The sequence below is a fragment of the Triturus cristatus genome, chromosome 6, assembly GCF_964204655.1.
Source record: "Triturus cristatus chromosome 6, aTriCri1.1, whole genome shotgun sequence".
Classification (NCBI taxonomy): Eukaryota; Metazoa; Chordata; class Amphibia; order Caudata; family Salamandridae; genus Triturus; species Triturus cristatus.
The window spans coordinates 1,718,896,626-1,718,968,714 of record NC_140589.1 but is presented as its reverse complement, the minus strand read 5'-3'; positions in this window follow the sequence as shown (position 1 = coordinate 1,718,968,714).

The following is a 72,089-nucleotide window of genomic DNA, read 5'->3' as shown; positions in this document are numbered from 1 at the left end:
TCTGGTGGGCCTCTGTATACCTCGGATCTTGCTCTCTCAGCTAGGCTCTGGTCGGGATCCTCCGCACTCCTCACCGCCTCGTCTGGGTGTTGATCGCAGCCTCAGTCACCCCCGTTGGCCTGAGGGAGATACAGGAAATCCTGCGGGTACGCGTAGTTGTCCGTCCGGCTGTGGCAGGAGACCGGGTCTGCAACGCACCTCCGGTGCGTGAGGTGGGGAAGGTGTCCCTGTTTGGGCGCCAATTATGTGGTAAATTTTAATTACCTGGACTTAATTTATGCGGTAAAATTCAATAAGAATAACTCAGTAAAAAATAAGAGGCAGAATCCGTGGTATTTGAGGTTTTAAAATGGGTTTATTCCTTACAAAGGAATTGGTTCGAACCAGGCAATCGGGTTCCGTCACCACTAAGGTTCGGGAAGGGATAGAGCAATACTTTATTGACAGGTTATCATATATATAGTAAATGCATTACAGTGAAGACATATGCAGAAGGCGTGACAGCTGAGAAGAGAGATAAGAATACACATACGTAATGAATAAAGGCGTTACAATAGGCGTGCATGAGGGCGTGTACCAGATACGTCATTATGATGATGACACAGGTGGGTGGATCCATAGGAGAATCCTGCAAAGTCACCAGAAATACATGGCAGAGATGCGCGCACAGTAGCATGACGTGCGATTGACGTGTAACTAGAGGGTGAAGGGGACTTGACATTTAGCCCTACATGAGGAGACAGAAGTCTGGGATGTCAGAACAACCTAATCCCAAATCGTATCTAATATCTTGTGTTTAAGGAACTGTATTATCTGGAAGGAAAGGTCTCTCAGGCAGAGGCTATCCTATACTGACTGCTAGTGCGTGTATAAGCGTCTATGTGTCTACATGAGATGCGAGGGGGCATGGGCCTACCATGGCAACAGAAGCCATGAATTACTTGCATGGAGACAGTAAGGCCGGGCCCTTTGCTCTGTAGCTGGAAAGATGTTTACCTAAACTACTAGACAGGAATGCATTTCTCGAGGAGCGGAGCAGATAACTTGAAGGCTGAATACAGTCTTGGCAGGCAACAGGCCGGGCCAGGCACCGTTAGCCGCGCAGGAAGTAAGACAAAGGTCATGGATACAGAAGCGGATCCAGGCTGGAGCATTCAGAGGCAGAAGGCAGGAAAAGCTCGATGGCAGAATTCAGGGCCTAACTTGCCAGAGCTGGAAAACGTGAGAAGTATACCATATAAAGACGGTGGCAAGGCATACTTAGGAACGGAATATTCGACCCATTCATGGCGGATCTGAAAGAGGACATGTTAACGTTGGACGCATATGTATTTGCGTCTTCATAGCTTGAAGTGGAGGGAACATACATGTACTTGTAGCATGTACATGGAGCCGTTGGGGTCTAAGATAGGGGACACAATCGATCATAAAAATTCATATTTCCTCATTCCCTCCTTGTCCCCTACGGACCCTTCATGAGATATCGATCCTCAGGAATCCATCAATCTGTTCATGTAACATCATTTGCTCTTCTTTCTTCTTCCGGGATTTTGAATGAGAACTTGAACGTGGAATACATGATGTGGCACACAGGCCGCAAATCGCTGGTCCACATTGTAGACACAGGCAGCAACTGAATACTATGAGAAGGCCAATACCTAGGAAGGATAGGACTTTCCATCCCCAGGCTGACAACACGCTCCAGAACCAACCGGACCATGTCCAGGTGCCTGGATTCTGGTGTATCTGGCTTGCAATCTTATGAAGACGAGTTATGGCTTTATATACGGATGGCGCGTTTTCTGGAATGAAAACACAGCAACTTGATCCGATGACTCTACAGGCTCCACCCCTATCGGCCAGGATGACGTCAAGGACAAGACGATTTTGGAGAACAACAATCCGCATCGCAGACTGCTCCTCTGTTAAGTTGCCTAGGGCAGAGGTAGTTTCATTCACTACTGCTTCAAGGGTTCTGGTTAATCTGCGTATCAGTTTACTATTAGAGACAACTCCTATGTAGGGAAAGAGACCTTTATTGAAGTCTGTGTATTGTTCCCATGCTGTTTCAGTGTAGTCGACAATCGGGAGATCTCTCTGGGGTCTATTGTGTACTAGATGGGTGTTTCTATGATAATCAGGAGGGGCTAGGAAAACAGGTGGCAGAAGGAATGCAATGTAACAGGTACCATCCCAATCTAGAGGTAAACGTATATATGCGGTATGACCACAAATGAAGTAGGAATGACGGGAAGCTCTAAATGCAGACTTGCCTTTATCACTGAATTCGATCACAGTGGTACATTTACTATGACCCAGGTGTACTGAACCATTCTTTCTTATACATAATTCACCTTTGACTGGTAATACGGACATGGCAGGCAAGACTGATGCAGCTTCGGATTCAACATTCAGAATCATGAGGTTAAGTGTAAAATTACCTAATCCATATACTTCATTTTCTAGATCAGTTCCTGTCCTTTTGGGAAGTCCCTCCTTGTTAGGGTAGCAGGCTTTAAGCAAAACTAAGTTCAGGTTTCCCCATACCCAGTTGCTCTGGTAAACTATGGTATTTGAATCTAAAGAATTAATCAAACTAAACCATGCGCCACAGGAACCATTGTGCGTGAATGGATACGGAAAGAGAGGCAGAACTCCCTTGTATTTCTGATAGGGAGGGAGTCGGCCACATATCCAACAATTTGTAACGTTGTTGGCCTGATGGGAGTGATGTAACATACTAATGAATGTGTTGTTGCGCAGCGCAAGTCTGTAGGGCAACTCATGTGGAGGTAATTCGCTAAAAGAATGTTCGGCAGTAACATTATAAGCAGAATGTGCACGCTTGAAAATAGGATAGTATATGTGCAACAGTATACTTGCAGCAATAATCAGAAGATTTAGAAAAAACATAATCAACAATGTCACTATACAGTGACTATGAAGTGATTTACAATATGCACATTTCTTGAGCTGTTTCTGTCTATCTCTCTCTCGATTTCGGTCTAGAGGATACATGTCAGAGACTAATTTAACCGATTCACCTAGGAGAGGACTTAAACAATCAAATTGTCTGACTTGCTAGACCTTAGTTTCAGTTTATAGTTTTGGGAAGCAGTTTTCTCGACCAGGGGGAGTTTTGAATCAGTCTGTGGAGGAGGGCAGGGCTGAGAGTTCAAATCAGGAGGCAGTCCATGAAATTTCTTGATGTGGCTCGAGTGTAGCCAACCCTTGCGACCCTCAATCTTCACTGCTGTCCTCGTGGTCAGAAGTACTAATTTCGGCGTTTGCCAGCGAGGCTCCAGCGGGCTCCTCCTGTCGAAATTTCTTATAAAAACAAAATCTCCGGGAACCACTTCATGGGGCTTCACCTCGGTGTTGTCGGGAAAGGCTGCAGCTACCTGTGAATGGCAAGATTGTAGTGCAGACATCAAGGAAGCAAGGTAATCTGTCAGCATATTACAATCAACATCAGTGATTTTACGAGGTATAGGCGTCCCCCACATATTTGGTGGCCTACCGAAGACCACCTCGTACGGGGATAGCCCTGTTCGAGAATGTGCTATCATTCTCATGTAAAATAGTGCAACTGGTAAAGCTACTATCCAGTCGACGCCTTTCTCTCTACAGATTTTAGAAAGTCGAATTTTCAGAGTCTGGTTATGACGTTCCACGAGACCTGCTGCCTCGGGATGCCGGACACAGTGGAATTTCCATTGATAGCCTAACAGGAGTGAAATGTGTTTCATTAGCTCGGATGAGAACGGTTGGCCGTTATCTGAATACACGATACGGGGCAAACCATACCGTGGGAAGAATTCACGAACCAGCTGCTTGGCAGTGGTCGGGGCAGTGTAATCTGAGACTGGATATGCTTCTGTCCAACGAGAAAGTGCGCATACAACTACGAGGACATATTTGAATCCTCGACATCGTTCCATCTGGATATAATCCATCTGGAGGACTTCAAAAGGGTGATCAGGAGGTTGAAATCCACCTTGCTCTACAGGAACGCCTTTACCTGGGTTGAACTGACAACAAATCATGCAAGTACGCACTTTCTGTTTGGCTGCAGCTCGTAAGTGTTTATTAAACCAAATGTTTTGAATACTGTCTAACATAGCTTTCTCTCCTAGATGCGCTGGACTATGTATTGTGTTTATGATAACTTGAACCATGGAGTCAGGGAGAAACCATATATATTTTCCCTTCGTCATCCATCCCTGATCTGTTTGGATCCCTCCTAGTTCAGTCCATTTCTTGATTTCCTCTGATGTAGCATGTGTCTGTATGTCAATTACATCAAGGGCGGGATCCTTAACTGTCATGCAGTGTGTCGATGTCGGAACTATTGTCTTTGTCAAGTCAGTTGCATGAGTTCGATTCTGTGCTGTTTGCTTAGCTGTTCGGTCTGCTAGGTCGTTACCCTGGGAAATAATATCGGTGACTTTTGTATGAGCCTTGCACTTCATGATAGATATCGCAGTAGGCAGATGTATTGCATCTAACAGAGCTTGAATAAGGGGACCGTGTTGAATGTTGGCACCGTGAGAAGTCAAGTAACCTCTCTCTCGCCAAAGGACTCCGAAGTCGTGTACAACTCCGAATGCATAACGTGAATCTGTGTATATGTTGACTCTTTTATTTTTGGCTTGAATACAGGCTTGTGTCAGAGCGATGAGCTCTGCTGCTTGAGCTGACAATGTGTCAATACAATTCGTTTCAATAACTTCGGTATCTGTCGTGACTGCGTAAGCGGCCACTAATTCTCCTGTACTTGTTCTCATGCATGAACCATCCACATAAAGTGTCAGGTCTGGATCTGGTAATGGAATGTCTGTCAAGTCTTGTCTGGGTTTCGTCATAATAGTAATGACTTCAATACAATCATGTGCCAATGGGTCTGTTCCACTTAATGGCAAAAGTGTGGCAGGATTTAATGTACTACAGCGTCTGATTTCTATGTGTGGCTGAAACAATGTTAATTCGTAACCTGTCAGTCGTGCTATAGTCAAGTGCTGAGTCTGAGTTCGGTTTAAAAGAACTTCCACGGAGTGTGGAACTTGCACTGTCAATTGATGTCCTAATACTATGGAATCGCTTTGTCTGATCGGTAAAGCTGTTGCTGCGACTGATTTCAGGCATGTAGGCAGAGCCTGAGCTACTGGATCTAATGTGCTAGAAAAGTAAGCACACGGCTTGTGTGAACCTGCTTGTTCCTGAGTGAGTACTGACAAGGCAGTACCTTCACGTTCTGTAACAAAAAGTGTAAAAGGCTTACTGTAACATGGTGTCGCTAAAACAGGTGCTTGACATAAGGCTTTCTTTAAGTCTTCAAAAGCTTGTGTATGTGCCTGAGTCCAAGGGAGGACAGTCGAAGTCGCTGCCTCCTGGGTTGTCAACTGAATGAGTGGCTTTACTAGAAATGCATATTGGGGAATCCATTGTCTACAGTACGAAGTGAGACCTATGAAGGCCCGCACCTCCTTTTGTGTCTTGGGTGGTGGCATGTTTACAATTAACTGGATGCGATCAGGTGTGAGCTGTCTCCCCCCCTTGGACAGCAAGTGCCCAAGGTACACAACTTGCTGAACACAGAATTGCAGCTTCGAAGGGGACACCTTGTGCCCCTTGTCGGCCAGAGAATGTAAAACCGTCAGTGATGCTTTTTCACATTCGGGTTCGCTTCGGGCGGTGATCAGCAGATCATCGACATACTGAAGCAGGGTCGTGTTAACAGGCATGTGGATACTGTCAAGTTGTCTTTTCAGTGCTTGGCTGTAGATGCTGGGGCTTTCTGTGAATCCTTGAGGTGCGCGTGCGAATTTGAAGCTTCGTCCATTTAAACAAAATCCGAACAAATATTGGCTTTCCGGATCGATTGGGACGCTAAAGAAGGCGTTCTTGAGGTCAATTACAGTAAAGAACGTTGCTTCTGAATCAATAGCTGTCAATAATGAAGAGATATCTGGAACCACAGGATATTGTGGTACAATGCATTTATTCAATTCGCGCAGATCAATAATCAATCGATAAGCTGGGGGTGCATTTGGATCAGTTCGTTTAAGAATTGGAATAATAGGAGAATTACATACATTGGAGTCGGTTTCCACAACCACTCCTTGTGCAATGAGCTCGTCAATGATTTGCAGCAAAGCCACTACAGCATCTGGAGGTAACTTGTATTGTCGAATTCGTGGTAATACCACTCCTGCTTTGAGTGTGACTCGATATGGTGTAATGTGCATACAACCTACATCAGTAGGGCCTTGTGCCCATAAATGTGCAGGGACATTCTGTAACCGGTGATCCATGTCTCTAAATACATAGTGACCCTTAAAGCCACGCAAAAATAGTCGTACCCCCTCCGGGGAACAACATATTACAGCTCCTAGAGCTTTCAGTGTCTTTATACCTAACAAGTTTTCTGGGCATGATTTTGTAAGCAATAAATCTGTAGTCCGTGTCAATGGACCAACTGCAAGAGGTAGAGGTTGCGATACTTCATTAACAATAGGCTTTCCTGAAAATCCAAGGGAAACATTCTGTGAGCCTGAGAGGAGTGCCCCTGGAACCTCGTTGTGACTTATAGTTGTTCTGCTTGCCCCTGTATCAATTAAAAACTTTCTGTCTTTCATTAATACTTGACTATGTACATAAGGACCCTCTTGATCTATGGGAACCTCAATAAGGGGTAAGCCAACTTCCCTCTCTAGGCTGTTTCATGTGTATCGCTGATAATCGGGATAGTCATTTTGTGCATACTGGTACATCTGTTGTGTCGTGTTTTGTGTTGCGGCAATTGGCTGTGACTGTGGTACCGCTACGGTCTGTTGTGCAGCTTGCATAGGCTGTACATTCTGAGGTACTTGTTGTTGGATCTGATCCTGTCTAGGTGGACGTGGTCTCTCCTTGGTTTTACCCGTAGAGATATTATGTTTCAGAACTGCACAATCGTTTATATAATGACCTGGCTGTTTACAGTAGTTGCATGTCCCTTTAACAGGAACCGCTGAATTACTGGACTGTGTCGCACCCTTTTTATGACTGTCAGCTGGAACTGACTGGGCGACGAGCATTTTCATTTTCGTGTCTTTCATACGTCTTTGTTCGTGTTCTTGTTCTTCTCTAATTCTATTCTGGTGGTACTGTAACATTTGTAACATTTGTGACGGGGTATTAGCTTGCCAAGAGCTCTCTACTTTCAATACTCTGTTCTTAACTTGAGGCAAGGAATTCTCAACTAATTTTGTTACAAAAAGATGTGGATATGAATCGCTACTTGCTTTCAGGCCGCTATTAATACCAAAACATTTTTCAAATCGGGAATAAAAATCACTAGTGTCTTCATCGGGTTTCTGTTTGCAAGCTGAGATTGCTCCCCAGTCTTCCTTTTTCGTAGTTAATAAACGTGGCAATACTTGTACTAATAATCCTGGTAACGCTTTAGTTTTGTCTCCAAGCCCTAGGCCTGCAGTTCGGGCATTTTCCTCGTTTTCTAATGCTGTCCAATCAATCTTTTGTTCTCCCACCTCCCACTCTTTTTCTTTGAGTTTCTCGGAAATACCAGCAGGCAATAATACTTTCAATATTTTCATAATGTCAGGATAGGTATAATCACCCATGAGTAACATGTCTTTTATTTCACGGTGAAAACCTGCTGGATCTCTGTCATGACTGGGCACTAATTTTTTCATTTCCAATAGTTCTATTTTAGTTATAGGCGTGTACACGAACACGCGTCTAAAAGTATTATCATCGTTTCTAACTGGGTGCACTTCGCGTAAAGGATTCTGTCTGTCCAAGTAATACGTCTTTCTTTCCATGGAGGGAGCTGGATCGTGTTCTGGACATAAAAAGGCACTATATCTGTTTCGGTATTCTAGAATTACTTTAATTAGATCGGTACCTAGACCTCTCCATTTATTCATGAGTAGTTCTATCAGTATATCAGGTAGGGGACCAGGATCGGAGTGTTGGCCTTTATATAATATAAGGAGGTGTTGTATCATGTATATACCAGCTAAACGCTGTTCGTCTGGTGAAAGATTTAAAAACGTATGTACTAGCGCGTCATCACTATATTTATCAGAACTGTCAGCCCATTGTACTGCTGACCTGGCTAACTCTTGCTCATCCATAGAATCGAGTACATGGTACCCCATTCGTTCTTGAAGTATTTTATCAGTAGCCTGAAACAAATGTTCAGGGGTCTTTGGGTTTGACATAGCTGCTTGAAAAATTCTCTTACTTTCTGGACGTATCGGACGTATTGAATTATTGAAGGATCTTCCTTTTCCTACATAAGCTATCGTTTCTCTAGCTGGTAATTGTAATTGTCCTGTTGTCATTTCTAGCTGTTCCTCCTCCCCGGAGGACTCTGTTTTATCTGCATCTGTTTCTCTTTCAGGCTGTTCTCTTTCACATATTTGTTCTACTGTTTTTCTGATCCTTCGGTACATACTTTCTATACTATTCTGTTTATCATGTTTTCCGTCTGCTATATTCTGGCCCCATTTGTTAAGTGCTCTCATTTCTTCCGCGTCTACACCTGGCCTATCTCTGTGTCTTATCAGGCAGTTTATGAAGAAGCGTAACAACAGTTTTTGCGTGTCCACTTTCTGGTATGCCATGGCCTCGCCTATACTTTCAGGACCTTGCCCTGTTTGGACAAAGTGATATATTTTGTCTAGATGATCAATCATTCCTGGTAGTATCATTAAATAGTTCGCAACTCGTCGTAGACGTACTGATGATAGCATCATTCTGTCGTCTTTACCTGGTACTGGATCATATCTACAGTCTGTAAGAGGCTCTTTAAATATGTCATAATTCGCTGTTTGAGGGGTACGTTGGTGTGCTAGATCCCTATAAGTCAATCGACGCACTGATGGCGGCGTATGAAAACTTCCTGTCGCACCTCCTGAGGTGCTAGGTCCAAAAGGATTCGTTGGGTGTAAGGTAGGAAGAAGTGAAGGAACGGGCGGTAGATTTGGAACGGAAGGAGGAGTATGTTGCTGCAGAAGTGGGGGCAGATTATCTCGGGGTCGAGCGTCATTAGCAGGCGGTGTGCGTGGCGGCGGGGTATTAACATATTCGGGGGCTACATCGTCTAAATAGGAAGAAAGGAAAATGTCCTTTGCGGTCTTGGGGTGCAATTTAGTCGGAAGCAATGGAGGTGGCAGATCTTTTGGTACTTCCAGGGTGGCCTTAGGTAAACCCTCGGCCAGAAGAGGATACATACCATTCATAAGAGTGTTTCGTTGTCTGTCTACTTGTTCTGCTTTTACTCTGATACCTTCCTCAACCAATACGTTTTCTCGGGCTTTGTCTGAATCCTCCCTACTTTTCTCTTCTTTTCTGAGCGCTTTCTCTGTGCGTCTATGCGATTCTTTACGCCATAATTCAATGGCATCTTTCTGTGACTGTCTGGCTTTCTTTTTCCATAATGCTTCTTCTACTCTCATGATGCAATCTGCATCCCATGTCCCCGCAACGGGCCATCTCTGATTCTCTGCTAAATCCTTGGTGTAGTCTACCCACAATTCGAGATATAATACGGCATCTAGGCCATGTTTATGGTACATAAAGTACCCTGGAGAGTCCCTAGGTGGAATGGGAACGGCTTCCTCGAGTATCCCTTTTCTAGTTTTTATCTGTCTTAATTTTGAGAATAACGGCATCTTGAACCTTGCTACTTGATTCTTACTCGGACTTGAACACAATTAATACAATAAACACAGTAATGAAGATCGAACAATCACTCATACCACGACATTTAAAACATATTAAAACATTTTAGAACGAACAATGATAATTAGAATAAAACTAGCTAACTGCATAATACTAGATGTACTGCTAAACAGTACAGATACACTGCTGAAACAGTGCAGACCAGGTCTGTGTACCCAAACCCGTCTTGACCGGCACAAACCAATGCGCACGTCTAGATGCGTCCCCAGCAACGGTACTCACCGGGAAGCACGGAACGGAACAGAAGGCCTCGGAAGTCTGGACTGGACTAGACCAAACTGGACTGGACTCGACTCGTGACTTAGTTACTTCGGAACTTCGGAATCTGGTGGGCCTCTGTATTCCTCGGATCTTGCTCTCTCAGCTAGGCTCTGGTCGGGATCCTCCGCACTCCTCACCGCCTCGTCTGGGTGTTGATCGCAGCCTCAGTCACCCCCGTTGGCCTGAGGGAGATACAGGAAATCCTGCGGGTACGCGTAGTTGTCCGTCCGGCTGTGGCAGGAGACCGGGTCTGCAACGCACCTCCGGCGCGTGAGGTGGGGAAGGTGTCCCTGTTCGGGCGCCAATTATGTGGTAAATTTTAATTACCTGGACTTAATTTATGCGGTAAAATTCAATAAGAATAACTCAGTAAAAAATAAGAGGGAGAATCCGTGGTATTTGAGGTTTTAAAATGGGTTTATTCCTTACAAAGGAATTGGTTCGAACCAGGCAATCGGGTTCCGTCACCACTAAGGTTCGGGAAGGGATAGAGCAATACTTTATTGACAGGTTATCATATATATAGTAAATGCATTACAGTGAAGACATATGCAGAAGGCGTGACAGCTGAGAAGAGAGATAAGAATACACATACGTAATGAATAAAGGCGTTACAATAGGCGTGCATGAGGGCGTGTACCAGATACGTCATTATGATGATGACACAGGTGGGTGGATCCATAGGAGAATCCTGCAAAGTCAGCAGAAGTACATGGCAGAGATGCGCGCACAGTAGCATGACGTGCGATTGACGTGTAACTAGAGGGTGAAGGGGACTTGACATTTAGCCCTACATGAGGAGACAGAAGTCTGGGATGTCAGAACAACCTAATCCCAAATCGTATCTAATATCTTGTGTTTAAGGAACTGTATTATCTGGAAGGAAAGGTCTCTCAGGCAGAGGCTATCCTATACTGACTGCTAGTGCGTGTATAAGCGTCTATGTGTCTACATGAGATGCGAGGGGGCATGGGCCTACCATGGCAACAGAAGCCATGAATTACTTGCATGGAGACAGTAAGGCCGGGCCCTTTGCTCTGTAGCTGGAAAGATGTTTACCTAAACTACTAGACAGGAATGCATTTCTCGAGGAGCGGAGCAGATAACTTGAAGGCTGAATACAGTCTTGGCAGGCAACAGGCCGGGCCAGGCACCGTTAGCCGCGCAGGAAGTAAGACAAAGTTCATGGATACAGATGCGGATCCAGGCTGGAGCATTCAGAGGCAGAAGGCAGGAAAAGCTCGATGGCAGAATTCAGGGCCTAACTTGCCAGAGCTGGAAAACGTGAGAAGTATACCATATAAAGACGGTGGCAAGGCATACTTAGGAACGGAATATTCGACCCATTCATGGCGGATCTGAAAGAGGACATGTTAACGTTGGACGCATATGTATTTGCGTCTTCATAGCTTGAAGTGGAGGGAACATACATGTACTTGTAGCATGTACATGGAGCCGTTGGGGTCTAAGATAGGGGACACAATTGATCATAAAAATTCATATTTCCTCAGGACAACAATTTCTGAATCAAGTTGTGGAGCTTTTCTTGAAAGAATCTGAGGTGAAACACCTAAGGCCTTCCCTGTATAATCCCCGAATCAATGGTTTGGCGGAGAGGATGAATCGGGTAGTGATTGTAAACAATGGGCAATAGTTGTGAAGCTGTGAAATCTATGCTGTGGTTCTATCGTACTATAGCACATTCTCTCATCAAGGTTTCTCCTTTTGAATTGCTAAGAGGAAGGTCAATCAACATCGATACTTTACCCAACTTGGCAAAACTGACCAAAAAAAGTTTGTAAGAGATCTGGACCATAGGGCTATAACTACCAGAGTGTAAAATGAACAGAAGAAAATAAAAGAAAGATTTAATGTTAAGAAGTCTCATAGACATCTAGCTTTCACTGTAGGAGATATGGTGGGGCTACAAAATCCACTTTTGTTAAGAAAGGGAATGCCAATGATGGTGAACCAGTAAGAGTGGAAAAGTGAGTGACATTGCAGTGATAGTTAAAGGTGATCATTAGTGGAAAACAGGTAAAACTATAAAGGTACAAAAGGAGACGTCAAATGGGCTGAGTGAAAAGACAATTCAGCCATCAAGTCTTGTGCCTGAATGCCGAGCTAAGGGGGGGCGTGGCTTGACACCCATGGGAGATGGCGGTGGTCTCCTGAGCTCCGATGCGGCGGCGTGGACGAAGGCTGTTTTCCCCCGGGTCACGTGACCCACTCTCTTCGTGAAGTGCAGATTTCTGCTCATAAACCGCCCAATGATGATCTGGTTAAGTAATTAACTTACCAGCAACGTTTTTAAAGGTATTTGGAGCTTTTCTGTTTTTACCTCAGTCACAGCTGCCATTTTTTATCACGGCCGCAATATTTCTACAATTACTGCCCTCATGGAGCTGTAATGGCGCAACTTAACTACTTCATTGTTTTGCCTCCTGGAGCAATTATAAGCCTCTCTGATACACTGTGAAATGCCTCCTCATGATAAACTCTTACTGCTTTCAGGCTTTCCAGCATTTCAACAGCATTGAATGAGCATTGGTGTCTACAGCGACTGCCTCTCTTACGTGTACTAATGTGATTGTGTTTTCTGGCATTTTGTGTTGTATTGAAGCCATGCGCCTACGTCACTTCATTATTTTTTTTCTTTCTTTTTCTCATCACTTTTACCTCGTTTGCTGGAAGCCTCTCTTTTTTTGACACTGAGGGGTATTCTCTTCAGTCATCATCGCACATTATTTTTTGATACTACAATGCACTGTGCCTCAGTATTAACTGTCCGCTGTTCCTTGTTTTCAACAATTTGCCTCTTCTTGCTCCCATAACTGACTCTTTCAGTTGGCCTATGACTGGTTTAAGGACATTTTCACACTGTTTATGGGTAGGTTAAGGGGATTTAACTCCTCTGTTTTCTCTCATTCACAAAATTACTTCAAGAATTCAAAACTTTTCAGCTTGTCATAATGGAGTCTACCTCTGCTTCCCAAACGAAGGTTGGCGCCTCCTCATCTACTTCGTCATCGATTCCCCATCTGACGAACCCTGTTAAGTCTAATCCTAAGCGTATCAAAAAGGATCCTCCCTCACTGGCAAAGTCACCACCTTCTGCCTCATTAGACTTACTACTGGAGGAGATATGCACCTTGAAAACCCTTTATGGAAGAGACAAACTCCAAACTTCAGTTTCTGACGGACCGTTGGTCCCAACTAGATGAATGTCTTGTCGCAGTGGAACATACGATTTCTTCTTGCAACGCAACTGAGAATAAAGTTCATGCTCTTCAGTCACAGGTCACCTCCCAACAGAAACATGTTGAAGACTTCAAAAATAGAAATCGCAGAAATAACTTACGCATGTATGGATTACCAGAAATTACGGAGAGTACAGACACTTTCTCCTTCAAGATTTTATTACCTAAAGTCTTGGGCCTACCTGCTCACCTTCGTGCCATTGGTGCTCGATATGGCCTTTTCCATCCTTGCCTCTTTAAGGTCACGTACCGGAATAAAACAACTTCATACGAGGATCCTGTTAGACTGAGAAGTTTTCTCAATACCTGCAGAGTTGAGACTATGGATACACCTGGTGCCTCATCTTCTCAAACTGGTTGAATGTTCTGTTATGCCTTATTGATATTGTTCTCTCTGCATTTCATATTTTAAACAGATAGTGTTTCTGTTTACTGATGTTTTGATATCTTATGTTTATCATATTACCATTTTGCAGTTTAATTTTATATTTTTTCTCTTATAGATAATATGGTTGTGTGTATTTCCTCTTGTCTCGCACAATGTCGTCTCCAGTCTTCCCTGTGCCTTCTTCGTGAGATCCGGATACACCGTCCTTCCATGTAGTTTCACCCCCCACCCTCATTTTTCAATTCTTATAGGTATGTGTTTTCTTTCTTACTTTATTCTATTCTATATGCCTTTCTCTGAAGTCCTCAATTTTTTGACTTCTCTCTCTTTTTCTATCTCATTTTTTCATACTCCATTTTTACTTATTTTCATGATGTTGTGGTCTTCTTTGTATCTATTTAATTTTTGTCTGGTCTAATTCAAATGAGTATTTCACTTATTTACCTATGTCACTGAATATTGTTACTTGGAATGTCCGAGGTCTGCATTCGCCAATTAAAAGGCAACGTGTTTTAACACACCTATCTAAATTGAACGCTGATATTGCTCTGATTCAAGAATCGCATCTTACAGAATCGGAATCCTTGAAATTGAAAAGGGACTGGGTTGGTGACGTCTTCTTCTCCCCGGGTGATGGTAAACGCAATGGTGTTGTTATGCTATGTCATAAATCTCTCCACGTCAAACTTATCTCTGAAGAAAAGGATGATATAGGACAATGGCTGTTTACAGATTTACTGATTGGGAACGTGTCTCTATCTTTACTTAATATGTATGCTCCTACTACGAATTATTCCCTTTTTTGGTCCCATCTTGAAAAAAAGTTGTTGCACTACTCCCATGAAAATCTTATTTTAGCTGGAGACTGTAATCAGATTATAGATCCCTTTATAGACTGAAACTCTGTAACCCCCTTCATTCCCTCTAAAGCCCATAAATAATGTTTACAGTCCTTCAACATAGACACTTGACAGATGCCTGGCGTTTATGTAACCCTACCCTGAGGGAGTACACTTGCTTCTCACCAGTCCACAAGACACCATCATGTATAGATCACATTTTCATTTCTCATAACATTACACAATCCATTTTATCTGCAGAGATTGGTTCTATACTGATCTCTGATCATGCTCCTGATTCTATTTCATTAGATATGCTTAATACTTCTTCAGCTCCTCTGCGTTGGCGATTCAAAAATTCCTTGTTACTTGATCCTGGGTTTACCTCTTCTTTTACCTCATTTTTGGAAGAATAGTTTAGCCTTAATGAGTCAGACAATCTTCCTTTTCATATGATTTGGGATGCCTTTAAGGCTACGACTCGCGATTTTGTTATTAATTTTGTATCTAAAAAAAGCCATACAGCTCGTAAGAAAGCCACAGATCTTTTCTCATTGATAAAGAAATAAGAACATTCTTACTATACCACTAAGTCAGAAGATTCTTTAGCCGAACTCATAGCCACCAAACTTAAATTTAATAAATAATCCACTGATAATGCTTCCTTGTATCTTCTTAAATCCACAGCAAAATGTTATGGTGGCCAAAACAAATCTGGTAAATTACTGGCAAACTATCTTAAAGATAAAAAACAGAAATTTAACATTGAGTCGATACTTGGTGATCAAAACTCTCTGAAATATAAAGATTCTGAGATTTTGCAGGAATTCTATAACTTTTATGAATCTCTATGCACTCCTGTTTCCTCCCCTGCTGATAATTCCATCTCAGACTATCTCTCATCAATCAATAAATCTTTTGATACCTCTTTAAATTTTGATTTACTGGATTCTGACATCTCTACAAAAGATTTACACAGTGCGCTATTTATGCTTAAAAAAGATAAAGCCCCAGGCCCTGACGGTTTTACTGTTGAGTTTTTCCAACATTTGTCTCAGTTACTTCTCCCCAAGTTACACAGGTTATTACATTCCTTTTCTCAAGCAAGAACTTCTTCTGGTTCCTAGAAGATAAAGACCCCCGTTTCTGCAAAAATTACAGGCCTATCTCATTAGTGAATATTGATTATACATTTTTTTCAAAATCTCTGGCCATTCGATTAGAATCACTTCTTCCTAATCTCCCGGGTAGAGAACAATTGGGTTTTGTGAAGGTTTGTTATCTAACTGACAATACACACTTGTTTTTTGACATCCTCTCCAAATCATCTCATATTACTGAGCCTTGAGCAGGCATTGCTTTAGACGCAGAAAAGGCGTTTGATAGAGTTTCTTGGCCTTTTATTTTCTCCACTCTTAAATGGTTTGGTTTCGGACCTAAAGTTATTAACCTAATTTCTCTTTTATACTCCTCTCCTAAAGCAGCATTTTTTGCAAATGGTCTTACCTCCTCCTATTTTACTTTGGGTCGGGGTGTTAGACAAGGTTGTCCCTTATCCCCCTTTTTATTCAATCAAGCCTTGGAACCTTTTTTATCAAAAATTCGCCAAAATTCAGACATCTTTGGATTTATCTCTGGTAACACTCATATCAAATTGGCAGCATATGCAGACTACATTCTTTTATTTCTCTCAAAACTCCAATCTTTCCTTCCACAGTTTCTTCAAGAAACAATGGCCTACTCTGTTGTTTCCGGCTATAAACTTAATAATGACAAATGTGAGATTTTACCTTTTACTAAATTCACCTTTAAAGATGACTTTCAATCTGCTCATTTTAAATGGAACTCACATCATATCAAATACTTAGGTATGTATTTCTCCACTTCACTCAAATCGTCAATTTCCATTAATCTCGATAAATGTTCTTTGAAAATGTCCTCCTTGATAGATAGATGGCACCCTTTATATCTTTCTTGGTGGGGAAGGTTGGACACTATAAAAATGATGTTATCCCCAATCGTTCTTTTCACCATTTCTAATATCCCACTGTCCATACCTGAAACGTTTTAAAAAAAAGTTAGTTCCCTACTTTCATCTTTTCTTTGGAATAAAAAGAATGCCCGTATGTCATTATCAAAACATATTCGTCCTAAATTGGAGGGTGGTGTCATTTCCCCCAACTTTTCTACCTATCACAGAGCCTTTATTTTGCATCAATCATCTCATTGGTTACATGACTTCTCAATTGATTCTCTTCTATGGGTTGCACTTGAACACTCTTATCTTACCCCTTTTTCTTTTCAGGAATACTTATCATTTACACAGAAGCCTCAAAAGCTTTCTAATCCTATTTTTCAACACACTAACAAGCTACTAGGCCCATTCATGTCGGGTAACCACACTGATAGAGATTCTTTTTTACAGTCCACTATTTGGCATAATAGGCATATACTGATTAATGGTAAACCCATATATTGGAAATCTTGGAGGCAAAGAGGTCTTATTTGTGTTAATCAACTTATTCTTAATGATACAATTTTGTCTTTCTGTCAGGCCAAGATTATTTTTGATCTTCCTCTCTCATTTAGCAATAAATATCACCTGCTATCTAGTGCGTTAAACACTGCTGTTACTCATTCTCCTGCTTTGCCTAATTCTTCTCTTAACATTTCTCGCGAATTTCTAAGTACCTGTCCTAAGGCATCAACCATTTACACTCGCTTAAGTATTTCAAATTCTCCAAGGAACAAAACCAAGGTAGAACTGGATTGGGAACGAGACTGGGATACAACCTATCCTCTCCCATTATGGAATAAAATTTGGTTCAAAATACGTATATCCGCAAGGGCGGCTAATGTCACACAAACACTTTTCTTTATTTATAACAGATTACTTCTTTCCCCAGCCCTTCTTCATAAGATAAATACTGACACTCCTAATACTTGCTGGTCCGTTCCTCCATAAATGCTGACTTAAAACATATGATTTTTACTTGTCCTTATGTACACAAATTTTGGGTATGTGTCTGGAAGCAGATTACCTCCATTTTTAATTCTTCAGTACCCCTTTCAATTTCTAATATATTTTTGGGCTCCCTTGCTGAGGATTGGTCTCACTCTCATATAAACATGCACATTTTGGACTTACTTTTGGGAGTTGCATTTCAGCAGATTACCAAGCACTGGAAATCTTTATCGGATTTAGCCTTTCAGGCTTGGTGGTATGTGGTTTGTCATAATCACAGACTAGAAACAGCATATTTATACCCTATAGCTCTTGATATAAAGCGTTCATTATTATAGTCCCCAGTTACACAATTTCTTGACTGTCATGCCAATATATCTCATGCACGTGCTTGTTCTGCACAAGAGGTCCTAAAACCTCCTTGACATTCTACTTTCTCTTATCAGTATGATGAATTAAAGTCATTAATAATATGTTGTTGGGTATTTAATAAGTTGCTCGTTCTGCTTCATAAATTTGTATTGATGATGTATCTATGACTTCAAGTATATGCTTATTATCCCTTTTCTTTATATTTTATGTTTACTTTATCTACTATTTCACATGCTCTTTCTTTTCTTTTTTTTCTTTTTTTTTTGACTAGATCTCAATAAACTTTACTTTTTTAAACAAAAAAAAAAGATGGACAACAGACGCTAAGCTAGCCTGATTCCCTTAAAGCGTGATTTCAGCTGTTGTTGGTAATAAACTCCTACCATTTAGCATCCTCTGAATGCCGAACTAATTTATCAGGGCAAATAGTCCCTGAAATGGGGATAAACGGCCAGGTTTACATGTAGATCAACTTGTGAGAGATATGTGCTGTGGAGGTTGAGGTAGTGTTTCGAACACACCTAGGTGTATGTCATAAACATGATGTAATATTTAAGTTGTAGCTTTAGGTATTGGTAAATGCTAGTTAGAACACATTTTCTTATTACATAAATGTGTTTATTGAGTAATTTTATTTATGTAGTTTTTCTGCTTTTTGTATTTTATATAGTGTGTCCATCTTTTGTGCTATACTTAGAAGTGTTTCTCTTTTGTGTTTGCTTTTTTGGATAAACAAATTTTTATTGATTTCACAGAAAGCACCAGCAAATCATCAATATTCTAGGATAACAAATGAATATATGCAATAATCTGGAAGGCCCAAAAGTCGAGAACGTACAAAATCAGAAGGACATAACTGAGCATCCTCAGCGAAATTAAACCATGCCCCCCAACCACTTCCCCCAGACCCTACGGAACCTCTTGCGGCAGCCACGCACTGCATACATTGTCTTCTACTGCCCGGCACACCAGTCAACCCCAGCCCTCCATTTCCCAACTGTGGGGGGATCAGAACATTTCCAAGCAGTCGCTATGTCTCTCTTAGCCACCACCATCACTGTGGTATAGAATAGTTTTTCATTTCTGGACCCGTCCAGCCCATCTTTGATACCTAAGATTGCATGTTTCGTGTTGTGCGGGATCTCCCACCCCAGTACCTCAGTGAGTTCCTCCTCAATGTCACCCCAGAATTGTGCCAAGCGCGGGCATGTCCACACCATGTGGAGAAAGTCGGCCGGCTCATGACCACACCTAGCGCAGGCAGTGGTCAGCTGGAGCCCGTGCGCGATGTAGGCGTGCCGGTGTCAGGTAGGCGGCATGTAGGAAATAAAGCTGTATCAAGCGTAGTCTGGCGGAGGCAGTGACTGTCCTGGGGGTCATAAGGGCATAGCGCCAATCCTCCTCCTGCAAGGCGCCCACCCAACCCTCCCATTGAGTCCGCGGTCGATCAAGTGATGTTGGGTTATTGTTAATGAGTGTCCGATAAATGCGGGAAATGCCCCCTTCCCCAAATCCCCCAGCAGAATTTAAGCATCAGGAGGGCTGTGGTCCAGGAGTCTTGTTCCGGGTGTAAGGTGCGCTTGAAGTGCATGGCGCAGCTGTAAATATCTAAAAAACTGTGAATGATGTAGGGAAAACCGAGTCTGGAGGTCCTGAAAGGTGCGCATGTGGTCACCCACCCAAACGTCACTCAGTTGCGAAATGCCTATAAGGTCCAAAGACCTAAAGCCCTGTAGCCCGTTGACTTCCCTGAGCCAGGTACCATGCCACAAGGCAGTGCACCGAGTCAGTGTGTGGGTCCACTTGGTATGATGCAATGCAGCCCGCCAGGCCAGGAACACAGAACGCGTCACCTCCGGCAGACGGGATGGGACTGGAGCCCCATACATCAGCGACTAGATATTGGACAGACCCAACTCGCTGAGTTCCAACCTATACACCGGATCAGACCACCCTCCATTAAACCAATTGTGTTGGGAAAGCAGACGTGTAGCCAAATAATAGAGATATAGGTGGGTCATCCCTAAGCCCCCATCAAAGGAAGGGATCCGACAGACGCCCAGGGCCAATCGGGACCTGCCTTTTCCCCCAGAGGAATTTAGAAGCCAGGCTGTCAAGCTCCCGGAACCATGCCCTTGGAAAATTGAATGGGGTATTTTGAAGCATGTAGAGGAATCTGGGAAGAATCATAATTTTGAAGAGTGCGACTCTTCCCATGGGATTCAGTGGCAGAGACTGCCATTTTGACAGGTCCCCCCGAGCCCGCTTCACCAGGGTGGTGACGTTAAGAGCCCCGCTGAGTTCAGGGAGTAAAGTCACCCATATCCCCAGGTACTTGAATGATTGGCAGCGGAGCGGTATAGTGGACTGCCAGTCGAAGCATTCTCTGGATACGTGAAAGGGGACCAGGACCGACTTATCAGGGTTAAGCCGGAGGCCGGAAGCCTGCTCAAAGGACCGGAGAATCCGGAGGCAGTGGGGGCCTGAATTTGCAGGATCCGCCAAATAAATCAGGACATCGTCCGCGTAGAAAGCAATTTTGTCTGTGTCTGTAGTGGGCCATTCCCAACCCTGCACCTGTCCACTTGAGAGTATCAGGGCCGCCAGGGGATCCATCACCAGAGCAAAGAGCAGGGGAGAGAGGGGGCACCCCTGCCTCGTTTCCCTGCAGATCGGAAAGGGTTCTGATAGGACCCCATTCACCAGAACACGTGCCCTCGGACGAGCCTACAGTACACGGATGAAGCCACTTAAGCGGGGCCCGAAGCCCATTTCCGTCAGTACGCCGTCTAAGAACCCCCAGTCTACCGAGTCAAAAGCTTTCTCAAAATCTACCAGGAGGAGTGCAAGAGAGGGAATAAGCGAGCTACGGTGGGCCAGGGCTGAGTGAAGCCTCCACAGACAATGTCGGGTACCACGCGATGGCATGAACCCGCATTCGTCTGGGTGGACCAGCGCGTGCAAGTGTGGTTTAAGGCGCTGAGCAAGTATTGTGGCGTACAATTTTAGCTCCGTATTTATGAGGGAGATGGGATGGTAGTCCGCCCACCGGGGGGAGGGTGGCTGGGATTTGGGAAGGACCACGATGGTGACCATGTCGGTCTCAGATGGAAAGGATCCCTTCTCCACTGCCTCACTGAATAGCTGAGTGATGTGAGGGGTGAACGTTTCACGGAATAGGGCATAGTATTCCTGGGGGAGACCGTCTGGACCTCTTGTCTTGCCGGACGAGGTAAGGGTAATCGCTACCCCAATTTCTTCTTGGGTGATGGGATGGTCCAGGTCTTCCTGAACAACCAAGTCCAGGCTAGGGAGTTGGCTGGGTCCAGCTCGTAACATGTCAGAGAGAGACAGGGAGGGAGTCCCGGCCGTGTATAGCTAACGATAATACAGAGCAAAAGCCTGGGCCATGGTGGCTGAGGAGTAGCATATCAAACCGTCCCGATCTATGATCTCGGGAATTATGCGGTTTGCTCTGGGGTAGGTGAAAAGTCTTTGGAGGGGTGAACCGTTCTTGTCTCCCCATCCGTACACCCTGGCAACAGAGTAACGCAGAGGAGTTTGGCTGCATCCATCAACAATTGCCGAATCTCTTCGTGGATGTGTATAAGGAGCCACGCATCTGAAGCGTCAGGTTTCAGGGCGGTGGATCTTTCAAGGCGCAAGGCCTGAGCCTGGCTTTGCCAGCCTCCTATAAGGTACCCGGTGACGACACCGATCCCACATTAGTTTGGAAGTAATGTTGGAGTTCCCGCTAGCAGCGGTAATACAGGACGGATGCCTGTCTGCCGTTAATTCAGCACCGAATCTTCCCGTGCACATACAGTATAAGACAGTATAAGACAGTCACCGCCTGGGCCAACTGTGATTCTTCCTCCAGGCTTCATTTGATGATTACGAGCTCGGGACTAAGGTGATCGCATATGTGGACGACACTCAGTTGCTGTTTACCTGGAAGGGTGACGACACCGAGGTCTGCTCTGCTCAGCACTGCTTGTCTTCGGTGTTTCATTGGTTGGCTCAGGCCCAACTGAAGTGTAATGAGGAGAAATCCGAAATTCTTCTTTATGGCAAATTTCCTCCTAACTTTAGAGAGTCACTATGGCCGGCAGAGTTTCCCCTGCCTAGTATGTCAGACAATGCTGTAAAAAATCTGGGCGTTTTGTTTGAGGAGAACTTAACCTTTGCTACCCAGATTAAGAAATTGGCGGGGTCCTGTTTTGGCATTTTGAAATCTTTGAGGAAGTTTCTGCCTCTTCTCCCAAAGGATGCGAGGGAAACTGTAGTCCGTGCGTTCATTCTTTCTCGCCTGGACTATGCTAACGCGCTTTATGTCGGGTCCCCAGCTATTTGGTGAGGAAGCTCCAGGTGGTGCAGAATACAGCGGCCCGCCTCCTCCTGGATCTTCCCAGAGGAAGTAGTGTGCACTTTCACTTTTGCTCCCTACATTGGCTTCCTATGGAGTTCCGGATTAAATTCAAGGTTTTGTCTATTGCCCATTCGCCCTGTATGGTCGGGGACCCAGCTATTTGCAGAAGAGGTTCTCTTTTTACCTGCCGTCAAGACAACTGCGCTCTGCATCCAAATTGCTGGTTCAGGCCCCTTGTTTCATCCGCCAAAGGTTCGGAAGGCGGCTCTTGGTTGGAACGCCTTGCCTTTGGTTATACGTAGTATTCAAGACACTCGGATTTTCAAGAAAAAGTTGAAAACTTTTCTGTTCTAATTTTCAGAATCATGATCTATTTCAGGTTTCGCGCCGGGACACTCTTTGGAGTAGCTGCGCACGCTACAAATTCATATAACATAACATAACATTACGTAACCAGGATTCATTCTGGTTCATACTGGGCTGTCATTGTCCTTCCCCCGTCCTGTGCTGATGATGACCCGCCTTGACTACCCAATGGAGCATAGTATGGGTTGAAACGTCGACGACCACGCAAGGCCCAGATTGACCATGGCTCTGCACACCAAAAGAATTATCATTAGCTAGCAGAGTCATTGTGTTTCCACAATTATCTGGCCTATCCCCCACATGTACATATTTTGACCACTCTGTATATATTGCACACCGTTGAGCACTGAGCACACGTCACTTGATCACCCTTTACTTGTAAATATTTCACCATGTGTTGACAGCCGTGATTAACTACATATGAATGATTTAATTCATATAAAACATAAACAGTAGACAGCAATTTGGGTCACGTGTTTTATTATTTGCTAAATGTTTTCTATGTTTAGGCGGTTGAGATACGTATGTTAAAAAATAAAAAAATAGGAAAGATTAACATATGTGACACTAAGTGCGCTGATAAGAAATAACCGACAAAACCCGACAGAACCACTCTTTGTTTACTAATATATACCCAGGTTCTGAGGGACACAGGGTCACCCCATTTTTGTCAAACCACGAAGGGAAAGGAGCGTTGTACCAGGATCGCCACCCACCGGGAACCGCATGTGAAGCCTGAGTGCCAGACCCTGTCATACCCATAGCGTGCTAGAAAGGGGCAGTGGTTACCCAGTAAGTGCGTCTCTTGCAGCATTAAGACCTCCACCCCTAGGCGCTGCGCATATCGTAGTACCGCTGTACGCTTGAGGCGGTTAAGGAGACCGTTGACATGACAGGAGGCATAAGGATATACCCAGTCGCATTATATCAGCCATCCCAATAGACTATCACGGAAGAGGGGAGAGGCCCCGGAGGGAAGCTCGACCAGGGGCAGGGATGCTGAGGTGTATTATTGAGAGCCCAGATGTCAGCTATCTTGCCCCACGATGTGTGGAATGGGACACCCTGTGAGTGCTGGTGCGGTAAAACAAAGAAACAACAAAAAACAAAAAAACAAACTTTGGACAACAGTCCCCCCACCCATGCCCCACCCCCACATCCCACCCTATACTTCAGAAACAGAAGCATCTGTCGCCCTAACAACAATAACATCACAGAACCAAACTAAAACACTTGGGAACTTGCGAAGCGTGGAGGACCCCTGCTCATGGTAGGATGTTCGTATTCAAGGCCAAAAAGAGAGAGAACAAAGGTGAGCTGGCACCATGCCTCCGGCCGCGGAGCCAGGCCCAGCGGGCAGAGACAGGCTCAGGCAGGGCTCAGGCAGGGCTGTTGAGAAGTGTTTGGCTGTGGGAGAGGTCAGTGTCTGGGAGGTCGGGCCTAGAGGAAGCAAGCGAGGCTCCCCCATGACTCGAATGACCGGAGGAGCCGGAGCGCCGCACAGTCCGATGATCCCCCTGCAGAAACCCCGGCAGCTGGGAAGGAGTCAACGGGGAGTCCGAGTGGGCCCTCCTGTGCCCACGGTGCCTGCGTGAGCGATGGCGCTGGGGTCGAGGCTCTGGAGGTCCAGTAGGAGCGGGCCCATCCTCCACACCGTCCCGCAGAGGAATCTGACCATTGGGCCGAAGAGGACGTTCTTCCGTGGCCCAAATCCATGCCTCCATCGGAGAGTCAAAAAAGAAAGTGTTGTTTGCGAATACCATGTGCAGGCGTGCCAGGAAGAGGAGCCGATACTGGATGTTGAGGGCTCGTAGTTTCTGCTTGACCTCACAAAACGAGCGCCGCTGACCCTGGACCTCCTGAGTATAGTCTGTAAAGCTCATGATCGAGTGGTTCTCATAGGGAAGGCCAGGATAGAGTCTCAGTCTTTGTAGTTGAGGATGCACATAATGACCGGTTGGGGCGGTGCTCCCGCCGGAGGCCTCGGGGCAAGGGATCAGTGTGCCCGTTCTATTACAAACCAAGGGGAAAGAGAACCCTCTGGGAGCCAGGATCGCAACCATTTCTCAATGACTTCCGCTGGGCGGCCCTGCTCCGTCCACTTCGAGAATCCCACCAGGTGGAGGTTGTTGCGGCGGGACCTGTTTTCTGCATCCTCTGCCCTTCGGTGCAGCTCCTGGGTTTGTGACTGGTGGCGCACCACTTGCCGCTTAAGTTGCTGGACGTTGTCTTCCAAAGATGATATACGGGATTCAGTTTCCTTAATCCTGACCCTGGCATTCCGGAGGTCCTGCGGGATGAGGATCATGTCCACCTGGACCTCCGCGATCTTGCCCTCCACTGAGGACTGTGAAGTGTGGATGGCCTGGAGAATGGTGGACAGGTCCGTCGCCAGTGGTGCATCACCGCCCGCATTGCCCGTCGTCCCAGTGTCCGAGGTCGTGAAGCAGTCCATTTTGGTCTGGGTGGCCGGGGTCTTGGCTAATCAGGTCCGGCCCATGGCGTCACCCCAGGTGTCTCAGGGCTCGCACACCACAGGGCTCTAATGCACTGCCCGGGGAGGCTCAGGATCAGGTAGGCTGCCCAATATGACCTCCGCTGCACAACACTTGCGGCTGACCCAAAGTCGTCTGGTATGAGGGCAGAGAAGTGGGCCAGGGAGCAAAGGTGAGCCATCGGGGAGGATGGCGCACACAATTCCCCTAGATTCGTTGAGTCCAGGGGTGGGGAGGACTCAAGAGGGAGACCCCCACGCGGTCGAGCACCCCCAAACCCTGCAGCACCAACCCAGGGGTCAGAGCATGGCGGGCCTAATGTCACGGCCAGACCGGGAGAGTGTAGGCCCGATGAGCCCAGGGCCACAGCACAGACGGCAGGGAGAACGTGTCCCCACCAGGATTTCCTCCTACGCCACTTGAGATAGCGGCCAACACCACTCCACAGCTCCCCTTCCCCCAGGACTGAGGCCCCGCTCCTGAATTAAGGCCTCCCTGGAGCCCGAGGGAGGGTCACGAGGATGCAGGCCGGGTCTCCAAGCTTCCACGAAGTGCCACCCATGCACGACCCACCACAGAGAGCGCCCAGGACCCCCGAACGCCGCTGGGACTTACCGTCTATGGAGCAGTGCAGCGCTGGGCCTCCAGGGCGCGGACTACCCCTCCAACGGCCGATACGAGCGGAGGCGCACACGGGCGCAGGCCAAGGACCCTCAGCTTCAGGTGTGGGTTGTCACGCTGCACAAGCCTCAGACAGACAGCCACCAGCCTTCACCGCTTGAGCTAGCGGTCGATTGTGTCCCTCCGGCGCGGACCCCAGGAATAGCAGCAGGAGTCCCAGGTGAGAGGACGCGCCAGGCGGCACCGCTCCGATCTCGGCTCCACTGGGCAGACATGCCCAGCCGGACCCCCACAGCCACTTGCCGCCGGACGTGCGCCACAAGGAGGGGAGGGCACGGGCAGCGCCCTGCGATCCACGGCACACCCGCAGTCATCCCAGGTCTCAGGGGGCTGACCCCAGCCCCTACATGAAACATAGGCCGTGGAACGGCTCCGTTGGTTCAATCAGCATGGGTGCTCCGCCATTTTAGGTGCCGGTCTCTGCCGGCAGGTTGATCTCTGTGCAGAGGTGCCCCGCAGACGGAATGCAAACCGCCTGAGGCTCAGCCGGAGGCATGAAGGCAACCCTGCCAGTGAAAGGAGGGTCGGATGGCTCTCTTAGCAGGCGGATTCATGGGCGGATGGCGGAGGGGTCCGGGAGCGCACTCAAGGTGCGACCGCCATCTTGGCTCATCAAGCCACGCCTCCCCTTTTGTGTTTGCTTTTATTAAAAAAAAAAGATGTGGTGTTATACTTTATCTTTAAGCTGGCTTGAGCATCTGCGTGTAGAATGTTTGTACAGGGATTCCCTTGCTAGAGCTCATGTGGGGAACGTTCCCCTGTTTAGCAGTTGAAGAGTGTCCTGACGAGACGACGGGGAAGGATTCTTGTCTACCTCACAACAAATATACCTTTATGCTTACCTACCTTCGTTGTGCATATTTTGCCACTACACCCTTCAAATAGACACCTGTGGCTTCCATGTGTTATTCCTAAGTATTAAGTAGACCTAGGCAGAATTTCGCATACACCAGAGTAATTAAAGTAATTTCAGGATTCTGCGCTACTCTCTGATGTGAAGTTACCGGCAATTATGCAATTACTCCTCCTCATATCATTAAGAGTTATTTGAGGAAGAAATCCTACCCCAAGAGCACATTTAGCGATCGTGAGTGGCTGGTCATGCTCGCTATTTGGGTTCTCTTGCCTTCAGTGCTATTTCTTAGTGCAAAATGCATCTTCAGTGTCCATTTTGGACGCAAGGGGCACTTTTGTACTAAGAAATTGTGCTAAAAGCAGAATTACTCTTCTTGCTTAGTTCAAGCTAAATCTCACTGGATTCTTAGATAATTCCTCATGATTGCGCTACATGAAATTACACAAGTTACGCCCACCCCTAGTATTAAGCAAGACATTTACTGCTGGAAGTCACCCTTACTTTTGGCAACTTTTCAGAGACAAGAAGGTGCAACTATTGTGTCCAGCTATTGACAGCTTGGAAGTTTCAGCAGAAGCCTTTAGATAGTCTCAGAGTTTCTCAACAATGGTATTTTTAGTCGTGATTACTGAAATTACTGACATGATATCCTTGCTTAACCAGTTACATTGTTTTGTTGTTCACCTATTACCATCTTATGTCAGCCACAGTTTATCTGTCCACCTGCAAGCCACAAGATATCATGAGAGGGAACCAAAGCCCGTCCAAGCCCAACATAAGGAAGTTGGGACAATTATGTGTTGCAGCCTTGCCATAAGTTCAGCATTAAACTGTACCTTGCAACATGCACATTCTTTTGGCCTAATTTCTCTCATAGCTTCAGCCTCACAAACAGTATGCAAACTGCATAGAGGATATCACACCTGTTGGTGCCATTGTTATGGATGAACTGGGATAATGCCTCAAGTGTTTCCTACTCTCCTGGAATTACTGATTCCATGAATATCAGTAAAATGGTTGAGGAAGTAATTACAGAGGATTATAAGGTTCACCATGAGAACTGTCAGACCTCGTTCAGGGGGCCACAAGGCAAGCAAGTGCTACTGGGCCACCACTGTGATGGTTGGGGAAATATGCCTCCAGAGTCCTGGAGTTCATTCTACCATGGCTTTGCAAACTGGGTCAAGTAATCTCTTTCCGCATTTGACCATCAGGATAGCAACGGTGAGCAGTCAAAGGCATCTCAGGGAGGTAGTGTGGGGAGAAGATAGAATTCTACCGTCAAACAACAGGCACAATACCTTTCTAGCCCAGTGCTTTTCTTTAGTAAAATGAGAACTACTTTAATCTCACCAAAATGAGATATTACACGCAAGAATTGTTAATTACCACAGGTTACATAAAATGCTTGCTACTGGGTTTATCTACACAGAAACCAGTAGACTAGATTACACACCGTGTGCGGACTCACTATCAGTGCGTTCCCTAGTTTCTGTGACCAGTAGGTCAGTCTGTATTTCCTTTACTGCACAATTCTCTTTAAGCAGAGCTCCTTTTAAAGCATGGGTCTCACATAAACATGTAGTAAGTTCCCAGTCAATGTTCAGGTATATTTAACGTGAGATCTTGGGCACTTGTTTTGCTTATTTACAAACGTGCAGGCCACAAATGACACAAACAAGCACACTCACTCACCAGTACAGTGAATGATCCAGACAACACTGTTTTTTCTTTGTGCCTAGCGCAGGGCAGCAGAGTCATCTCCAATAAGGCAGATACAGGCACTCCTCGAATCCATTGTCCTCCTCTGGCGGTGATTACTGCAGTGGGCACTCTTTGGAGGTGGATGAGCTGTTTCATCTCACGTTGCTTAAACACAAAAACATTTGGGGAGGCCGGAAGACAATTAGGCACATTCAGGTTTACTCCAGTTACTCTCTCTCAAACAGTCTACTCTTCTGGTCTGCCTCATTTCTGAGCTTGGCAGTTTTGCTTCTCCTTCCCCAGGCAGTCAGCTCCACTGAAGTCAGACACTGTTCTCCACTTTCTCAGCAGACCAAGCAAACTCACAAGTCACAGGATTTGCCACAGCTCATCCTTCAACATGCACAATCTTCAGGCAATGTCCCCTCACCTCTGAGAGACTGACTATCTGACAGACACAAGACATGATCCTCAACATTTCTTCGAGTACTCTAAGGAACACTCCTTTCCTTGGTCTTAAAGAGCTTGGAATTGGAACCAAGTTGGGTGGTTTGGGTCGCACGTTTATACTCACTTCCGAGAGAGGGGATGGCAAGCCCACTCCATGCCCAGGAACTACTTTTGAGATGTACCATTCCATATTTCATGTTTTTTTCTGCAGTGCAGACACAGACTTTGTAAAATGTGATAGCTCTCATAGCAGGTAGTGATGATGCTTATTCTACATGGGAGTACCCACACATCAGTACATAGATGTGCGAAACCTCTGCACCAGGCTCTCAACAGCTTTCCTGAAGTAGCACTCAGTGAGAGACAAAAAGGGAAAGCCTTGCCTAAAAGCTTACATCCTTCCAACAACAGAATCTTCTGACTCACTTAATTCCCCCACCTTTAACCCAAATGGCAGTGCTCACGCAAGGCTAATCAGCAATCCCTTGCTAAAAAGGTTAACACAGTATTCTAAAGGCAGCCCTTCTGCAATCCACCCACAGTCCAGTGTCTAGGGTTACATCCTTTAGCTCAGGAATGCTTCTGCTGTCTGGAGAGGCTGTACCACAATCTCCATCTTATTCCATGCAAAACTAGGCCAATCTAAAATGGATCTTGCTGCCTCAGCAACCTTACACTCACATCAACATGGAGTCTTACTACCAGGTACGTTTTACACAACGCAATCTCAACATGCACACAGGATATTAGCAACTTGGTCTCTCATACAAGTGTAGCTTTCCACATGAAGGACCAGCATGTGCCACATTCCCTCTGAATCAGAGTAAAAGGTCTGCTTGAATTTAAAAAATGGTACACTGTCACTACCACTTAGCATCATGGACATGGAGAGTAGTACCATGTCAGCAAAAGGCCATGCTTGGTGCATCTCTCCCAGTCTCAGCCCCAGGTTCTAGACCTCAGAGTCAAAGGACAGGTCTAGACCTCAGGGCGTAAACTGGATTATCATGTGAGCTGGGCCACAAAAAGTCAGAATACCAAGGCTCAGATTTACGAAACTTTCACGCAACGTTGCAAAGCAACTTCAAAGAGAGCGAACATAATCTAGCAGATCTCGTAATTGGATGGGGCTAATAGTTACCTTTACCAGCCCAAGAGAAACATTCGTAATGAGACTTTAATTGTAATATTTTTTAATGTGAAAACACTCCACCATGTACCATACTCTAAGGGGACATAATAAAGTAAGGTAATTTTAAAACCTCTAAAGCCACCCCCAGCTGATTCTGTTAGCTCATGGGAGTGCAAAGGATAATATTTTGCTCCCATGCCTTGTAGATGTTTTAGTTTGTTGAGTCGCTTGCCAGTTTGTCTCCAACTATCAGTAAAGGATTTCACATGCCGGGTTTGATCCATCTAAGTGACCAGTCTGCTCAGAACTGCTTGCTTAACCTCAATTCCCTTCCCTTCCCTCTTCCCATGCACAAAAACAGCAAGATTGGAGTGCGCGTTTCATAAAGGGCGCCACAAGCATCTCGCCTGGGATGGGGAGAAGACAACCACGGCAGATTGATTGGAGAAACAACAGAAAGTGATTTACAGCGAGCATTAGTTATCGTTGTATGTCCAAAAACACCAGTAAATCACACAGAAAATTGCCGCATGGCGTCTTTGCAAGGCAACGTATGAAAGACACTGAAATCATAATTGGCACTACTGTTCTGGCTCCGGGACAGGGCCTGCATCAGGGGCCTCTTTCCCCATTTCACCTCTAAGCTGCTGCGATGACTTGCTCTAGTTGATTCCAAATGAAATGGGATGCTTAAGAAGAGCGCACGCGCTGAGGTCATTGCTGCTGCATGTTCCAACAGAGAACATTAGAAAACAGTGAAATGATGCATGCAGCAGCCCTTGACAAATGAAGGTAAATTCACCAAAATCCCAGGGGTAGCGGTGACGTCACATGCCATTTGACCTTTACTTTCACTCACACACACAATTACACATACACACACATTTTTTACTTATCTTAGCTGCCAGTGAGGGCCATATTACAGCTTATTGTACTCCATTCTTTTTACACTAATGGTGAATAATGTATAATTCGCTATCAGGGTATTTGACACTTCGAAGACCAGGTGTTGCAAGAAGCAAGGCAAGGGGCACAGCTGAGACCACTGGCAACCCCTAAATGGCATCTGTTAGCCCTGGCTTTTTCAGACTTTTTGCTTTTTGGCCTCCTGTTTCTGACCTTGCTTTGTTGGTTTTATGACTCTGGGCACTTTACCACTGCTGATAAGTGATACAGTGCATACGCTCTCTGTGTAAATTGTTATTGTGGATTGGTGTTTCCATGATTGGCTTACTTGGTTTACTGTTAAGTCCCTAGTACAGTGCACTGTGGTTGCCCAGGGCCTGTAAACCAAATGCTGCTAGTGGGCTGCAGCACTGATTGTGCCACCCACATGAGCAGCCTTTAAATGTAACTCAGACCCGCTACTGCAGTGTCTGTGCGCAGTTTGGTACTGCCATGTCGAACTGGCAAGTACAGCCACTTGCAAGGCAGTATCTTTCCCTTTTCTTACTTGCAAGGCACCCCTTATATAGGCCCATGGTAGTCCCTGTGGGCAGGGTGCAGTGTTTGTGGAAGGTAGAACATGCCCTGATGTGTGTGGCATGTCCTGCTAGTGAAATACTGTCAATTTCGTTTTTCACTATTGATAGGCTATCTGTCCCATAGGATAGAATAGGAGTTTATTTATAACATCCTGTAAATATAATGATGTTTTTTACCTTGGGGTTCTCAATGACATAATGGACAACTTGAACTCCACTCTTGTTTACTACTTGATTTCACGCCAAACTCCTCTGTGAAAAATGTCCCCATAATTACTCATTTGCAATTCTATATATAGTTAGATGTTTTCTAGGTTGCGAAGAAAGATTTGTTTCCACTGAAACGGTCAACACGTCTCTACCCATTTAGGCACTTTCTCAATGCACAAATTGCTGTCAAGAAAAATCAAAGCCAGGGCAGTAGTAGTTATCAAACTTCAATGCTTCTGGAGATGGTTATTTATAGACAAGGAAGTATACATTGTTCACAGTGGCAATGCAATAAAGTCTATCCATAGCACTTCTAATGGCAAAGTGTTTCAGGGTAGTGAGATTGGGGTAGTGGTAAACAAATGGTAAAGCATATCCAATGTAAGAACCGTAGGGCAATTGGCATTACATATCTTGAGTAATTGGAAAGGTCTTTGATGGGACAAAAAGTAAACTGGTGACTACTCTTTCAGCCATCATGAGGCACAACAAATACATTCCATACTCTTATCAAACAATTTGAAGGGAAGTGGCTATTTATTCACCCACCGGACAAATAGGACATCATTTCAGGCATTTATTTAGTTGCTGGGCAACTAGGACATAATCTCTGCAATTTACTAGGAGCCTGGTAAATAGCAGAAAAAAATCATTGTTTTCCCAGTGACCTGATAATTACCACCCCCATTTGAATATGGGACATATTAACAGTCAGATGTTTTGGACGAGTTCATAGACAGACAGACCAACTGAACTACCGACCAAACAACTGCTAAATAGAAAAACTAACAGACAGTGTCATTTCTTGCTTAGGCATTCAAGCATCTCCTCTGTTATGTTGGCTCCAAGCTGCTCAGCCAGTGTGAGTATTCTGAGTGGAATGTTGGTGTGAGACATCACAACAGACAGACACATACATTTTTATGTATTTATTTTGCTTGATTTAGCACCAACAATAATCCGAAAGGATGTAAGAGTACTTTACAGAGATTGCAAGAGTAGCTACATTCCTTCAATCGGTAGGGTGCATGAAAAAGTATAGTTGCAGTTTTGCATTTGAAAACATTGATTACACCTTGCACTTCAGTGGGGAAGATATGTAGGTGTAACAGGAGGTCAAAATGACGTCCTTCTCTAATGTCTAAGTCCTTCTCCTCAGCCATGCATTTATTTTGAACTGCACTGATTTGCATCAGTATCTCTGTGGAGTAAACTGGCCCAGCTGATGCTGTTGCATCCTAGAGGGTTGCTGCTGCATCCTTCAGTCTTGCTGTTGCATCCTATAGTGTTGCTGTTGTGTGTCATGAAAGTATGATCAATAAATGCAGCAGTGGCCGTAGCATCCTTGATTAAACTGCTCCTTCAGCCCAAGAGGGCTCCATTACCAATTGCTGGAAATAACTTGTGGATGCTGGTAGTTCGTTATTTTTTCATCTTTCATCAGTGAACCAATGTTGGATGCCTGGGTTGTCCAGCACTAACCAATATATGTCTAAATTGAGATAAAAATGGATCTTGGTCTGAAAGTCAGGGGCTTTGACTCAGTATGAATGGGGTATGCAGGGCATTGATTCTTTTGTTGATATCAGAACAGAAACATCACCTTCGAAGGTTCATTAAGAAAATGCTAGGTCTGGAAAGGTAATGTTAATGGCACTTGGTTAAAATGATTGAAAAGATAAAGGATCACCAAATACTTATCAGAAGCAACTAAACACAGGCAGAGCCTCCTAACTGATTCTGCCAGAAGGGCTCTGTTTCCAGTCCTATTTGTGCTACATCGAAATGTCGACTGATGCCCGTTTTTGTTGGAATTACCGGTCCTTGTTGATAAAATAGGCTTTCATTGAGAATCTAAACTGAAGAGAAATACCAATGCTTGATGAGACCTATTTAAATCTACTTACATTTAGTCTTGAGTCTGTGCCATTGCTCACAGGGGATTTGCATCTGGGTTCATTTTGGGAAAACTGGTGACAAGATACTTGGGGAGATGAAAAACTGAATCCTGTTGAGGTTCCAGAGTAAAAAAAGAAGCTTCTCCTAGCCAAGCATCCAAACTTCAAGTCCTGTGGCGGCTGTCAGCAATCAAAGCTGGTAGGGCGGTACGGGTGGGGGTGGGAAGGGTTGGGAAATAAAAAATAAATACAAATTCTTTACCTGCCGCTCCACTCCCGCTGCCTCGTTGCTCTTGCTCCTCTCCTACTCTGGAAGTGGATGGGCCTGAAAGCACAGGCCCACACCCAATCCAGATGCTGTTCTCATGCCATGAGAGGAGCGCCAGGATTGGTCTGAGCTGCCTCGCTTGCCACTCAGACAGTGCATTTGAGCCTGTGGTATAGCTTTAACCAGGCTGTGAGCAAAGCTGGGTTGGAGAAACTTAAGTTAGCATGTCAGATTGGCCGCCCTAACACGGGCAGCCAAACTGACATGCGCACTTATAAGTGCACCTACCACTTCTCCTCCCTGCCATGGGCCAGCCCGTCCCTTACACTACCATGTAAGCAGCGCAGACACTCAGAGATAAAGAAAACAATAATAACAATGTTTATTATTGTTTTATTTATCATCTGATGGCAGTGGAGCGACACTCCTCCACCATTACGGAGGAGCCGCACCTATCCCAGTCGCTCTTGGATCTTAACACTAAAGCAAAATAGAAGGGCCCAGCCTGGAAAATCCATACAATTAATACAAACAAAAAACCAATTGTGCTTATCAGTTTCAATTTACAATCCCAGGTCTGACAAACGCAAGGAAGACATGCAAACAATCCACAATCTGCCGAAACATGACGAATGCAAGCAGTAATCTGTGAGGATGAAGCACAGAGAACTGAGGAAAAAGAGAATGCTTTTTTTGTTCAGCCCTCAGGAGAGGCGGGCCAAACAAAAGAAGTTGCAGGAACAAAAAAAACATGATCCGAACCAGTAGTAGCAAACAATGCAAATAAGCAACTCATTGCCATGTGGGCGACCAAAGGCATGTTGATCTTTTATGCTGCATTTGCCTGTCGTAGCCCAGAAGTGACTGGCCTCTCAAGTCACAACCGAAGCCATTACTTTAGTGGGATTGCAATGTAAACAATTTGGTATACCTTGATAACGGCCATCTTTATGTCCTCCATAATTTCCATCCCTGGCCCACTCTCCTTCTGAAAAGATAATGTCTGAGGAGAATGTGTGTTATGTGCTGTCTGTCTACAGGTATCCTGCGTCTTATTCCAAACCATTACACTGACAAACTTTACATTTACAGTAAGGCAAAAAAGGAATAGCGATCAATGTTAAGATTCACTGACAGAATTAAATAAACTAAACTACACATACAGAAATAAAGAGAGGCACTTCTGATGAGAATAAAATCAGACAAAGAGAAGTGAGAGAAAGTGTATACAGTAAACAAAGAGGATGACATACAAACAGAGAGATAGGATAACATGGGCACATTGAGAAAGACATCGTCAGATTTTACTGAAAACGTAGCCATATACAAGTCAAAAACATGAAAACGATAAACAAATGTTCAGATTCACTGACAGAAATATACTAACCCACACATACTTATGTAAAGGGAGACATGATTTGGTAAGCAGAAAAACAGACAAAGACAAATGAATAAAAACGTATACAGTAAACTAAGAGGCTGACATGTAAAGAGAAAATAGGATAAAAAAGACTTCTCAAGAAAGCGTCGGATGGGCCAGTGTTTTGGCATTCTGGCTTACTGGTCTAATGTAGCTTTAGAGAGTATATTTTGAAATGTAATCACGCTTAAGCAATATTAAAACAAAGGATATCAGAAATCTACTGCATTCATTGCCTGAAATGTGTTGCAAGTGCACAGATAGAAAATAATGATACATGTAAAATAGTTTATTGTAATGTTGAGAGAAAGCCCAACATGTTTTGCAACAAGTGATGTTCACTTCAGGGGGTAGTGGATGTTTCCAGCAGGGCAAATGATTCAAAATTCCAAGAAAAAGAAATAATGTGCAAAAATCATTGAAAACCATGTGAAAGGCCAGAATTCACAAAAAGCCGTAGCCCTGCACAGCTAATGTTTGTCCTGGCTCCCGTGGCAACCGTGACCTGGACACAGCCCGACAAATCACTACCGTAAACCCATTAAGAAGGAAATGATCTAATATATGAGGAAACCACAAATCCACCTGAACATTCATCTCTCTGACAAGAAGATCATTTGTCTCTGAAATACGTTTGTCTTTTGCCTGAAACGTGGACCATTCATTCCTTCATGAACAGCAGCCACGAGTTCTTAAACAGGAGCGATCCAAACTGTGTACAAAATAACCAGGTTTTAGCCTAAGGCATGGGCGTCAGTCATCTTTTGTGCCGAGTTAAGCTCATGTAACAAGGCTGCACATATTCTAAAAGAACAATTGATGGACAGAATGCTGAACAATGTCAAACATTCACCCCAATGCAAAGATGTGCGCACAAATTCATTGTTATTTTTGCTCCCCAAGACATTCCAGTTTAAACCCAGCCATATGCAAATCAGTCTTGACCCTGCTCCCCATGGGAACAGTCCAGCCCGTAATGCCAGGCTAGCTCCTCCCTGGAACTTAAACAAGCATCCTGGGACCAGTTTCAAGGTTTCACCCCTCATCATCAGCCAGGCCAGCTTGACTCCAGTGGCATAGAGAGCACAGGACCCACGTCTGCGCATACCCGCCCCACTCTGGGAAACAAATGCATAAAAAACAATTGATGGACAGAATGCTGAACAATGTCAAACATTCACCCCACTACAGAGATCTGGGCCTAAATCCATTGTTTTTTGCTCCCCATGACATTACAGTTTAAACCCAGCCAGTCTTGAGCCTGCTGCCCATGGAAACAGCCCAGCACGAACTGCCAGGCCTGGTCCTCCCAGGACAGGAAACAAGCATCCAGGGAACGTTTTTAGGTTTCTCCCCTCATAAGCCAGGCTAGCTTGACTCCAGTGCAGGGGACCCACATCGGGAAATATATCTGCAATTTACTCTTTGGTGCTTGTAATCCCTTCCATCTGCTTATGTCTTCTGATTATCACTGCACATATATTCTATACAAGAATAACGTTGGTTCAATATTGTGTATTCTCTGTATATTTCTCTGAGAACAAGTAAGCCTGAGTGACTGAGCGAAAATGTTCTAGATCTGTTATCTCGATCCCAGAGGGGTCTAGGTTGTCATGTTCAGTGGTTGCCAGAAATCATTTGCTCCCAGTTCAGGTTAGGGGGGTTGGTGGTGGCACTGTGAGCTAGCTGGTCTCCTGGCCAACATATCCTGCAGGGTGCCCGGAATCAGTCTAGGCTCCTCACCCAAAGATTATGTTGTCCAACAAACACGCAGGTCCTACGGATTTGTTGGAACTACACAACAGTTAGGGATAGCCAGGGTAGGGGGCTGCTACCCCTGGCTCGCAGTTAAGAATCTTCGGCACTGCCCTTGTTGTCCCTGGTCTCAGAGATAATGAAGGCAGCAGCAGAAATAGAAAGTGAAGAGGGCTCTAGCTTCCTCGAGCCTCTTCCCCATCTCCAAGCCCTCTAGGTGCAAACAAGAGGCCATTTGGAGGCTGCGGTTGGGAAGATTTGTTAATGTTGTGATGCTCTCTGTGATCAAAGTGTGTGAGTTAACTCCTCTCCTATCCTCGGCATTTTGCTGTAGCTGGGTCTATGATCAAAGGGTACCTTTAAAAGGCAGTCTCCATTCTTATTGTCCAAAAACTTGGAGACCTACAGAAATATCGTCAAAGACTACCCTTTTTTTCACTTCTGCCGACGAAGAGATGTTTGAAAACTATATTTAAAGCTGGTCTAGAATACTGAAATGTTAACCTGCCTGTTCAAAAAGATCAGGGGTAAAAGTCGCAGTGCGCTTGTTGGGTTGTATATCGTGAAAACTGTTTTGTGACTGCTGAATTTGAATTTGCCATCGTCAATGGCCAAATGGTATAAAACATTTGTGCAAGCTGTGTTTAAATGGTCAGAGCAAAACTTGTAATGCTTGATGTTAGCTCCAAATAACCCTATATATTTTTTTTCCCATTGCAGACCGTGGTATTTCAGAAAGCAAAAATATGCATAAAGCGATAAAATATCTCCAGCAGTTTTTTTTTATCAGTGATGAATTCAAATATGGCCAACAAACAGAAAGTTTATGCAGAGCTGTAAAAAACTGTTGCTAACTTGTATACATTATTGTAACACCTGGGAGTATTTTAGGCATTGTGTACACTATGGGGGTCTTTATGATGGCGGGCGGTGGTGGCGATCCACCCCCCCATCACAACATAATTACCCCCCACCATATTACCATGGCGGGGGTACCGCGGTGGCCGGAAAGTCCTTCTGACGCTTTTCCGCCGGTCGAGCATGATATGGTGGCGGTGCCAATATCATGATGCTGGTCTGTCAAGGCCTTTCGGCTGGCGGGAATTGCTTTGGGGGCCCATTGCGGGCCCCCTGGGGGGTGGAGGGGTAGAGGGCTGCACTTGGGGGGTACCATTGCCATGCACAAGGTGGCAGGCACTACAGCAGCACCCGCCACAATGTTAAAGATGTGGAATGCGACCGCCAGGGCGGCGGTTGCATCCTAATTGGCAGTGCGGGACCGCCGCACCGCTGGCGGCCGGTCCCAGCACCTCTAGGGTGGCGGGCGGACTTCAGTCCCCTATGTGCCTAAGTGAATGTTGTTCATGAGCTCCTATCAGTGGTCTGCCAGCATGTGGTACCTAACTACAATTTCACAACAGGTCGCTGTACTTGATCAATTATAAGATTATCCTTTTCCCCTTTGTAGCTTGGCAATAACAATGCACACTTGGTGGATAGTCACCCCACAACAGCATACATTCAAACTGGGAGGGTGTTTTTTTATTTAGAAATCAGTGGCTGCAGCCTGGCCAATAGAACTGCTAGACCACCCTCACTACAATTCAAGGTATGGTGTATTGAATTCTTCACATATGTGGCCCCCATTGAAGTTCGCTACAGGATGTTTACACAGCTCCAAACTATCAAACGTTCAGAGAAAATGCATCACATATGGTTGGCAGGGGCATTGTGGTGCTGGCACTTGATTCATTTCATGCTGTGGTGCTCACATTTGTGTTAGTTACAGTACTGACTTCACTGCGAGTGACGTCATTCTGCTCTTTCACAACAAGCACATCCATCCTCCAAGTAGTTCCCTTCAGTGCCAGATACCACTACGACTGTGTGCTTTTTGTGCCCCTGAAAATATTTTTGCTTTTAGCTAATGCTTTCCTTTTATATTAGTGAGGACCCGAGAGCTGCCCAAACAATAAGGTTTTACAAAAACCATGACAAAACACAGCAAGCATTGACAATGCCAATAGCCTGGCATCCAACATCAGATCATTTGGCTATGCCAGTGCAGGTCATTCACTGCTGCCAAACACTCACACCTCAGAGTAGCCTTATTAAAAATTAACTAGCTTCACAGACTTATGTTTGGGTACATCTGCGAAAATCAGCACCAAGTGTGGAAATCGAAAATAATTGCTGTTAGCATGAGCTGAAGCCATCTTGTTTGCAGCATCCATTTTGTTAGCCTTGTGATTCTACCGTCTTCACTGTTGCCTGCTTTTCTATTCTGCTTGAGTCATCAGCCTTAGTTAACTGCTTCTGTACTGAGCCAGAGCAATGTATGAGCTCAGAAAGGCCTGTAGCTGCTAGAATGCACCTGTTTGAGCATGTAACTGTCTATCATATCCTACTGATGTAAGCAGTTCTGTTTCCCCTCCCACTTTGCTCACTAAGTGATATTCATCTGCTCATGTTTGTCAGTATCTATTCCTGTGTAGGCCTGTACCTTCTATTTGTAACTACATGCTTACTCTGCAACAAAATGTGTATAAAAGGCCCATGGTTTCTGTATTCCATGTACTACCCCCTACAGCACTTGAGGGTGTTGTATTGATGTAGTCCCACTCATTAGTGATTAATAAACTTGTTATTTTGAATTCCAGCTTCAGTGCCAATTTCTTCTTTGTTAGTCTAAGGACCCATGGACAAACTTAACGGTGTTAAAACCTGGACCGGTGTGCCCCTGAAAAGGCACATTTCCACAGTTTGGCACCCGACTCGTGGGGCTCATCGGAGACGCGGCCGTCTGAAGGAGTGGTCTTGACTGAGGAATGGAGTCTTACTGAGGAGACGTCCTGCATGAAGAGACCCTTTGTCTTTGCAGACCGAAGTGCTTTTCCGGTTTTCCCGATTTGACCCTCCAGGTGGTGGCCGGTCTCGACTGGGATCTCCTTTGGAGCAAGTTTTGCATTGATCATTAGGTCGACCAAGAGATTGGCAGTTGGAGGTTGGAGACTTTTGTTTGGTAAGGTCGCTGAAGCGACACTCTTGATTTTGGATTTGCTTGGCCAAGATTCTGGTATTGTTTGTTTGTTTATTGCAATTAAGAAGGCAGGTAATGTGGAGATTTTTCTCTACTTTGATATATCTGGGATAAGTAATATTTTACTACAATTTGGTAGCATGCCTGCTCCTAGCACACTTCGTAGGTTGTGTTGCTGTCTTGGTGGTACCAAAATGGATTTAGAAAGTAGTCAGCCGGCTCCCCTAGAGGGGACACCTAATAGGTACATGTATATAAAATATGGTATTGCTTCCATAATGTATAGTACACTGTGGAACAAATATACAAAAACGGATCCTGTTCTACGATGGCCAGTAAATGGGTCATTTGATTTTAAAAAGATTCAGTATGTTGAGCATTGTCTGTTTAAACCAAAGAGTCGTCAAGATATGTTTGATTGTGTACGAATGTGGGAGAAAGAAGTGCATGAGAGAGTGAGGAAAGAAGAAGCTATAGCAGAAAAAGAACAGTGAAAAACAGTATATAAAAAAGCATTGGAATTGAAAAATAAGGAGATGAAGGAAATAAAAGAAAAAGAAGATAGGGAGCGTTGTTTAGAGGTAACTGGCCAGTACCCTATTAAGCACCCTATTTATCCCATCCTTAATAAACCTCAGGATGATTTCATCTTGTTAGATAGACTTCCACCCATGTATAAATTCCCTAGTGCCCCTGAGAATGAAGGTTCTGAGGAAGAGCATTTGTCTTCAGAAGAAAAAGATAAAGATAAGCAGGACGGGTGGAAGACTCGCTCTTCTTTGACTACTGAAGGCAAGGCCACTCTTCGATCTGCTGCTCGTAAAGCAGCTTGTGGGAGTGCCTCTGCTCCAGAACTTGTAGCAATGGTTCAGCAGTGGAAAGATTTACAGTAGTTATATTTTGTAGAGACGTTTACTTGGGAAGTAATACTCAGTTTTAGAAAACATTCTGATGATCTAGAGTCCTCTGATATAAATTCTAATTATAAACAATTAAGTGATGGCACCTTTCTTCCTTCACAGGTGCCCGATCTAATTAGGCGAGTGGTTAAATTGCGCACTGACATGTTCCGTCTGCGAGAGGAGAAAAAGCAGCTGGTAAAACTACAACTGAACAAACAGTTCAGACCCCGGAGCGACAAGAGGGAGCTACGGGGACAGATAAAGATACTAGTGATATTGAAGTTACTATGAAACCCATGCGTGAAGCTGCGCCTTTGTATGTTCCTCCAAAGGGAGCGGGAACAAGTGACGATAAAACTTCAGATAATGCGAAGGGATATTTTCTTTATAATTGGGTCTACACTCCTTGGAGTAAAACAGACGTTATGCCTCTTAAAGCTGCTTTGCCCGAACCACGGAAAAATCTGGCCGCTTTTTATGACGAAGTGGAAGGAGCTATTAGCCAGATATTGACATGTTTTTTGGGCTTATTTTGCCCCCTGATATGTGGAGATTAATTTGGAAGGTAGATGATAATGTAGCCTATGGTGATACTTGGGTGCATTTAGAGCATTTAGAGCAAATAGATGCGGCTAGAGAGCCTGCACAGAAACCACAACAGGAGATATAAGATCTCCCCAAAGCTATTGTGATTAAATTGAAAACTCTTATACCCCCTAAGAAAATAGATTGGACTACATTAGCGTCTTGTAAACAGAAAGCGGATGAGTCAGTTTCTGATTTCTTTACACGCCAGTACCCTATTAGGCACCCTATTTATCCCATCCTTAATAAACCTCAGGATGATTTCATCTTGTTAGATAGACTTCCACCCACGTATAAATTCCCTAGTGCCCCTGAGAATGAAGGTTCTGAGGAAGAGCATTTGTCTTCAGAAGAAAAAGATAAAGATAAGCAGGACGGGTGGAAGACTCGCTCTTCTTTGACTACTGAAGGTAAGGCCACTCTTCGATCTGCTGCTCGTAAAGCAGCTTGTGGGAGTGCCTCTGCTCCAGAACTTGTAGCAATGGTTCAGCAGTGGAAAGATTTATAGCAGTTATATTTTGTAGAGACGTTTACTTGGGAAGTAATACTCAGTTTTAGAAAACATTCTGATGATCTAGAGTCCTCTGATATAAATTCTAATTATAAACAATTAAGTGATGGCACCTTTCTTCCTTCACAGGTGCCCGATCTAATTAGGCGAGTGGTTAAATTGCGCACTGACATGTTCCGTCTGCGAGAGGAGAAAAAGCAGCTGGTAAAACTACAACTGAACAAACAGTTCAGACCCCGGAGCGACAAGAGGGAGCTACGGGGACAGATAAAGATACTAGTGATATTGAAGTTACTATGAAACCCATGCGTGAAGCTGCGCCTTTGTATGTTCCTCCAAAGGGAGCGGGAACAAGTGACGATAAAACTTCAGATAATGCGAAGGGATATTTTCTTTATAATTGGGTCTACACTCCTTGGAGTAAAACAGACGTTATGCCTCTTAAAGCTGCTTTGCCCGAACCACGGAAAAATCCGGCCGCTTTTTATGACGAAGTGGAAGGAGCTATTAGCCAGATATTGACATGTTTTTTGGGCTTATTTTGCCCCCTGATATGTGGAGATTAATTTGGAAGGTAGATGATAATGTAGCCTATGGTGATACTTGGGTGCATTTAGAGCATTTAGAGCAAATAGATGCGGCTAGAGAGCCTGCACAGAAACCACAACAGGAGATATAAGATCTCCCCAAAGCTATTGTGATTAAATTGAAAACTCTTATACCCCCTAAGAAAATAGATTGGACTACATTAGCGTCTTGTAAACAGAAAGCGGATGAGTCAGTTTCTGATTTCTTTACACGCCAGTACCCTATTAGGCACCCTATTTATCCCATCCTTAATAAACCTCAGGATGATTTCATCTTGTTAGATAGACTTCCACCCACGTATAAATTCCCTAGTGCCCCTGAGAATGAAGGTTCTGAGGAAGAGCATTTGTCTTCAGAAGAAAAAGATAAAGATAAGCAGGACGGGTGGAAGACTCGCTCTTCTTTGACTACTGAAGGTAAGGCCACTCTTCGATCTGCTGCTCGTAAAGCAGCTTGTGGGAGTGCCTCTGCTCCAGAACTTGTAGCAATGGTTCAGCAGTGGAAAGATTTATAGCAGTTATATTTTGTAGAGACGTTTACTTGGGAAGTAATACTCAGTTTTAGAAAACATTCTGATGATCTAGAGTCCTCTGATATAAATTCTAATTATAAACAATTAAGTAATGGCACCTTTCTTCCTTCACAGGTGCTCGATCTAATTAGGCGAGTGGTTAAATTGCGCACTGACATGCTCCGTCTGCGAGAGGAGAAAAAGCAGATGGTAAAACTACAACTGAACAAACAGTTCAGACCCCGGAGCGACAAGAGGGAGCTACGGGGACAGATAAAGATACTAGTGATATTGAAGTTACTATGAAACCCATGCGAGAAGCTGCGCCTTTGTATGTTCCTCCAAAGGGAGCGGGAACAAGTGACGATAAAACTTCAGATAATGCGAAGGGATATTTTCTTTATAATTGGGTCTACACTCCTTGGAGTAAAGCAGACGTTATGCCTCTTAAAGCTGCTTTGCCCGACCCACGGAAAAATCCGGCCGCTTTTTATGAAGAAGTGGAAGGAGTTATTAGCCAGATATTGACATGTTTTTTGGGCTTATTTTGCCCCCTTATATGTGGAGATAAATTTGGAATGTAGATGATGATGTAGCCTATGGTGATACTTGGGTGCATTTAGAGCATTTAGAGCAAATAGATGCGGCTAGAGAGCCTGCGCAGAAACCACAACAGGAGATATTAGATCTCCCAAAAGCTATTGTGATTAAATTGAAAACTCTTATACCCCCTAAGAAAATAGATTGGACTACATTAGCGTCTTGTAAACAGAAAGCGGATGAGTCAGTTTCTGATTTCTTTACACGATTTGAAGAGACATTCCATGATTTCAGTGGGCAGTCATTGACAAATGACACGGGTAAGCATCTGTTTGTTGACAAATTTTTTGCCAACATGTTGCCAGAAATAGCTAGTCGATTAAAGGCCAGCGAGAGTTCATGGACTACGTCTTCCCCAGTCTCACTTTTGACTATGGCCCAGTATTATGAGCGTCAAGAATGGGAAGCAAAAGGCAAGGAGGATAAAAAGGTTAAGTATTTAAAACCAAAAGTTATGTTGCCTCAAATCTATGGTCCCTCATTTAGAGGTGGTGGTAGAGGTGGACGTGCGATGTATCGCCCTGGTGTACCCCCTTTTCCTCCAGCAACTTTGTCTTCTGATCAGTGTGCTTATTGTAAAGAAATTTGACATTGGCGTTCTGGGTGCCCCCATTTGCGAGGTCAGCAGTATCGGATGGGTAGAGGAAGTATGAGAAGCCGCCCAGGAAACACAGGAAATAGCGGAGGCATGGATAATCGTACCAGAGTTGAGGCAGTTGAACACAATCCAAATTCTTTTAATACCTTTGATAGACGAAACCAATACAAAATGTCTGATTATTCGGCTGATGGTCCTAAGGATTCTGATTATGCATAGGAATGCCTAGGATGGGGTAAATATCCGGTTGAGGTCCCAGTAGATCAGAGGGGTCCCTATGTTGATGCAAACGTCTTGGGTTCTACTAATCAGTTTCTGGTTGATACAGGAGCTACTTGTAGTGCTCTGTCTAAACAATTGGTTCCTGGGGCTACCCTGTCTGGCACAATGATAACATTGATAGGGTTTGACGGGATACCTACACTGAGCCCACTGTCACAGCCACTTGCATTTAGTCTTGATAAATTCACTGCAACTTGTCCATTTCTGCTTTCTCCTAACATGCCGGATAACATTGTGGGTATCGATATGCTTAAACATTTTCGTGCTACAATACGTTGTTTCCCAGAGGGTGTGCATGTTATTTTAAACTATAACTATCCAATGGTTGAGAGGCCTTGTCTTATTAAAGAGGATATTGCTTTGGCATCATTACCTAGTACCTTGTGGGCTACATCAGATACCGATGTGGGACAAATGGTTATCCCACCAGTACATATTCGAGTGAAAGAAGGTGCTTCTTTGTCTCGACTGCCCCAATATAAAATATCTCGGGAAGGCGAAAAAGCATTGATACACATTGTTCAGGATTTGATTAAGGTGGGGGTTGTGGAAGAAGTCCCTTACAATACCTGTAATAGCCCTATTCTTCCTATTTTGAAAAAAGACACTGATTCTAAAATTGATATATTCATCATTGACTTGCGAGAGGTTAACAAGATCGTCGTGCCCCAATATCCGGTAGTCTCTGACATCACGACACTTCCTACTATGGTTTGTCCTACTGCAACTACATTCAGTGTGATCGATTTGAAGAATGCATTCTTCTCAATACCTATTCAAGCCGTTATTTGTTCGGCTCCACTTTGAATAATCGATCATTCAGATTTTGTGGAGCTCCACAAGGGACTACAGAGAGTCCTAGCATTTATAGCCAGCTTGATTCTTTCCCTGTGCCAAAAGGGGTGGCTCTTATTCAATATGTCGATGACATCTTGTTGGCTGCCGATACCGCTGAACAGTGTGAAGAAGGAACACTGTTATTGCTATCATTCCTTGCCTCTCATCATCACAAAGTCTCTCGGAAGAAATTGCAATATTGTAAACAGCAGGTTACCTATTTAGGTCACCTCCTGTCTAAGGAGGGATATGCACTTACACCAGATCGTATTCAAGCTCTTTTAGACACGCCTGTGCCCGTACTCAGAAGGATGTTCGTGCACTGATTGGCCTTGCTTCTTTCTGTAGGCAGTGGATCCCTAGCTTTTCTCACATTGTTAAACCCTTGTTGGCCCTTTTGACTAAAGACAATCCGATGCCCCTCCCATGGACTACTCAATGCCAGAATGCTTTCCAACAGTTACTTCAAGCTCTTTGCTCTGCACCAGTATTAGTAACTCCAGTAGTCTGGAGTCCAGACTACATTAAGGCTTTCATACTCTATGTACACTAGAGGGACGGTTGTACTCTCAAAGTTTTAACACAAACACACGGTGATAAGCAGCGGCCTTGTGCATATTTCTCAGCTGTCCTTGATCCAGTCGCCTGTGCATTGCCTGGGTGTTTTTGAGCAGTAGCTGCAACCGCTGTGTCCATACGTCGGAGTGAGGGAATAGTCTTGTCACATAGATTGCTTCTGCTAGTACCCCATTCAGTTGATGCTCTTTTAAATCAAACGAAAACAAAACATTTGACTAGTGCCCGCTTGACAGGATATGAATTGAAACTTTTGGCTCCTCATATCACACTGTAAAGATGCTTTACTCTGAATCCTGCTACATTATTGCCATTTCCAGTTACTCAGTCTCAGTCACAAGAGTTACATGATTGTATATCCCTTACTGAAGAACAAACAAAGGGTCATGTTGACCTACAAAATAGGCCCCTTTCTAGTGTTGATGGGGAACTGGGGGTTGATGGGTCCTGCTTGAAGTTGCCTGATGGCACGACATCTGCTGCCTATGCAATTACAACACTTCAGACAGTAGTTGAGACAGCTCGCATTCTACAGAAGTCAGCTCAAGCAGCCGAGTTGATAGCACTGACAAGAGCATGTGAGCTTAGTACAGATCTACTTTTTAACAACTATACCGATAGCCGATATGCTTTTGAAGTGGCACATGATTTTGGGCAACTCTGGAAGGAAAGAGGCTTTCTTACTTGACATGGGACGCAAATAGTGCATGGGGAATTAGTACACAATCTCCTTACTGCCTTGACATATACTAAGAAAGCGGCAATTGTTAAGTGTAGCGCACACAAGAAAGTGACTGATAAAATAGGAAAAGGCAATGCCTTTGTGGATTACACAGGTCGTGAGACTGCAATGCAGCAAAGTACTACACCCATGTATGAAGTTAAGTCACAGGCTGAGCGTTGGCATGATGCCAGGCAAGAGGTACTGGATATGCAACAATCTGTTTCTGTTGAGGAATTAGATCAATGGTCTAAGGAGGGAACATTGGATGATGAGGGCTGTTAGAGGAATAGAGAAATTACAAAATGGAAGTTACCCACAGCCCATTTACATCCTATGATTCACATGGCACATGGGCTGGCACATGTTGGAGCGTCCTCAATGGCAAAGCATCTTATGCAAGTTTGGGATCATCCAGATATTGCCGGCACAGCTAAAAAGATAGTCCAGTCTTGTCTGATCTGTCTCCAATATAATCCTGGAAAGGGAACACGAACTCCAGCAGGAGGGTTTCCCATACCTACTGTACCTTTTGAGGTCCTGCAAATGGATTACATACAGTTTGAGCATTGTAACAACCTAAAGTATGTCTTGGTAGTGGTTTGCGCCTTCAGTAAATGGGTGGAGGCATACGCTACGAAAGATAATACAGCTCTTACTACAGCAAAGGTGCTCCTAAAGGAGTTTTTTGCCAGATTTCGCATTTGTTGAGTTTTGTGGAGTGACAACGGACCCCATTTCATTGGGCAAGTTGTTGATTACCTCATGAAAGGATTAGGAATTAAACAGAAGTTCCATGCTGCTTTTTACCCACAATCAGCAGGGCTAGTGGAACGTTACAACCCTACCCTCAAACTAAAACTGGCCAAAATACAAGCTTCCACATCTTTGAAATGGCCTAAGGCAACTGCCATTAGCATTGCTATCCATTAGATTGATACCACATACATGATCTGGCCTCACACCGTATGAGGTGGTTTTTGGAAGGCCAATGAATATTTTGGGGATTCCAAAGCCACGCCCCACACATGATGTACCCTATGTATTGATGAATGACTATTTGTCTCAGTTGACTGACAGTTTGTCTTCTATTTATCAACAGGTTCGGGAGACTCTTCCAGACAGGTCGCAGGGTCAAATAATCTACGGCCTGGGGACTTTGTCCTAACAAAGTCCTTTCAGCAGACCAGCTCCTTGGAGCCTCGTTGGCGTGGCCCTGAGCAGGTGCTCTTGGCTACCAGGACTGCGGTTCGAGTGACCAACCGGAAGAACTGGGTCCACGCAACCCATTGTCGGAAAGTGTTGAAGGACCTAGTGAGCCCAGCTGTGTTGGCAGATCACCGCGACATCCTGGACACACAGAAAGGACAAGCCAGGTCACCTGAAGGACCTGAGGAAGTCTTCCCTGACCACACGATCCCTGGTACATCTCGATATCAGCTGTGACCCCAGAAGAGAGAGACTCCGTTGCTGAAAAAGACTGTTTGAGCCACTGTCCTGGGTAGTGAAAGACTGAGTTACAAAGGGGGGTACTCTTTTAGTGGCTACTCATCTCAACCTCAGCGAAGAAACCAACGTCTGCCCAGGACCTTAGGGTACCATCTGTTCAGTTGTTCAACGGCAAGATGAACATGCCTGTGGAGAAGAAATAAACTGCTGCAAAAGTTTGTGATCGAAAGAGTAGGTTCATTATTGGACTCACTTTTATTTTTGTCATCATCGCTACAATAACATGGGTTGTAGAGGGAGTAGCTCCTGCTTGAAAACTACTAACTGCTACTACTCCTGTCCCCATTGAGCACCGATATTTTACTCTCCCTTATCATGAGCAGAAGCATAGAATGTCCTATCTCAATAATACGTTCATTCAAATGTTGCATCACACCCATAATGCTACGAACATTACCAACTGTTGGGTGTGTGGAATGACGCCAGCTCATCAGAAAAAGGGAGGAACGCCTTTCATTCCTTTCCCGTTTTTACACAATGGCTCCTGCAGAGCCTGGTTTGCACTATTGTGGGCTTCTCATATTGGTAATATTACCAACTTTGATGTAGGAAGACTGAACGCTCAGTTAAATAGAGTCTGTTACCCTGATGAGGAAGGAGATCCACAAGCTAAAGGCACTGTATGGAAATTGGAGGAGTATCGCTGAGGAAATTCCTCCATGCACTATGTTTTCCCTAACACTCGAACTGTCAAGGGTAATGGGCCTCCTGTTATAGCTGTTACTAAAGCTCGAGCAGACCTTTGTGTGAGCAGTATTGGCAGTATTCCTGTCGAAAAAAGTGACTGTACTACAGTGCTGAACATTACTGGAATGAACAATAATAGTTTTTTGTCGTCACATAACACCTATTTCATTTGTGGAAGTAAAGGCTAGTACCACCTACCTATTGGGTGGTCAGGTAGTTGCTATGTGTCCTTTTTGCTACCAACTGTGTTTTTGGCACCTGCATCCTACCACAAAGACTATAAACTGTATAACGACATTTCTAAGAGTCAATTTAAGAGGACAATAAATCATGTTGAGGTGGATCAAACTGATACTGCATTCCAGCAGTATATTGACTTTAATTTGGGACTGTTCTTCTTTGTTGGTGCGGCCTTAAACAGTAGAAAAATAAGGCGCTTAACACATGTTGTAGAGGCTGTAACCAATCAGACAGCCATGGCACTTGGAAACATCACAGAAGAACTACAAATTGCGAGAATTGTGGCGCTCCAAAACAGGATGGTTTTGGATGTGATCCTGGCAGACCGTGGTGGAGCATGCCGCATCATCAGAAGCAGTTATTGTGTCTGCATCCCTGACCACAACCCCTTCAGTTTTTGAAGCAATTTCTAAGCTGCACAAGATAGCCACTGAAATCCATCAGGATTCAGGAACGTGGACTTTGACTGGATGGCTATGGACTATGTTTACTGTATGGGGCTGGAAGATATTGTCAGCCCTATATATATTTGTTGTGATCCTTTTTATCTGTTGTCTATGTATCCAATGTGGCCCGATGCTCTGTTCCCTTTGTGCTTCTACCTGTACCTCATATATACCAGCTAAACAAAATGTCAAGAATGTAAATGCCCGACTAGTAACAGACCAAGAAATTAGTGCGTTAATGATGATTGATGTCCATGATATCTTACATGCTCCTTCTAAATCATAGACATGTCTTCAGCTAATGCTAAAAGGGCCGCCTGTGGAAATCGAAAATAATTGCTTTTTTGCAGCATCCATTTTGTTAGCCTTGTGACTCTGCTGTTTTCACTATTGCCTGCTTTTGTATTCTGCTTGAGTCATCAACCTTAGTTAACTCCTTCTGTACTGAGCCAGAGCAATGTATGAGCTCAGAAAGGCCTGTAGCTGCTACAATGCACCTGTTTGAGAATGTAACTGTCTATCATATCCTACTGATGTAAGCAGTTCTGTTTCCTCTCCCACTTTGCTGACTAAGTGATATTCATCTGCCCATGTTTGTCATCATCTATTCCTGTGTTGGCCTGTACCTTCTATTTGTAACTACATGATTACTCTGCAACAAACTCTGTATAAAAGGCCCATGGTTTCTGTATTCCATGTACTACCTCCTACAGCACTTGAGGGTGTTGTATTGATGTAGTCCCACTCATGAGTGATTAATAAACTTGTTATTTTGAATTCCAGCATCAGTGCCAATCTCTTCTTTGTTAGTCTAAGGACCCGTGGCCAAACCTAAGGGTGAACCCTGCACCGGTGTGCCCCTAAAAAGGCACATTTCCACACAAGGACAAATTCTGTATAACATATGGACCATCACTTTGGCTCATCATCCATCATATTATACCTTGTTCTAGCACACTGGCTCCAACGCATAGTCTGCAACCCATTGTTCTGAAAAGTGGGAGCCCAAAACAGTGTGTGAATAAGAAGCGCCATGACCACATGCCTCTGGATTTTAAAGCTACATGTGTGCTCACACATTGTTCCCACTTAAGGAAAAGGGTGCCAGTGGAAGGACAGGGCTGGGCTGGAATGACACCTTTTATGTGCACATGTTTGGGGTGGCATTCAGAGCATGGAAGCTCTACAACTGGCGTAAGCTCTGCACATCATGCACAGGGCAGTTTGGTATTTCGTGGGAATGTATGTGTATTTTTAATTTGTTTTGTTTATTTTAAATCCACCTAACTCCTGCTGTTCCCTTTTCCGTCCTGTGAGTCCTGAAAGCCACTTCTACCAAAGCCAGAACAACAGCTAAGACTGGACCCTTTACTTAGGTACCATTGAATGAGCCATTGCTCACTTGTGGCTGCTGCCAGTATCTGGGCTCACCCCTGGTTGGCTGCTTTTACCAGCTCAACCAGAACTTGCAGCTGGTCCTCCTGGGTGTTCTTGATCTTTTCAGCGACTGTTTTGTCTGCTGCCGGTGCCTCATTGCTACTGGCTTTCCATGTCACACTCGTGCCAGCATCATGGTTCTTTTGTTTACTCACAGACAACCATGGATCTCCTGCTAGCAGCCCATATGTCCTAATGCTGTTTCTCGGTAGGCCAGCCACGGTCCGTGCAGGTAACAGCGGTGGGGCTGTGGGGCCGGGTGATTTCGAGGGATGATGCCGAGGGTAAATTAAATAAATAATTAATTTCCCCTCATTATCATCCCTCAAAATCCCCCCTTACACGGCTCCACTGCTGTTACCTGCACGGACCGCGGCTGTGGTAGGCACACAGCCAGTGAAGCTGCTGCCACCTTGCCAGCCCTCACCTGTTGCCACTGCCAACCTCCTGACCAGTCCTCGACTTGCAGCCATAACGTTTGTTGCCTCCTACCCCTATTCTTGAAACTGGGGTTTCTAGGTTCTGCTATCACAGGTGTCCCATTCCACTCTTTATGACAAGCCTTATTATATATTTGAGCCATCACTGGTGTCAGGATGAAGTCAAAATCGTCAACTATCCTTGCAGCAAACAATTCACGGGATTTAGTACAATATGCTAACATTGTAAAATATAACCACCCAAACAGGTATCCTTTGCACTCTCCTAAAAGTCTATAAATGCGCAATTATAGCTGTCAAAGATAGGATTAATTCAAGATTATTTTCCAACATTTTATAATTTAGAATATCTGAAAAAATATCAGTAGTTTTATTTTGAGGTCATGTTCTAGGTAGTCTTATTTTGTAATTCTGTAATTGCCACCTGCAGTATTACCACTGTCCTTTCCATCATGAATCCACATGAATCTTAAAAGTATATTCTACAATATGAGACTAATTGTGGTCCAGTATTTTTTTTTTTAAAGATGGGTTTATTTTATGAAACGTGTTTTTTTAATGAAGATTTAGAATGTCATAAATTGATGGAGTCATATTCAGTATGTCGGACATTGCTTGGTTTAATTTAAAAAATATGCATCTTAACTATTTTTCCGGTGTTTGGCCATCCTGGATGCAAGAGAAACCCCCTTCTCTGTGACAGCTTCAGACATCCTAATTACAGTATGCATGGAGGGGTCACACTCTTTGGGTGGAGAGCAGAACACATTCCTGGGATGGACATGTCAAGGATATTGTGAGGGATCACCCCCAGCAAATGTGGGGGATAAAAAACATTTTGGGGGAATAACATCTCTCACCAGATCACTGCTCTTTTGATATATTTCTGCACATTATGAAAGAACCAGCTCAAAGTCCAGTTATTTGATGTTGTGACGTCTTACTCTTTGTCCGCTGCCTTATACGGTAGCAGAATGGCGGTTAGCAGTCTTGCCTGCCTTCTCCCACCTCTGCAGGGACTCCACAGACCTAAGAGAGGCAGTAGAACACGGGGGCCACTGCACCTGCGCAAACCGCCTTCTCACCTCTCAGCACAGATCTGCCGCAACCCACTTTGAAAGGGGTAAATAAGTCTCGCTGCCAAGCTTCATATAGTGCAGAGTGGTGGTGTGCGGATGATGGGGGGAGGTGGAAGCAAATAAGGAACTTTTTTCAGTTTGAGTGATGGGGGTATTCTACATAGGATGGAGGGTGCAGATTGTCAGGAGGCCAAGTATTGGTTTATTTAATTTAGGGGCAGGGGAGGACATCTCGAGAGTAGTGCGGGTGGGCGGCAGGAGGCCAGGCATTCTTTTCTTTCCTATTTGGATGGAGGGAGGGGGCGGATGTATTTTATGGAGAGGGTGGTGGGAATGGGTGGCAGGACACCAGATTGTTTCTTTTATATTTGAATTTGAGAAGGGGGTTCAGAGGCTGATGGGAGTGGGCGGCAAGAATTTCTTTTTTATATTGAAATTGAAGAGTATGTTGAGGGTGGTGGTGAGTGGTAGGAGGATATGTTTTTGTAATTTGATTTTTTAAATGTTACCTATGGCCCCCCAATTACTCCTCTGGCCCAGCATATATCTATAAGCAGGACCAGACGATTTGGGAGGGGCATATGCAACATAATAGAAGGTTACAATTTGAATTATGGGGCTGTTTCTCGTCTCGGTGCTCAGTGGCATCACAGACAACTCAAGCTTTGCTTTTGTTGTGTATTTGACGTTGTCACTCAGAACACCTTCTTGAATAACATCCATGCAATTCACAATAACCCATCCATAATTATAAATGATATCCACATAAGGCACTGCAAAGCTTTCATCTCAAAAACATTAGTTAGGCACCCCGCACATTCTAGCATCTCTCATTTCTTTGACAATATCAGTTCTATAGAGCCAACTATCAATATTCGAACCTTTGTAATTCTCAGTTTCTGTGGGCATACAGCTCACAATTGTCTTATTCTATCTGGGTTAGGAGAAGCACAGTCTGAGATAGGGCTCTTGTTGGGACGGGAAAGTCCTCTGCATGGTAAGATACAAGTACGCCTGACCTGAGTGCCCACCTGTATCGTTATCTAGATCCCTAATGCTCCATGACATAGGCATGTCTCACAGAGTGAAGTCTTGTTCGACTGGGAGGGGCTCCAAAAGTGCTGCCATCATGGTGGTGAAAAGCTACCGCCTTCAACAGGAGTTAAGCAACAAATTGCGGTGGGGGCAGAACACTGTGTATTGCTCAGTTGTAGTGAACAAGTCCTTTTTACCCTGTGTCACTGGAGTGAGGCCTACAGGCTCACACACCTCTTTAAAAATTGTGCTTAACTCAGGTAGATGTGGAAGTGCTGCACAGCTCAGGAGTAAGTAACTTTGTGCTGAATGTATGTGTACCTTTGAAGGATACAAGACAGGGCTAGAGCAGTACTGCTTAGTATATGTATGGTTAGTTCAAGCAATGAATGTATGTATGCATGTTGGGATACAGTACATGAGAGATGTGGTGCTGTGTAGTGCATGTACAAGGAAAGCATGTGCTGAGTGTATGTGTTCTTGCGTGAAGTACAACACATAAAGTGTGAAGTGTTGCGCAGTGTGTACATAGTGAGCATGTGTGCTGGCAGTGTGTGTGTTTTAATATAGCATATCCTGGTACAGAAAGGCTATAGTGCTGAACAGTGAGCACAGATTGAATGTGTGTGTTGAATGTATTTGTGCCTGTAATGGTACAATGGATGGAAGTAACAGTGCTGTGCAGTAAGTGTGCTTTGAATGCACAAAGGGTGCCAACGCACCAGCAATGGCACATTACATGAAGGACCCTGGGTTTTATTTTAGGATTCTCATACCTTCCTGATGAAGACATGAGGAGTAGAAGAAACACCTCAGACATAAATATTTATTAATGCATTCCTTTGAGCTGGGTGGGACACAATGGAGGAAGGGGGGAAGGGACTCTTCCTTTATACTTCAAAAGGTTGCTCTTTGAGTCAGTGATACATCACAAGGAAGGGGCCTGGAGACATCTCAGGAAGGTAGATGGGGCTGATAAGGGAATCATAAAGAGTAGGCCTTTCGACGCACATCACTGTGGTTGACATCCAGGTGTGAACTCTGGTCACTCCAATGAATTGTGTTGTGGGTAAATTATCTATGACGTCATGCCTGCTGTGACAGACACCCTTCCAGAGGAAATAAATGGAAAGATGACTACTTCAAGAGAATCAGAACCCCAGCATAAAAAGACTCAGACTATAAATCACATTTGGTGTCTGGAAAAGGACTATAAGAAGGGGAGGTTGAGACCCCAAACTTTGTAATCTGCCGAGCAGCCAGATGGGCTGTATGAGGAGTGGAAGCTCTGCAAGACTTCTGACTGTGACTAGGGCTAGGGGCAAAGGCCTGGTAATCTCCCTGCTGGGTTGAGGGGACATTACTCAGGACACCAAGATAACCTGCCCTGGAGCATGGAACACCATTCGCTGCCTCTTGCCCAGACCAGTGTGCCCTGTAAGGGAGGGGAGAAGGGTAAAGGAAATGGGGTCCAGTGGGCAGCCCTGCACGAGGATTCTCTGAGCGAGGTGTGCTGCTGTGCACTGATTGATCATTGCCTGTGTGCAGTATTGGCTATGCGACCCCGCATGCCAGGAGAGAGCCGCCTTGTTCTGAGCCATGCTGGAAGCGCTGCGCAGAAAGTACCAAGCCCACACCACTGTGCCGCAACATACGAAAGGGGGTCATCGGTGAACTGATTTTGAAACCAGGATTGCTGGACTTGTGACTGCCAAAATCGGTGACCCTGTCTGCTAGGAAGGGCCGCTGTAGTGAGGGTGATCCCATAAGGGGAGTCTGCCCCCGGATCATGACTACCGCTACAACCCCGTATGCCAGGAGACCCTGCAGTTACCGCTTTGGCCAAGAGTTCAGGTCATCACCCAGACCAAAAGAATATTGCTGTGACCAGCAATTCGAGCCCGCTCTCTGTGATCTGCACTGAACTGTTTCCCAGAGGATCACCAGGATGCTGCTGAGGACGTCATAGCCTAGTTGGAGCTATTGTCAGGTGCCAGAGGACCACACCAGCACCCCTCCACTCCCCTCTGACAGGGTCAAGAAAAACTTACCTTTGTGACTGCAGAGTGGGAGCAGCTCTAATCACTGGGAAGAACCGACAGCACTGCTCGACAGAGAGACTGCGCCTCCGGGTGCTGCTGCATGCACTACGAGCAACCCGACTTTCCTGTACAGAATACGGACTTGCACTGTTACCTTTAGGAACACATACTGGAACACAATGTCCTTGCTTTATTTAGTGCTTGTAGGAGACGGCTCTTTTACCGGGACTAAGTAAAGCTATTTTGTGCAGCATTGACAGAATAAGATACGTTTGGTGTTTTATTATTTAAACAGTGTCTGTTCACAAATCAGGCCCAAGGCACTTCACACCGGAGTTATCATGGATGCTGCTGAGAGCTGTGAACGAGATGTACTCAGCAGGCCGAAAACACACATTTTAAGAAAGAAGATACCTGCACTGGCAGAGGTGTGTAGACTTACTCACTATGACAGAGTGCGTTTGTTACTGCACTAAAGCCAGCTTCCTGAGACATTACACCAAGGCATGGAGTTAGATCATTCTTACTGGGTAAGGCAGAATGGTACTCCCACCAATCTCTCACTAGTGTAGGGGTATTAATGACAGATAGGACAAATATTATGAATAATCAATATGGTCAAATTGTTCATATTTTGCACCATTCTAATAATGCTTATAACAATGATGAAAATCATTTGTCTAATAATCGCAGTTCATGTTTTAATTACAAGGATTAACATTTGCAAATGTATTATTGTCTCTTCTTTTTATGAAACCTTGGGCATGCAAAAGTGACAAATGAAAGGGCTAGATCTGCTTCTAAAAATTCCTTGGGAATAAGGGTGGTCATATTTTAGGTTGCGGACAGCATCTACAACTGGAAGATTAGGAGTTTAGATGCAGTACTGTAATCAGCCAGACCAACATTTACTTATGATATAAGAATACTCAGTCCCTGTATTATTTGTTGATCTAATCCACAGTCCTACTAAATTTGTAGGAACCATGTAACAATGCTCTGAACAAAGTAAATATTGCACTAGCGCCTGGGGGTTCTGGATTACAACGCTTCACTGGATGTGAATGCTTGATTAATCGTTGGGCCTGAGTGCATTGGGCTCAGCACGAGGAGGGTGTCAAATCGGGCCTCCTCCTGGCCAGACTGATTTAAGCCGAGACAACATATGAGTATTACCACTATTTGGTACCATAGGAAGCAAACCCTTTATACTTAGTCAGACATTAACAGTGTCTTTACCTCTTATTATAAGCAGCCCTATGTTATGTCCCCGAAGTTCAGAACAGGAGGTCAGTTAGCTGACCCTTTGAGTCACTTCAGAGGAAGAAAGCAGGTCCAGTCTTCCTTCTCAGCAAGCAGGGTAGGTTTCAAGCAGCAGAGCAGCAGGGCATTCTTCTGCAGTATCCACAGTTCTAGGAGTGTGCTGAAGAGTGGGTCTGAGGGAACCCTTTTTATACCTGGTGCCCACTTTGAAGTGGCAGAAGCATCTGGAGCTTGCTCCTACCTGGTCCCAGTCTTTATGGGGGCACAATAGGCTAGTGTGAAGTCTTTTGTGTGTGAACTGGACCTGTGCCTTTTAAGTGCAAGTGTGGTAGGTGACAGCTTGTCCCATATCCTGCCAACGCTCAGACCCTCTATTTGGATGCTGGCTAGGAGGAATACACAAAGACCAACTGCCAACAACACCTAGTCATGCGACCCAGGAACAGGCCACAGGCACCAAATAGGTGAAACAACAAAATGCAGCGGTGGCTAGCACAGGTAAATGTGGTGGGTGGGGTAGTGGGGCAGGGTAGGAGGGGGAAGTTGACAGGTGCCGGAATAGGTATAATTAAATAAATAAATAATACCTATTCCGTCGTGTGTCGGCTTCCCTCTGCTGTGCCCTGCCCCACCCTGCCCCGCCTCACCGCGCTTACCAATGCCTGCCGCCACTGAGAAAATGCCAACTCTCTAAAAAGTGTCATTTTCAGAATTGTGACTTAAAATCCAAATTTACCAGTAAAGAGTGTGGAAGGTAAATGAAAAACACAGCAGTGCCCATGATGACAAAATAAAAATTAAATGTGTGTGTGTGTGTGTGCGCAGATGCCCTCATGATTAGTGCTTCTCTCTTCAACACTAAGAATATCTTTGCAGTTCACTTTTTGACCCGGGAAGAATGCAAACTAGCGGTTTCTGCTTTGAGACATTTGCTGTCCTCCCACATTGCTTACCATATATCACTGTAGAAGGTTAAACTGTTAAAGCATTTTTTTACTATTGTGATTTGGTAAGCTGGAACACTTTCTAATTGTGTGAAGCCTTGCTTAATTTATGTTGCACACCTGTTAAGCTGCAAAACATTTTGATTGAACAGGCCTCCTCTCACGGGGAACCAGATGACCTTTGAAGATGAAAATGTTCATATATACTGCCTGTGCTTTTAGTCTCAAGAGGGGTCTGGTGGCTGATGTTCTCCATTGATCAACACACGTCCTTGACATGTCTAAATAGATGTGTGTACTGGTATAACCTGAGTAAAGTGCTGTTTTTTGTTATACAAGGGGATTTTGAATTACAAGACCTCATACACCAAACATGACTTTCTGACCTGCTCTCAATCAAATGTTATCATTTTTACATGTAATAAGATAACCCAACGTTATCCTATGGAAGAGGTAGGCCATGCAGTAGTGAAAAACAAGTTTATAATGTTTTCACTACCAGGACACAATAAGTGCTGCAGGCCTACTAGTAGCATTTCATTTACATGCCCTGAGTACCTGTAGTACCACTAATACTAGGGACTTATATTTAAATTAAATGTGCCAATTTGGTGTAAGCTATTTTCACCATGTTTAAAAGAGAGAGCACAAGCACTTTAGCACTGGTTTGCAGTGGTGAAGTGTGCAGAGTCCTGAGGCCAATAAAAACAAATTCAGCAAAACAGGAGGAGCGAAGGCAAAACATTTGGAGGAAGACCACCCTAAGGCTGACAGGTCCAATACATATCAACTTTGGTTTCTAGAGATTCTATTGCAGCTTGTATCTCATTGAAGATGCCTTATTAACTGCCCTGCAGCTTTTCTCCTTGTTGGTCTCATGCATCTCTGGACTGAGTGGTATTGACTTTGCCTTTCTCAGGAAGTTTTTATTGTATTTGTGTTGAGTTCTTAATTTGCAAAGAAAATAAATCCTGTGGTTAAACGTTCTTCATACGAGGTCACAGACTTGTGTCACTGCTGATGCCACCCACTTCTATCACAGGGGCAATGGCACTCCACTGCTGCGGAAATCCAATATGTTTAGTGCTAGTTAGATAGCACGTACTGCTACCTTAAAGTTATCATATTGGACAGAGTATATGGAGCATGGAGGGGTGCTTTGTTCAAACATATTTAGGTTAGGACACTAAAAAAGATGAAAAGACAAATTTCAAATGTATTCCTGCAGCTCCTTCTGAAATTGCTACTAATGAGAGAAGGCATATCAACTGCTTCTAGAATATAAGGACTAGACTGCAGTAATACTTGTTTTATGCACATACCTGTTTGCCAGTTGGTGAGAATGTGTGAGACCTATGGGTCATATGGTGTCCATCCCTGCTTGGGGCAATTTCAGAGTAGCTACATCTTAGCTGCAGACTTTATAAACTATCACAGTGTGAAGCTGCAGTACAGCCTGAGACTGAGTCAGTAAGAATCTCTGAAAAATAAGACCTGTTCCTAGAAAATAATTTTACAGTGCTGAACACCACCAAACAACTACTAAAATTAAACATTTAATCCTGGGCAGGCATATGCCCACAATGCATCAGTAGATGAGGGACAGCCAAGCAGGCTTCACCTCTACAGAGCAAGGTGAATAAGCATTAGCAACATCCCTCTACCAGGTGCTGCACCGTACATGCAAATTAAAGGATGTTCTCCATTAATATTGATTGACTCAAGAATATAGTGGGCAAATATCATAGTGGGACATAATATCAAATATCAAAGGTAAGAAAACTTATGTTAATTTGCTAAAAATATTGATCTATTATGGGCGGAATTACGATGAGAGTCAGAGACTTATCGGGTTTAAGTTTCGACCGCTGCATTAATATGCAGACAGTCGAAAGTGAAGCCGGCAGCATTTTCCGGCTGGATTCCAACGGGCTCAAGGAGCCCATCAGCCAGTCGGAGGCCTGCTCGTAATCCCTATGGACGGTGTTTCCACCGTAGGCATTACGATGTTCTGTTTCCCACATGCTTTCCATGTCGGAAACTGTTGGAAAGCGACACTGGGGGCCTGAGGTGCCTACCACGCGGTGCAGAGATGTACGGATTCACCCATTTATATGTGAAAGCTGGTGCTATGGCCGGTTTAAGGCAAATGGGAGTATGCAACCGCATTATGTGCCGTCGCATTGTAATGCTGCGGTCGGGACTGCCGACCAGAGGTTGGTCGGTCTCAATTCCGGAATGGTCGTCCACCCGACATCGTAATTAAGCCCATAGTGTTTACTTTAATATTGTTGTATATATCTTTTTTACTTTATTTTCATAAGTTTTATTTTATATCAATTACTGTTATGTGTTAATTTTTTAATACAAGTTTTTTTTTACATTATATAGTTTTTAGTAACATTTAGGGACGATTCCGATCCGGGTCGGAAGGGCACCAAACGAGATCCGGCTGGAAAAACTACGAGCCGTATGCGTGGTTTCCGCCCGACTCGTACAGCTGTATGAGCGAGCAAGTACGATGCGAGCTACGTGAAATTCACCGACTGAGTCGTTTCTGGGTCCGAATCGCTCCGTACGTCTCGGTCGTAAGCTAACCGTGGCGTGAAATGGATGCGATTTACGACGGAGCCAGTATGATGCACGCGTCAGACAGCTTGTGCGAGCCAGAGTGTCCAGCTCGCAAAACGTCCGGGAAGTTGCCTTTGGGGGTCCGCGTCAGACCCCCTGTCACCCGCAGTCCTATGACTCGAACACAGGGGGAGACCCAAGGGTCCCCCCAACACAGGCATGTACGTTGTGGATGGCACCGATGCATACCCACTGTAGGGGGCGCCCTTGTGCGAGACGTACCCATTCAGTCAATGGGAGCCCATGTACGCGTCGTACGACTGGCTCCCATTGACTTCTATGGGAGTCTGACCGAACCGAGTCCGGCAGCATACGGCCGCATCATACTAGCTCGATCGGACTGCAGGACTCCGGCTCGGTCGGAAAACACTCCGGATCCGGCTCGGTCGGAGAGCTTTCCGTCCCGGATCGGAATCGGCCTCTTAATGTAATTATCTTTTTTCTTTTATAGTTTGATTTTTTGGGTAGAATGATATATCTTTTGTAGCTTTTGTAGAAGTTTATTTTTTACAGGTTATTTTATTCATAAACTGAAAATAATTAGTTTATTAATAACGTAAATGAATAATTAAAATGTATTTATTTGGTTGTTTTTTGTTGAATATGATTATCATGATTTAAATATATAATTAGTATTTTAAATGTATTCATTTTTGTTAATTAATTTTGTATGAAATAACATTATTTTGTCAAGATTTTTTATGGTTTGTTGTTATTTTTGTTTGTTACTGGTGTTAAAATGATAAATCTGACCTACCAAAGTCAAACACTTCTCCACTATTATTTGTTTGAATTTAAAAGTGTCAATCAGATGTCCTCAAAATCCACCTTCCCCTCCTTAAGTTTGTTTGGAATTAAAACAGTAAATCGGATATCCAAAAATCCAACAAAGATGTGTTAAAATTACAATAATAAGTCTGATCTCCCTCCCCGCTGCTAGTTGGAATTGAGTTAGAAGTGTTAATCTGGTATCAAAAGCCAACACTTTGCCTAATGGTAGTTGAATTGAAGTTAGAACAGAAAATATGTTCTCTTCAAAATCCAACACTTTCCCCACTGTTAATTGGGTTGGCGTTAGAATATTAATCTGACCGCCCTAGAATTCATTGCTTTCCCCACTGTTAGTTGGAATCGAATAGTAATTCCCCAAAATCCATACATTTTAGATTGGAGTTAGAATAGTAAATAGGAACTCCTAAAAATACAAGTTTTTTCCCCCAATGTTAATTGGGTATTATTATAGCAACATGCCCTTACATTTTAAAGTATGTAGATAATGTATTTTTTTTATAAATAATTGCAATGTTTCCAATAAGTAATATAAAAGTAATTGTTAATTAAAAGTTAATGCCATTTAACCATATCACATAATAATTATTACATTTTATTTTGAAAGTTTTAACTCAATATCACATTATATTTTAAAAATATTAAAATATTTCAGACATTTAAAACATTTTTGGATTACATAAACACAATCTATTTCATCAACATTTGCAATTGCACTTTTATTTCCATATTGTTGTAATTTAAATTTAGTTAATGTTCAATATTATACATTTTTTAACATAATATCCGCAAAATTATGTTTATATAAAAGGAAATTATATTCATATTTTTAAAATTACATTAAGTTTTGTAACTTTAATTTAACATAGAAAATATTTTTCAAAACAAATGTTTGACATAATTAATAAATAAATTAATAACTTATGTTTAATTTATTAAGCAGTATTTATTATTATATTTCTACATGTTAGTTAAAACATTTTGAAAAAAATTATGAACAGTTTTGAATATTGTGATTTATATTTTGTATTATAAGTAATAGTGTCATTACTTTTCCAATTAGTTTGGCCATTTTATTCTTGTTACCATTTTTTTACCAATAATTTTCTAGTCTTTTTTCCTCTTCAATGTTCAGTGGCAGTTGTTGTGGATGGCAGTTCCAGAGTCCAGGACTCTTGTTTGGTTAAGGATATTTCCTTTACCTTCTTGAAGTTAAACTAGTGGGTCTGGTTATGTACTAATGAGGTTAGTAGGTGTAAGTTAGCATAGTGATAGCAGTTTTTTTAGTTCTGTTTGTGAAACACTCAAAGTTAGTGGCATAATCATTTTAAATTTATTTATAGATAGTATTGTGTTTATGTTGTGTAGGTTTTTGAAGGTTATTGTATAGTTAGTTATGGCAATTGTTTGTGTTGTAGGTGGGCATGTCTTATTCTTCACACTGCTTGGATTTTTTAAATCAAAACTCAAATAATCATTTTCCTAGAATTTGCGGTTTTCTATTAAATGATTTTTTTATCTGGTTTTGGAGGAATTCCAAGGTTTTTTAATGGATTTTTTTAGGCATTATTGTTTGGCGGTGAAGTATATTTTTGCATTTCCTGGGGACTGTTTTAAATTGGGCCGCTGCTTGTGGATTTTATCTTCTTCTTCAATGACATTAGCTACTAAATTGGAAGTACACCTTGATTTCTTTTATTAAGTAGTAAATGTTGGGTGTGATAGATTTTAGTTTTATTATCACTAATTTATATTTAAGAGACATTTGTACAAGTTAATACGGGATAATACTGTTCTTTTTCATAATGCCATGTTTCATGCAACTGTCATTTCATGTTTTAGAATGTTTTAATAGAAAGAGTTCTTAATTATTTGATATTTCTATTATGTTCATTGCATGTTTTTTATTTTTTGTTTCTGTTTAAGTGTATTGAGTTATATTGTAACATTATTAAATATATTCATTTATTTTATATTATCGTGATATTTGGATAATTATTGACTATTTTACACTATTTTAGAATAATAAAAAAATATTGATTTTATGTTTCTTTTCACAAAATATCCTTATATAGGAATGATATATAGCTTGTTGATTTTTTGGTGTCTTGGTTTTATTGTATGTGGTGGTCTTTATTGTAGCAGCATAGGTAGGGATGGATGTTTTAAAAAGAGTAGGATGCTGGCAGTTAGCATTAAATACATTTGGCAAGATGGTTTGAGTATTTTGGGTCTAAGTCATGCTGGAGATTGTGAAAGGCGTAGTTCTTGATAGGTTTGCTCTTTTTCTTTAAGATTTTTCTGAATTGACAAAGTCTAGGGTGACTCCTTCCGAAGGTGTCCAAGAAACATTTCCTCCTTTTTGTAGTACTTCTTGGTACATGGAGCGTAACCTATTTAATAAAATTGTATGGATTAGTGGCATAATTGTGCATTGATACTGCCCATTAATTGCGTATATTTCTGTAACTGATGGAGTAAAAGATTGAAAAGTCTCATCTATAATCCAGGCACTGATTTGTCTGAGTGTCAGTAAGATAGCTGCTTTGAGGAAATAGTAATTTATTTTTAATTGTTCTTGTTGTCATGCAGAATTAAGTACTACTTTCTGTGAACTGCTTTTAAATATTTAGTAATATTTCCTCAAATGTTCTGAGGCTCTTGTAGCTTGACTTTTGGTTCCCGTGGTTCTAGGTATTAGCACTCTTAAATTAGATATTGAGGTTTACTGTTCCATTGTTTCCTCAGGAATGTTTGGAATAATGTCTTTTAAACTTGTTTCACTGAGGGCTGAAGAGCTTGTGCTAGGTGTTTTTTCTGGTTTAACGGTAGTTAGAGTAGCTGGTGCATTTCCAGTGTGTTCTTTCACTGGTAGTGCTCTCTTTGGGGTAAGCGTATTCCATATGGCATAGTAGGGGTGTCTCTTTTTGTGTGGTTATGTTTATAGCTATATTAGACATATTGGTATTGATTAATGACATAAATATATTATTTCTATGTCAATTTCTCATCGAATCCTGTTACAAGATACAGTAAACATATTATTATCCTATTACATTTTATACTTTCAATCTCCCTTTCCGATTTCCTCTTGTTTATTGCAGAGTTTCAGCCCTTTTTACTTTCAGTTCTTAGTTGTAAACTTTAAAAAGTATGGGGTTTCATCTTGTTGTACATATTGTTTTAATTTTAAATTTTAAATATTTTTGTTTATTGTTGTTATTAATAGTTAATGTTTTAATCATATATACTTTTGAGGTTAAGTAAAATTTATATTTACATTTAACTTTTGTTAGCTAGTTTGTATTTGATTTTGAGTTGGTTTTCCTTTGTGCAAAGCTTCAGACCTTTCGTATTTTTCAGATAGATTTTTTTCACGTATCCGATGCTCAGTTGTGTATTAGGGTTATGTGTGCTAGTAGTGCAGCAGTTTGGTTGTTTCTTGTGTTCTACTGTAATGCTTTTTATTATTTGCCCTGGCTTTCTATTTATATTTTGATTTTGAATAAGATTGGTTTAAATTCCAGGTAGGTCTTACTTTTTTAGGATTGAGCATATTTGGAAGACCAACATTTATTTTTTCCATGTTTTAATTATATTAGGTGTATACATTTAAGATTTATTTCATAATATAATATATTAATATATATTGAAAATGTTCTTATTAATCATTTTTACAACATTTGTTTAGTGTGTTGTTGAACTTTTTATTTTTATTTTGTGTTTGATGTTATTTTTACAATATATTTTCTGGCGATATTTTTGTAGTTGATTTTGCTGTTATTAAGAAAGATGATTTTAAGGCTGTTCATATCTTTGGCACCATATTTTTGCAAAACAATATTTTTTAACTCACTATTTTCTTATACAACCAGGAATAAAATGTAAAATTCACACTTACACTTGCAGAATTTAACATATGGTGGGCTATCATATTTGCTGTAGCTGCATCAGGGGGATATCTGCCAGGAAGCGGAAATAGAGGCTTTAAGTTTGCCTTAGAGGGAGCCCCTGAGAGCCCCCATCTCTGCTTTTACCTTCATTTACTCACTAAGCTACTCCTCCACAGCACTATGCTATCTCTGTGCTGTGGTAGTGGTGCTCAGTGGCTCAGCTTTATACATTTTCCCAGCTTTGAACTCTGTTCAGACTTTAGGTATAATAAGAGCCTTGAGAGTGAATGCCAGTATGGAACACACAGCCCACAGCGGTACCCACTTCTGCCGTGAGACTAACTTCAGTCTAAACTAATTAGTGGAAAGTTAACTGGAAAACAGCATATTTTAAAACAATAAATCACCATCACCTCCTGATCATAGTTCACCCAGAGTACATAGGAGGTAGTTGTTCCAAAAAGCATAGATATTATTTGTGCAGGTCATTTAACAAAGTCCTTTGCAAGGAGAGGTGAAAGCATTTTCCGACTATCTATTCTCTTGAGGTCCCAGATCACTGCTTGGCTCAATTTGGGCAGTTGTGAATGCATTACCGACTGCTGGATTAACTGCTCAAGGGTTAGCTACTACTGAAAACTGGATATAGATAGATTCGGTAGCCCAAAAACTCACCTCACAAAAATCTCTAGAAATAAAAGGATTAACATGCTCTAAGGATGATGTTATTGAAACATGAGAGCTTGTCATGCTTAATCAAAATGAACAGGATGGCAAAAATGACTATAGTAATGCTGAAAACACAGAGATAATACTTTAAGTACAACATCAAATAAGTCAAGGCGGTCAGCGAAACATATAAAATAAGTAACCTTTGGGGCATGGAATCATACGTGACTGGGATTCCTGAATCCCTGACTCAGATAATCCAGAACAATTTTATTGGCTATCAGATCTATCAGCAGATAACTTCACTGAAAGTGGTCAAATCATAAGAGTGAAATTAATCAGGGTTCTAGGACAGGTTTGGAGACCGAAAAGGTTGACCTATGACAGAAAGATATTCATGAGAACACCAACAACTTGTAAACTCGAGGCAGAAACATTATGGGGATACTTTCCTCAATATCAGAGAGATTAAAGAAGTTGAAAGATGCACAATGGAAGCTGACACAGCAGTTGCACAAGTAACTGAGCAAACATAGGGACAGGTAAAGCACCTGATTGATGTCTAGGGGAGAATGGAAGACTTTCAAAACTGACAATTCTGCAATAAATTCCTGGTGTCAGGTATAAAGGAAGGTTCTGAAGGTACAGACAAAGAGAAATCATAGGAGACCTCTAGCCAAAAGACATTTCCTGAGGGAAAGCAATGGAACTGGATTTGAAAGAACAATGTGCCCATCGATTTCTGCTAACACTTCTTTAGTAAAGTTAAGACTCATTTTGAATATTCACCCAAGAGCTAGCATTGTATATTTTGGAAACTTTATGTTCTACAAACAACTTTAGGCTAAGGCATGGACAAATACATTAGTCTCAAATGATGAGCAATCTTTTTTCATCCAACCATATTTTTTTCATGTCACAAGTGAAAGAAGACGGAGGTAGCATCAACAAATAAAAGCCGGCAAACAGGCTTTCTAAAAGAGCCAGTAAAGATAAAAGTTGCAAAAAATTGTCAATAGCATTTCCTTACCACTGACATAAAGGCAACGGAAATTCTAAACTCTTGGCAGCTGAAACAGCTACTAAATTTAACAGTCCTGGAGCTTTTTTTATTGACCAAATAGACTAAGAAAACGTATCACTAAGTTTAAATTGTCTACATGGATACTCTGGTTGTTGATCAATGTTCAAGCTATAAAGAATGCTGGGAACATAAAATAGGGTCAATGATTTAGCTGGCCAGTTGATTTTCATTTATTTGGCAAAGGGTTTGGGATCCATTCAGGGAGCACTTTATAGCTTTACAACCGGGGCCTTCCACAGAGAGGGCTGAAACATTAGAGTAGGTTGCAAAAGGGTAGACAGTTCAGAAGGAGAAGAATGGAGGGACTGGTGGGAGGGCTTCATGTAAAAAAGAAAGCAAAACATAATCCATGCACAGAAGCAAAATGAAAATAAATACTGCGTTTCCAACCTGTAGATTTAGCTATATGGCCTGCTCCTCCCTTGACAAACAAAATGTTCAGCAGGAGTGAGGGCAGAGGCTTCGCTGCTTTTGCAGCTAAAGCCACATGCAATTTTGGCAGTCAGCAGAGCAAGTACAGGAACAGGTTAGCTACTAATGAAAACTATATATAGATAGATACAGTGTGGAGGAGCAGAATCCTGTGTGGAAGAGCAGAATCCTACCTAGGAATACCACTTATTCTGTTTCTACTATACTCTGTTGAGATGATTTAAATGAGGCTGTGGTAATGATTTATGTCCTAGATGTCAAAAGTCAGGGGCAGACTTAGTTCATATTGCTGCATCTTTTCCTTCTTTCTATGAGTTTAGACACAAGTATTAAAAAAATTATGTTTGATTACTCATAAACAACTGTATTTGTTAATCAACGTATTATACTGGAAATTGACCAAAGTATTCCAAAACAAGTGGCACATTTCGATTTTGACATAGTCACTGATGATTATATATTGCTATAAGTTGGCTAAATTAAATCCTCAGACCATTTGGGAATAGTGGACAAAATATTTTGATAGTTACCAATTGGAGGCGCAAACCTACAGGCTGAAAGGGACAGCCAGGCAGAGAAGATTTCAGAGGATTTGGGGACCCCTGAATGACTGGGCAAGAACAGATATTCTCTATTAAGGGACAAAAGAACTATAAGCTACTGTGATTATAGGAAGTTTTTCATATTTCCCTTGATAAAAAGATTGATTTTGAGATATGATAAGAATTTTAACAACGTTCTAATTATTTATGTATTTTTACTTTCAATAAAAAAAAAGCAACTATAGTTTATGAGTGATGGATCACTTCAGTTGGGTGTGCCTATGCTATTGCCTATGCTATTGCATTACAGGGTTTGGTTTAGCAGTAGTAAATGTATTTTACTACTATGTTCTCTGACGGAAGATCTTTAATATGGTGATATGTGAATGCCATGTGTTGGAAACTGGGTAACTGGCTGAGGGTGGTGGAACACTACTGAAACAAAAACCACAATTCCATATTGGATGATACACACACATACCACTTAATAAACTGTGCTTAACCTTCTATTGTGTGGCATGAAAGCAATTGTGGCTTAATTTGAAGGCAATGTGTAAAATATTAATGTAGCACTTCGAACAGTAAGAAAGTGAAAACACAACACAAAACAAAATCCCACATCAATTTCGAAAAATAGAGTAAAGTTTAATAAATTATTTTAGATTAAAACTACAAAAATCCAATCATCAGAACTGGAGACATGCAATTTCAAACTTTTAGGTAAAAACAGTGCCTAGAAGAACAAAGAGGTCTATTACAATGTTGGGCGGATCGCCACCGCCCGCATGGTGGTGGAAATCCGCCTGCATTATCCCCCGCCCGCCTCCCATTTCCCCCTGCCATATTATGATGGCGGGGGTACCGCGGCGGACAGGAAGACCGCCCATCGATTTTCCGCCCGGTCGACGAGTCGACCGGGCAGAAAATGGTTGAATATTCTGGCGGTGTCTGCTAGACACCATCATCCATATTACAATGTCTGCATTGCCGCCACGAAAAGGCATGCAGTTTTCTCAGTTAGGGGCCCGTTGCGGGCCCCCAGGATGTTGGTGGGGTGGGGGGCACATAGGAGGTACCTATGGTACCTGTGGTACCCCTCTGCATTTGCATGCACGATGCGGCAGGCACCGCGCGGTGCCTGCCACGTTGTGCATGCAAATGCACAAATGCCTTTTTTGCATTGCGGCGGGAGCTGCTAACAGCACCGCCCGCCGCAATGCAAAAAATGCAGGATGCGCCCACCAGTGTGGCGGGCGCATCCTAATTTTGTATGCGGGACCGCCGCACACATGGCGGACGGTCCCATTTCATGATGCAATGGTGGGCTGACTTTCTCCGCCTGCCATCGTAATAGACCCCTTAGTGTCAACTGTGGCTATCTGGTCGCACTGGGCCAGGACAAAGTCTTAAGTTCAGGCCGACCATGATGGAGTGTGGGCAGCTACATGGACCAAGTTAGGCCTGCTGAACAAAAGTACCTTAATTCCTGGTTTTGGAATGATGTGAAGTCCAGTTTGACGATTTGTAATAAGGTCCTTGGATGGAGATGTGTCACGCAGTGGCTGTTCTGAGGGAGCTGTGGTGGTGATGCGTGGTCAATGCATGGACATGTGTTGCACAGCGGTGATTCCGAGGAGCTGCAATGGCAATGCAATGTTCTTCATGGAGATGTGTTGTGCAGCGGCAGTTCCGGAGGGCTGTGGGCTGCGATGCAAAGTCCTCTGTCAGGGATGTGTGGCACAGCGGTTCCAATGAAGACTCTTGCGAGGTGATGCCTAGCGCTGTGTTGGTTATACTGCAACCCTAGATGGGCTGGAAGAGCACCTTCATGCCCACTTCCACGAGTCCAGGACTGGATGGCATCTCTTGGGAGGACAAGACTCACAGCTGGCAGAGTCCAGGTGCTGGGTTCAAGGTTGCTGGAGCCTGTTCAGTCTCTGAGGCTCCGATTAGGAGACCAGACAATTGGCCATTGGAGTCACTCCGGTAGACCTGGATTCAAGATGCAGGTCCAATCATTCACTCAGGCAGGAGGGAAGCACGGAAGCAGAGGGACAGTCCTTCTTACAGGAAAGAAGCACAGTAGTCCTTCATCTGAATCTTCCACAGGTCCAGATGTGTCCTGAAGAATGTCTGAGGGTCCAACATTTATATCTGGTACCCACTTTGAAGTAGGAGAAAGTTTTCGAAGTTTTTACCACCAGAGGTGCTTGGATTTCCTGCCTCCCTGCCCTGGCTCCAACTTGTCTGGGATCACAATAGACTAATGTCAAACCCTCCCCGTGAGTGTGCTCAAGTAGAGTCTTTTTGATGTGCATGTGTGATAGGTCACAGCTCCAACCCCTCATCAAGTCAGAGATGGCCAGTCCTGCCAACACCTGTGCTCTTCTGATGAATTGTTAGGGAGCAAGTTGGAAAGACCAACTGCAAGCTACGCCTAGTCACGTGACCCAGGATACAGGCCGCAGACATCAAATGGTTAGGACAATAAAACGGCAATGTTATAAAAGTAGCATTTTTAGAATTGTGACTTAAAAGACGACTTTACTATTAAGAAGGGCTTAAAAAAATTGGCATCAAATTCAACATTCCTATCTGTTCCCAATTGAAAGTTCTCACTTATTAAATGTAATAAGGCAAACAAACGTAATCCTGTGGAAGAGGTAGGCCTCACAGTAGTGAAAAACGAATTTATGAGTTTTCCACTACCTGGACTCGTAAAACTTAAAAGTAGATGTCCAACATTTTAAACACACTGCAACCTGCCATGTGGGCTGTTTATGGCCTACCCTAGGGGTGACTTATATGTATTAAAAAAGAAGGTTTAGGCCAGGCAGAAGGTTTATTTTGCGATTTCAAAATGGCAGTTTAAGCTGCACCTACAGGCTGCAATGGCAGGCCTGAGACATATTAAAAAGGATACCTAAGTGGGTGGCACAGTTAGCGCTGCAGGACCACTGGTAGCATTTAAGTTACAACCCCCGGTGTACATGTTGCACCACTTTACTAGGGACATACAATTAAATTACATATGCCAATTGGGTGTAAACCAAGTTTACCATGTTTAAAAAGGAGTTGGAATGAGCACTTTAGCACTGCTTAGCAGCGGAAAAGTGTGCAAAGCCTTGAAATTCAACAGAAAAGGTTTGGAAAACTGGAGAGTGAAGACAAAAAGGGTGAATGCAAAAAGTTTGGGGATGACCCAAATCTAACACCATAATTTTCACTTTATGGCTGTTTTGTGATTAATAGCAAATTCATGGGCACCTAGTATGTTCTTTATCTAGCCCCATCTGCCTGTTCCTCTAATGATGTCATTGCTGTTGGTTCGCCTGTGTGCCCAGACACATGCTCGTGCTACTTGCACCTAAATAAGCATGCTAATAATAAAAAAATGATGGTTCCAATACAAAACACAATTACTAAAAAATGATATACTACTGAATCTCCGCATATCTTATTGCCTGACATTTAACACAAATAAATTATTCATGATAATCAAAGTTTTGCTTCTGGGACAAGGTTCTACAGACATTTCTGGTCAGTCTCCCTCTAAAATCTAAATTGATAATTTATAATAATTGTATTTTCAAGTGATTGTTTCCTTTTCCTCTGTTTTCTGTATGTGTTAGTCAGCTAAATTCAAGGTAATCTAAAGGGTAATACGTATTATGCTTTGTGAACTACAAAAATAGCCTTTGGCTAATGTGGTGACGCGTGCATTATAATATTGAGTAGCTAATGGATGAATTCGGCCACCATATATGGCATGGATTGGCCAAACCCCTCACGTTTGCTCTAAACAATGGTGAAAGTGGTGACAGCGTGGACGTATTTGGTATAGGAAGAAGAGGAGAAGGCCATAGAGCAATAAGAAAATGCAGGTCATAAAGTCTATCCGCAAGTACTGGACACCTGAGAATGATTTGATAAGTTATCTAACCACAGACACCATTGTCTTCACCACAGCACCCACCCAAAAGTGTCCTGGTTGGTTGTGCAACTATACGGACTCTTGCCAGTAGCGGTTCCTGGAGGGAGTGCAGCGGTGCGATGGGGTGGGGGAGAAGCAGGGTGGGGGTAGTAAACTATGGCATACAGCCGAACAGAGGTAAGTAAACAAATAAATAAATAAAACGAATTTCATTGCGCTCATTGCATTGCCAAATTCGATGCAGCGCGCGCAACGAAATTCTTATTATTTATTTAATTGTTTACTAACCTCCGTTCGGCCGTATGCCGTAGTTTAC